This window comes from Zootoca vivipara, chromosome 2, assembly GCF_963506605.1.
Source record: "Zootoca vivipara chromosome 2, rZooViv1.1, whole genome shotgun sequence".
NCBI classification, from domain to species: domain Eukaryota; kingdom Metazoa; phylum Chordata; class Lepidosauria; order Squamata; family Lacertidae; genus Zootoca; species Zootoca vivipara.
Window position 1 is genome coordinate 3,624,841 of NC_083277.1, and position 55,460 is coordinate 3,680,300.

At 46.0% G+C, this 55,460-nt stretch overlaps 2 protein-coding genes across 3 annotated transcripts; both read right to left on the reverse strand.

Moving 5' to 3' along the window:
- Nucleotides 1-1,002: 1,002 nt before the first annotated feature.
- On the reverse strand, nt 1,003-20,064 carry LOC118077852 (zinc finger protein 850-like). Its single transcript, XM_060269011.1, has 6 exons — nt 19,918-20,064; nt 18,179-18,352; nt 16,047-16,220; nt 13,577-13,750; nt 11,558-13,126; nt 1,003-2,292 (listed from the first exon to the last, which is right to left on the reverse strand). The coding sequence occupies exons 2-6, from the start codon at nt 18,276-18,278 to the stop codon at nt 1,232-1,234; spliced, it is 3,078 nt and encodes a 1,025-aa protein (XP_060124994.1). The 5' UTR covers nt 18,279-18,352; nt 19,918-20,064; the 3' UTR covers nt 1,003-1,231.
- Nucleotides 20,065-21,841: 1,777 nt separating this feature from the next.
- LOC132591311 (gastrula zinc finger protein XlCGF7.1-like) lies at nt 21,842-41,173 on the reverse strand. Of its 2 annotated transcripts, none has more exons than XM_060269398.1 (3): nt 41,111-41,173; nt 23,434-23,607; nt 21,842-23,001 (listed from the first exon to the last, which is right to left on the reverse strand). In XM_060269398.1, exons 2-3 carry the CDS (start codon nt 23,531-23,533, stop codon nt 22,253-22,255), a joined length of 849 nt encoding a protein of 282 aa, XP_060125381.1. In that variant the 5' UTR covers nt 23,534-23,607; nt 41,111-41,173; the 3' UTR covers nt 21,842-22,252. The 2 variants fall into 2 exon arrangements, with proteins under 2 accessions (XP_060125381.1, XP_060125378.1); XM_060269395.1 differs by having other exon boundaries at nt 21,842-23,004.
- Nucleotides 41,174-55,460: the final 14,287 nt, after the last annotated feature.

Here is a 55,460-nt window from a genome sequence, read left to right on the forward strand (position 1 = left end):
AATGTTCCAGGAGACCACGCTAAGATTCATTGCTTTATTGTAAGAAAACCAGGCTTAAATCTTTAATTAAGTTATAACTTCAAATTTCTGAAAAAAAGAATTTGGGTAGATTGTATAGCTTTAGGTAAATTGGGTAAGGTAAGAAATAATGGGAAAGTTCGCTTCAGGTTAAGTATGCTTCAGGTTAAGTATGGACTTCTGGAACCAATTAAATACTTAACCTGAGCTACAACTGTACTGTAGATTAAAATTATAATTAATTTTTTTTCTTACCTGCACTGAGACATTGTTTGGATGGGTTTTTTTTTATACATTGCCACAGTCACACAATCAATCAAAAACCAAGAACAAGCCACAGTCACAAAAACGAAAAAGCCAAATAAAAACGCATATTTTTAAAGCAAAAACAAAAGCACCAAATATAAACTCCAAATATCACCTCAGAACACTGCAATCTGAAATGGAAGGCTTTGATTATAATGGGGGGAGGCAAAAATTCGCAGCGCAACAGTGAAAACGGAAGGAATAAGGCATTGATTACAATGGGGGGACAAAAATTAGCAGCACAACAATGAAAATGGGAGGAAAAAGGCATTGATTACAATGGGGGGACGAAAATTAGCAGCACAACAATGAAAACGGGAGGAAGAAGGCTTTGATTACAATGGGGGGAGAGAAATTAGTGTTGGGATATTTGTTCGCTGGCGAGCTAAGCATGCAGCGAGGCTGGTAGAACTTGTGCCTGTGTTTCCCATGAGAAAGGAATGTGTTATCTCTTTCTTGTACCATGTGATGTTTTCCACCTATTCCTCTTCCGGCTTCTTCAATGTTGGACACTTTCTTTACAGCTCTGAATGTCTGAGCTGGGCAAACAGAGAAACACTGTGCATTTTGCCACAATAAATAGTTAAGCCTTATTAATGGCTTGTGTGTGTTGTTCTTCAAGCTGAGAGCAATCACATATTTGCTTGCACCACTGGACTCAGCAGTAGCCAGGAATGTGTGCACCGGCTTTCTTAGCTCTGGGGGCAGTCTAAGAATTGGCCCCCGGGTGACAAATGCTAACAATTAGCTGCGCAACAGTGAAAACGGAAGGAAGAAGGAATTGATTACAATGCAGGGGGGCACAAATTAGCAGCGCAACAGTAAAAGCAAAAGCTCATGAGCACGTTCGGCTTCTGAAGCAGAGTTTGCAAACTGGAACACTGAAGCTCTTCCCCTGTTTCAAACACTAAGTAGTTTTCTCTCTTGTATGAATTCCTTGATGGTAAGCGAGAGAGGTGCTTTGCCTGAAGCTCTTCCCACATTCGAAGCACTGATATGGTTTCTCCCCTGTATGAATTCTTTTATGGGAAGTGAGAATCTGCCTGTGACTGAAGCTCTTCCCACATTCGAAGCACAGATATGGTTTATCCCCTGTATGAATTCTTTGATGCAAACTGAGACTGTCCTTTCGACTGAAGCTCTTTCCACATTCCAAGCACTGATAGGGTTTCTCTCCTGTATGAATTCTTTGATGGGAAGTGAGATACTGCCTCTGACGGAAGCTCTTACCACATTCAAAACACTGATATGGTTTCTCCCCTGTATGAACTTTTTGATGGGAAGTGAGATACTGCCTGTGACTGAAGCTCTTTCCACATTCCAAGCACTGATAGGGTTTCTCCCCTGTATGAATTCTTTGATGGGAAGTGAGATTTTCTCTGTGAAGGAAGCTTTTTCCACAATCCAAGCACTGATATGGTTTCTCCCCAGTATGAATTCTTTGATGCGAAGTGAGACTGTCCTTTCGACTGAAGCCCTTCCCACATTCCAAGCACTGAAAGGGTTTCTCCCCTGTATGGATTCTTTGATGGTAAGTAAGATTGGAGCTCTGACTGAAGCTCTTCCCACATTCAAAACACTGATATATTTTCTCCCCTCTATGAATTCTTCGATGCAAAATAAGACCATTCCTCTGACTGAAGCTCTTCCCACATTCCAAGCACTGATAGGGTTTCTCCCCTGTATGAATTCTTTTATGGGAAGTGAGACTGTCCTTTCTACTGAAGCCCTTCCCACATTCCAAGCACTGATAGGGTTTCTCCCCTGTATGAATTCTTCGATGAGAAGTGAGACGATGGCTCTGGCTGAAGCTCTTTCCACATTCCAAGCACTGATAGGGTTTCTCCCCTGTATGAATTCTTTGATGGGAAGTGAGATTTTCCTTCCGACTGAAGTTCTTTCCACATTCAAAGCACTGATAGGGTTTCTCCCCGGTATGAATTCTTTGATGGGAAGTGAGGCTATTCCCTCGAATTAAGCTCTTTGTTTGATGGGAGGTGGACTGGGAGCTCTGACGGATGTTCTCTCCACACTTTGAATATTTATCTGACTTCTCCGCTATGTGGATTCTGTTGTGGTCCCCCTTGTTCTTCCCTTCCAATTCATCACCATCTGCAATGAAGAGAGAAGCTAATTAGAGCCTCAGGAAGAAATGATGCGCCAGATTATTGAACAATGTTAATGAATGCTCGTGATAGAGGAAGAAGTGAAAAGAGTTACATGTGAGGCCTTACTATAGTTTTCACTATAGTTGCCTTTGTTCGCTGGAATTGCTTGGCTTTTATCCGGGGCATAGCTGCCAAGTTATTCCTTTTTTAAAGGGATTTTCCATCATGCTGTATAGGCTTCCTCGCGAGAAAAGGGAAAACTTGGCAGCTATGATCCGGGGTAGATTTGGTTTGACTCAATCATGGAATCCACTCCATCTCAAATGTCAGTCATCTCTTTGGTCAACAAAATGCAGACAGAAGCAAAAGAAAAACAACAAACCTGACAGAAGTTACTCCAACTTCCCTAAAAACTCTCAAGCTGACACTTAAGAAGGCCTGGGCAGTTCTGGCAAACCTGGTCATTGTTTAAAAAGGCATGCCTAGACAAAGAATATTCACAGAGAAAACAGTTGATATCCCTCCATTCAGGGCTCACAGTGGGGATGTAAGAATCCCATATGCTGTTGGTCTCCATCCACGTAGTGGAGGTTCATCAAATAGAGGTACGTATGGAATTTTACCGAGAGGGTCCATGATTCCACGATTCCCCTCCTTGACTTCTTTATGTACAGTTCTTTGGTCAGGATCCAGCAACGTCCACGCCTCATCTGTGAAAAAAACAGAAACGTCTTCATTTGCACACACCCCATCAGCATTTACCTCAATCTGGTTGGTCTCAATTTAAATTTATAAATCACTTTCTTCACTTTGAACCACCCTCCCATGCTCATAAGGAGACCAACTCTGTATTGTTTCATAGGTAACAGTAGAGGAAAAATGACTGTGACTCACACTTAATATAAGCACAACAGCCGCAAGAGCTCCTGACGGCATTCGGCTAGGAGATGTTGAATGTACCCTGGTCCCTCCTATCCCCACCCCCAATTTAAACCAATTCATGAACTCAGAACTCATACACTGACCACTAATGGTGAACCATATGTTATAGATATTACTGCAAATTTATTCTGCTATTTTTGAGAATCATATGAGACGACTGAGAAGATTCAATCTACATATTTGTATCATTTATTAGTCCTATATGATCCTTGTTTTTAAAAGAAAATAAGAAGTTATTCCAAAAAGAAAAGCAAAAGGCAAAACACAGTGGCCCCATCTGCATTCAATCTGCAAAGTAGGATCAGGTTACTTTCAAGTCTGACATTGGTAGAGCATTCAATCACCGTACTGTTTTAGACATTTTGAGCTGCCAATACATTGTGGTGGCTGGGGAGATGTAATGTATTCCTAGCTCAAATTGCCTGCAGATGACAAAGGCGAAGGTATGCGGGTGGAGGAGCCCAAAAAGGTGCTCACCTTTTTCATTGCCATCCGCCTGCCTTTCTTCCCCCACCCCCAAACTGAGCAAGCCCCGATATCTCTCCAGCTCCATCCATCCATGTCTCCCCAAAAAGGAAGGCAGTATCTTGATCCAACGAAGAACACAGTTGCAGACCTGCTGGACACTCAGCCCCTCCCTGGCTTGGCAGAGAGGAATTGGGGGCAGGACCCACTGCTCCCTCACTTGGGGGTCTTCCCCTCCCCATGCATGAGCTGAATGGGGGGGACTTGCCTCCTCCATTGCAGCCCTGGGACCCCTTTATTCCAGTTGCACCCTAAGGGCGAAGATAGAAGAGACTCACCAGATTCCACGAGGGGCACCGAGGAAGTTTTTTTGTAAAGCAGAGAGAAGAAAGCAGCCTCCTCTTTATTTGTAGGAAGGGGTTGGGCAGGGGAGGGCTTCTGCTCTGGAGGACCTTGCCCTCCCCCGTCCGCCACTTCCTGTCCTCTCTAGGAATCCAACCCTGCTCCTTTTAACCCTTGGCAAGCCGAGGGTACCGTTACTCTCCCTGCCTGCCGGTTTCCTGCTTCTGCGCCTGCGCTTTAGGGGCTGCCCTCCCTTCTCCATCTGTGCCAAGGACTCTGCATCAAGGGCCCCCCAATCTTATGCAGATTAACTACAAGGGAGATGGGTGTTCCCCGTTACTATTCTGCAGTGTACATCTGGATCCCTACTTTGAAATGACTAAATAATTGATTGTTAAAGCAGCCATCTCAAGTGCACACGGGGGGGGGGGTTAACACGGAGGGGCAGCTGTCCCCAATCAATAAAAATCTAGAAAAATACATAGGAATCTGAGGTTCTGCACCACCCACCCAAAAAAAATCCTGGCTACGCCAGAAGAGAATGCGCCAGGGATGAAAAGCAAAAGGTTTCCCACAGAGGCAATTCAGTTTGGAATCCTAGAATGGCGAGGGATGGAAGTGTTGCCGGAAAATTGGAGGGGGGTGGGGTGGGGTGAGAGACACACACCCCCAGCCTTGCTTCTCCACACTAGGAGGCAAAGAACAAAGGGCCTCCGCTGCACATTCCCAAATGTCGCAATTCACTGATAAATGTATCTTATGTACTGGCTCAATGGGAAAACTTTAGAAATCCATAAGAAATCACGTCGTTGTATCAATCTTCTCCTTTCCAATGGCATGTAGGACCCAGGGAGTGAGGTGTAATAGGAATTTATACTCCCAAAAGAGGGGTCTCCCCAGCCTCTTAAGGAGGCGTGCACCCCGTGCAAAGACCACACCAGGATTGGGAAAAGCAAAGGTCTCATCGTTTATTTAAAATAAATGACAGCGGACTGCTGCAGCAGGGTCCCCCTCGCGTTACAAAGGAACGGAGAGAGGCCACGAACAATAGAAATCCCTTCCTTTTATAAACTTCATTTCAATGGTACAGAAGAGGCGCGAAGGGAGGATTTACATAAGGAGATGGGTAGCACAGAGTTGATGTCTCTTTTGATGGAAGGTTGTAACAGAAGTATGCTTTGAAGTGACCTTGCGTCAAAGTTCCTGGCTTATCAGTATGCAGATGGTGTACAATTAAATTCCTTCAGTAGCACCTTAAAGACCAACTAAGTTTTAATTTTGGTATTAGCTTTCGTGTGCATGCACACTTCTTCAGGTATCTTTTTCAGTTGGTCTTTAAGGTGCTACTGAATGAATTTTTTTATTTTGTTTCAACTCAGACCAACACGGCTACCTACCTGTAATGTATAACCAGTTTGCTTGGGAAATTGGTTTGCTTTTCCTGGGTAGCCTGGCCATTCCTTTGAGATGGAAATCACCTTAATTCTACAATGGGAAAGTTCCTTCCCACACCACCTCCCTCCTTGCAGATAAACATTTGGTCAGTTTGGGAGAATCAAAATGGCCTCAGGACTGCCTTCCTGTACCATTTAAGACATGTGATTTATATATATACTTATGAATGTTTATATGTGTGGGATGAGGTGAGTGAGCCCACCATCTCATTCACCATGCCTACCCACCCCATAGTGGGACAAGACAAAGGGGTGTATTCGACTTGACTCAAGGACCAGGGAACTGTAAATACTTTCCTTTAAACCAGGGGTCAGCAAACTGTTTCAGCAGGGGGCTGGTCCACTGTCCCTTAGACCTTGTGGGGGGCCAGACTATATTTTGAAAGAAAGAAAAATGAACAAATTCCTATGCCCCACAAATAACCCAGAGATGCATTTTAAGTCATGTAAAAACATGTAAAAAGGGGTGCATTCTACTCATGTAAAAACATGCTGATTCCCAGACCATCCGCAGGCTGGATTTAGAAGGTGATTGGGCCGCATCCGGCCCCCAGGCCTTAGTTTGGGGTCCCTGCTTTAAACTGTGATGAAGTAAGCGTGAAAGACTATATTGGAGTGACAGGGGCAACCATTGGATCTCGGGTTCTACCTGAGACCACACATTTTCTGTGACATATCTATGATGTCTTGATGATGCTTCTGGAAATGTATTATGGGAAACTTTAAAATACTTACCATATCTACCAATTGTTTGGGGCTTCTGGCTGCTTCGTCTTTGTGGTACTGGGAAGTCTTGTTGCAACAATTAAGATCATGCCACCAGGCCGCTGCTTGGCTTCTATCTCCTGGCTGAAGTCTCTTGCTTGTGACCCCCCAACCAGAACCTATGGGAGCCAAGGTTAGGCAATTGTGGGATGCTCCAATGACTCCCTTTTTCTTTTTCCTCTTTCTCTTTTTGGCGACCCCTCGTAGCACAGTAAAACTGTCTTCCATGAACATGTTAGAATCATAGAATCATAGAGTTGGGAGAGACCACAAGGGCCATCCAGTCCAACCCCCTGCCAAGCAGGAAACACCATCAAAGCATTATTGACATATGCCTGTCAAGCCTCCGCTTAAAGACCTCCAAAGAAGGAGACTCCACCACACTCCTTGGTAGCAAATTCCACTGCCGAACAGCTCTTACTGTCAGGAAATTCTTCCTAATGTTTAGGTGGAATCTTATTTCTTGTAGTTTGAATCCATTGCTCCGTGTCCGCTTCTCTGGAGCAGCAGAAAACAACCTTTCACCCTCCTCCATATGACATCCTTTAATATATTTGAACATGGCTATCATATCACCCCTTAACCTTCTCTTCTCCAGGCTGAACATACCCAGCTCCCTAAGCCGTTCCTCATAAGGCATCGTTTCCAGGCCTTTGACCATTTTGGTTGCCCTCCTCTGGACATGGTTCAGCTTGTCAGTATACTTCTTGAACTGAGGTGCCCAGAACTGGACACAGTACTCCAGGTGAGGTCTGACCAGAGCGGAATACAGTGGTACTATTACTTCCCTTGATCTAGATTAGGGGTCTCCAAACTAAGGCCCGGGGGCCGGATGCGGCCCAATCGCCTTCTAAATCAGGCCCGCGGACGGTCCGGAAATCAGTGTGTTTTTACATGAGTAGAATGTATTATTTTATTTAAAATGCATCTCTGGGTTATTTTTGGGGCCTGCCTGGTGTTTTTTACATGAATAGAATGTGTCCTTTTATTTAAAATGCATCTCTGGGTTATTTGTGGGCCATAGGAATTCATTCATATTTTTTTTCAAAATATAGTCCGGCCCCCCACAAGGTCTGAGGGACAGTGGACCGGCCCCCTGCTGAAAAAGTTTGCTGACCCCTGATCTAGATGCTATACTCCTATTGATGCAGCCCAGAATTGCATTGGCTTTTTTAGCTGCTGCATCACACTGTTGACTCATGTCAAGTTTGTGGTCTACCAAGACTCCTAGATCCTTTTCACATGTACTGCTCTCAAGCCAGGTGTCTCCCATCCTGTATTTGTGCCTTTCATTTTTTTGATGCCCAAGTGTAGTACTTTACATTTCTCCTTGTTAAAATTCATCTCGTTTGCTTTGGCCCAGTTGTCTAAATAAATACGGAGAAAGCAAAATGTCAGAGAGATGGATTTGATTTCCCCCCTCAAAGCATAAATGTGTTTTATTCTGGATTGTTTTATTTGATGTTTTAATGTGTTGCAAACAGATTTGTGATGTTTTTCTTTAAAATTTAAAGTGGTATAGAAATGAAATTATTATTTTTCCTTTAAAAAATGCTTTATTGAACTTAAACAAAGAAAAAAACATACATACATGTCCATTGTTACAAAGAAAACAAAATTAACAGAAACCTATATTTTCTGACAAAGAAATTCTTCTTAATATACATCTGACTTCATTTAACCATTACTGACTTATTGCAAAAACATATCCGCTTGTTGTATAATAAAATATTATTTCTCCTGTGTCCTTTTTCTTACTTAAAACAGCTGCAGGTGTTATTCAAAGGCTGCAACAACTGTTCTGTTTTGAATTATCTTTTATTTTTTCGGTTAGTTTGGCTAGCTCTGCATATTAGACTAATTTTTGTAACCATTCTAACCTGGAAGGAACTTTATCACTCTTCTAATATTCTAGGGTTATCGGGGCCTGTGATAAAAAGGCTTCTGTTTTTTTGGTGAAAGAAACATTTAACATTTTTAAAAGTTCTATATAGATGTCATCCCAGAAAACCTTGATTTATTTATTTTTTTACATTGCCACCACATATGGAACATTGTGTCTGCTCCTTCTCCACATCTCCAACAATTACTAGAAAGGTTTTTACAGTATACATTTTTGAAAGTTTCCATGGGGTCAAATACCAACAGTATTGCATTTTTTGTATATTTTCCCTCAAGGTATAGCACACTGAATTTCAAATTTAAATTCCATAAATTTTCCCACTCTTTCATATTTGTGTTATACCCAAAATCATGGGCCCATTTAATCATGACAGCTTTAACCTCCTCCTCCTTTGACTTCTGTGACAAATTGACGCAGTTTTAAAATGTTTATTCCTACCCGGCTGGCAAAGAGTTAACCCACCTCCAGCCTGACTGACATAGAATTCTGATGGGGGCGGGACTGTGCCCGGTTCAAAAGGAGGGAGTGTAGGTTTGGTCAGTTAGGAGGGAAAGGGAGGAAGGTGTGGTGGCTTGTATGAAGAAAGTGAAGAGGCTAGGAAAACCTAAAGTTAAATGTTTGACTGAGTTTTTTTTTTGTATAACTGGAACAAGGCAAATAAATACATGACGCGTTAAAGAAACACTTATGCTTTTAACACAATAAAACTTCATCTCTGTTTTGCCAAAAAAAGGTCCGTCTTTATTTTTCCAGCGAGGTACCAGGACTCACAGCCGTGGTGGCTCAAGAGAGGGCAAAACTCACCTCAGGCAGGGAGGTGGCAGTTTGTGTCCTGGAGTTACACGGAGGAGGCTTAGAAGGGTAACCTGAGGTGCCAAGAAGTTGCCAGAGTGAGAAGGGCAAACTTTTACAGTGGGGAATCAAACTGAGGGAGACCCTTTACTGTAGGCAAGAGGTTATTCCATCGGACAGCCTAGAGATTCTTAAGGTACCAGGCCACGTAAGCTGGAAGGCTCTCCTTACTAAGAAACCCACTAGTAAAAGGGGTTTATTTTTGAGGGTGCAGGAGAAGAGGGTGGGTGTTTTCCCCTCTGGATTCCTGTGTCGCAGTGATAGTAGGAGAGAGTGGAACACTGGTCGTCACAACTTCCCAGTCAAGAAGAAGAGTTGGACTTGATATCCCGCCTTTCACTCCCCTTAAGGTGTCTCAAAGCGCCTAACAATCTCCTTTCCCTTCATCCGCAACAAAAAAACACTCTGTGAGGTGAGTGAGGCTGAGAGACTTCAGAGAAGTGTGACAAGCCCAAGGTCACCCAGCAGCTGCATGTGGAAGAGTGGGGAAGCCAACCTGGTTCACCAGATTAAAAGTCCACCGCTCTTAACTAAACCATGCTGGCTCAAGGAGGAGTCGATACATTTTAGATAGAGTTTCCATTTTTGAGTTGACCACTGCTGTTCAGCAGTGGAATTTGCTACCAAGGAGTGTGGTGGAGTCTCCTTCTTTGGAGGTATTTAAGCGGAGGCTTGACAGCCATCTGTCAGGAATGCTTTGGTGGTGTTTCCTGCTTGGCAGGGGGTTGGACTGGATGGCCCTTGTGGTCTCTTCCAACTCTATGATTCTAAATCTGCTTCCAATCTAGAAGTATTTAAATGTTTCAAATAATTGATAGTATTGGAACCAGTCTGCTATCCGTTCTATCATCTCTTCAAAGCTTTTTAGTTTTCATCGATTTTCGTCTTCCTTTAATAAAGTTTTCTATATTGGCCAATCTCCCTTCATATATATATGTGTATATATATATATATATATATAACCGCAAATGCTTCAATTGGTGAAATCCACCAAGGTATATTAGGCTCTAAAAGATCTTTATATTTCTCCCAGACCACATATAAAGATTTTCTAGTAATACGATTTTCTAGTAATATGATTCACGAAGTTTTTGTGAAATGAAATTAAGAAGAATGATTTCCCTAGCGGGTAGCTTTATTAGTTTGTCACAGCAAACACAAATCTTATGGCACCCGAAAGGCAAAAAAAATTACTATAAAAGCTAGTTTTCTACTTCATCAGATACATGATGTGTTATACTGAGTTACAGTTAAACATATACTAATGGTTGTGGCTGGAGTCAGAAAGAAATAGGATGCAGACAAGTATAGACGGGAATAATTATTTTATTAATAGCTGTTTCATACACAAAATCAGTGTGGTACCTTGGTTTACGAACTTAATCTGTTCAAGAAGTCCGTTCTTAAATCAAGGCGTGCTTTCCCATAGAAAGTAATGGAAAATGGATTGATCATTCCAGAAAATGAAAAACAACCACTAAAAGAGCAATTTAACATGAATTGTACTCTAACGAGACCATTGGTCCATAAAAGGAAGGCAATAATCAAAGTACTGTACAGTATAGTAGGTGATAAAATTATTATTTTCCATACGTGCAGTGATGATAATAATTCTTTGGATGAGGGGCTTTTATCCATTTCTGCAACCGCATAATCAACCAGTTGCTGAACTGGGTTCCACACAGTCACAAAAACAAGTCACAAAAATGAAGTCACAAGCCAGTACCATGAAACGAAGAATTAGTCACAGTTAAAAGAAAATATGAAAAAAACAAAAAAAAACTCCAAATATCACCTCTGTGTTGTGTGGGCGCTCTGGACTCAACAGCCGACAGACTCAACAGGAAGCCTCTGATTAGCAGCGGGGGACTCAATTTACAAACGGAACACACTCAACAGGAAGTTCACAATCCCAAACACCTACTTGCAGCATCCTTATTCCAAGTTGTTCATAAACTAAGCTGACCAAGGTACTAACCAAGGTACCACTGTAGTTTGCATAGGAATCTGATTAGCCCACATATTGTGAAAAATATCCATTGCCCTGATTCAGTCCACAAGTGACGGCACTGAATCTCTTGTTGCATTGTAAGCTAGTCTGCCTTTGAAGTTCATTTGTTTCAGAGAAATGAACAAAATACAGTGAATGGGTTTCCACAGTGCCCCATCCAAAAAACCCTCAAATTATGTCCAGGGTCAACTCTAGAATTTTATAATTCTACGTAAAAGACTGAACATCGAGTGAAACATTTACTATACACCACACATTAAAATGGTTTCTCCCCTGTGTGACTTCTCTGATGTTCACTAAGTTTATCACGTCGACTGAAGCTCTTTCCACACTCCATACATTTAAATGGATTCTCCTGTGTGAGTTCTCTGATGTTTACTAAGTTTATCACGTCGGCTGTAGCTCTTTCCACACTCCAAGCATTTAAAGTTTTTCACCCCAGTGTGAGTTTGCCGGTGTATTCTAAGGCCTGCACTATGAGTGAACCTCTTCCCACACTGCATGCATTTAAATGGTTTCTCCCCTGTGTGAATTCTCTGATGTTCACTAAGTCTATCACGTCGACTGAAGCTCTTTCCACACTCCAAGCATTTAAAGTGTTTCACCCCTGTGTGAGTATATTGATGTGTAGTAAGGTGTGCACTCTGACGGAAACTCTTTCCACACTCCATACATTTAAATGGTTTAGCCCCTGTGTGAGTTTGCAGGTGTGTTGTAAGGTTTGCACTCTGACGGAAACTCTTTCCACACTCCATACATTTAAATGGTTTAGCCCCTGTGTGAGTTTGCAGGTGTGTTGTAAGGTTTGCACTCTGACGGAAACACTTTCCACACTCCATACATTTAAATGGTTTCTCCCCTGTGTGAATTCGTTGATGTTCTGCATGCGTTCGACTATCACTGGAAGTCTTTCCACATTCCAAACATTTAAATGGTTTCTCCCCCGTGTGAGTTCGCTGATGTGAAGTGAGGTGTGTCTTTCGGCTGAACCACTTTCCACACTTTAGACATTCAAATGGTTTCTCCCCTGTGTGAGTCCGTTCATGTTTTCGAAGTGAATTGCTATGACGGAATCTCTTTCCACACTCCATACAAGTAAATGGCTTTTCCCCTGTGTGAATTAGTTGATGTTTTCTAAGTGTTCCCCCGTCACTGAAGCTCTTTTTACACTCTATACATTTAAAAGGTTTCTCCCCTGTGTGAGTTCGATGATGTAAATAAAGTTGTGCACTCTGATTGAAGCTCTTTCCACACTCCATACATTTAAATGGTTTCTCCCCTGTATGACTTCGCTGATGTAGTTTAAAAATGTCATTACGACTAAAACTCTTTCCACACTCCATACATGTAAATGGTTTCTCTCCTGTGTGAGTCCGTTGGTGTCTTGTAAGCTTTCCACTCTGCCTGAAGCACTTCCCACATTCCACACATTCATATTGTTTTTCCCCTGTATGAATTTGCTGATGTAGTTTAAGAACGTCACTACGACTAAAACTCTTTCCACATTCCATACATTTAAATGGTCTTTCCCCTGTGTGAGTTCGTTGATGATTTTCAAGCGTACCTTTCTCACCAAAGCTCTTTCCACACTCCTTACACTGAAATGGTTTTTCCCCTGTGTGCGTTCGTTGGTGCTTTTCAAGCGTATTTTTCCGACCAAAGCTCTTTCCACACTCCTTACACTGAAATGGTTTTTCCCCTGTGTGAGTTTGTTGGTGCTTTTCAAGCGTACCTTTCCCAACAAAGCTCTTTCCACACTCATTACACTGAAATGGTTTTTCCCCTGTGTGAGTTCGCTGGTGCTCTTCAAGCCTACTTTTCCGACTAAGGCTCTTTCCACACACAGTACAATGAAATTGTTTACTCCCTGCATGAGTCTGTTGATGGTTTGTAAGGTCTCCACCAGCAATGAAGCTCATTCCACATTCTGCAGAGTTCTGTTGATTGTCTGCGTCACCTGCTTTGGAGCAAAGGCGGGGGAAATGCTTTTAGGGTTCCAAGGAACATCTTTGTATGAAGGGCAATATATAAATTACATAAATAATTATAATTGTCTAGAAAAAATAAAAGTGGTAGGTAGAGGTGCTTCAAATAAATAAATAATCTATAATTACTGGAAGCATTTCCATAACACCCTTTACCCCTATTTCTGTATTTGTTTAGGTAATCATCATCATCATTTAATCATGTAGTGGGGGGAAAACATGTAAAATCAAAATCCTGTGAGATGAAAAAGGTTTCTGGCTACTCTATGAAAGCAGATTCCAGAAACAAAGAGGAGCATGGGAGAAGGCCTCCCTGCTTCCTTCTTCCTGCCTTTTCTCTCCTCTCCATCTTCTCCCCTTGCCAATGTGTCCCCCGCCGGTCTCTATCCACCCCCTGCCCCCATCTCTTATCCCCTGAAACTCACCAGATCTCTCTGAGGGTCCTGGGAGGGAATCCTCAACTGTTTTGGGGAGGGATGCAGGAGGCAGCCTGACCAAGTCAACTGTCCATCTTCCACCTTCCAGCCTCACTAGGTTTGCAGGATCAGCCTCTTTCATCCTTCGTGAGGCACTCAGAAACCAAAGCAAGCTGCAGGGTCCTGGGAGGGAGGAAGAAGCAAAGGGAGCCTCAGAGACCCTGCAAGCCTCAGAGACCCTGCCCCAGAGGTTTAGCTGTTGAAAGCTAAGTCTCCCTGTGTGTGGAGTTACTACACAGTTTCCATGGTGAAAGAGGGGTGCCTTCCTATTGAAACACACTTTGCAAGAAAACCCTGCCACCTAGAGTGACTGACCACCGACTTAAGGGGACACCTACACCAGGGGTCAGCAAACTTTTTCAGCAGGGGGCCAGTCCACTGTCTCTTAGACCTTGCGGGGGGGGGAGGAGACTATATTTTGAAAAAAGAAAAAATGAACGGATTCCTACGTCCCACAAATAAACCCAGAGATGCATTTTAAATAAAAGCACACATTCTGCTCATGTAAAAACGCACTGATTTCCAGACCATCCACGGGCCGGATTTAGAAGGCGAATGGGCCGGATGTGGCCCCCGGGCCTTAGTTTGCCTACCCATGCTCTACACCGATCAGTTCTGGACTAGGGACTCTGGACGCAGAGGAACTGGCTGTAAGTACACTCTGGACGCGGAACATTGAATATTTACCTGTGTGGGAGAGTACAGGTTAAAACTGCAATAAGGAGACCTAAAAGGCACCTGTTTCTCCAAGTCTCCAAGTAGGGTTTAAGAGCCACTGTCCACAGGGGATAGAAAGGCGCGGGTAACAGAAACAACGAATTAAAAAGGTCCCAGAGCAAGGGGGGATAGTTCAAGATACTTGACCATTGCTGGGGGGGGGGGGAATTGACCGAGAAGGGTAGAAGAGTTTAGATTTGATATCCCGCATTATCACTACCCGAATGAAGTCTCAAAGCGGCGAACAATCTCCTTTCCCTTCCTCCCCCACAACAGACACCCTGTGAGGTGAGTGGGGCTGAGAGACTTCAAAGAAGTGTGACTAGCCCAAGGTCACCCAGCAGCTGCATGTGGAGGAGTGGAGACGCGAACCCGGTTCCCCAGATTACGAGTCTACCGCTCTTAACCACTGCACCACACTGGTGAGGTTCAATCCAAGAACCCCAAAGGTTCATCCCACTGAAGGCAGTAACTGAGTGAGAACTGTCCTTAGCCCCCTGTCCTGAACACCATCTGGGGATCCGGATCAAAGGACAGAAATTATGGTATTAAAATGACCTCGAATTGTTTTGACTTTGCATTGTGAAGGAGAATGGATTCAGGGTTCTAACTTATGAGACTGGCCATCTCTGGAGTCTGTGATCCAATTTTACTTCACAAGGGAAATAAAAAGGAGACCTTGAAAGGGGATCAATTCCCATGAAGAGATTGTGGCATAATGTGATGTGGAAAGTGGTGAGAATAGTCAAGGGAATGTTAGAGGTCAGAACTGGTGTATTGTAACAAAATGGTTGTACGATTGTAAGAAGGAAGACTAGAATAGAAAGCCTGCAGGAAGTCAGTTTGTCTTTCGTTGTGAGTTTAAGGACGGATGTGAGAAGCAGCTGTTTTGAAAAGAGGAAAGTAACAAGGCAGAGAAGCGCCAAGACAAGATGATGGCAGCTGTAGTAAAAGAGGCTCAAAGAAGTGAGATGGACAGGACTGGGGGAAAGGAATGTTTGTGCCTATTGCAAGCAGACAGGACATTGGAAAAGGGAATGTTGTAAAAGGTTAGAGGATGTGGCAGAGTGGGGAGGAACAGGAACAGGAGAGGAGAGGATAAGGAGCTATGAGGGCTGATGCCCTCCAGGATTAGGGGAATCAGGGGTCTAGCACCTCCTGGAAAAATACGAAGGGGACCCCATGGTAAAACTCCAAATCAGGGGTGCCACTATAGAAGCATTGATATTGATATGTATGTTTGATTAACACCCCCTGCATTGTAAAGGGGGTTGGACTGGATGACCTTTATGGTTTTATGGCATCCTGAAATCACCTGGTGCAATATGTGGATGACATGCCAAAGAATATGAACAATGTTTAGATTGTTAAATCATTAAGGGGAAGTTGGATATAAAGTGTCTAAGGAAAAAACCCAGACAGGATTCTAACAGGATTCTGTCGAAACTGGATACCACTATATGAGGGCTGGCACAGTCCTTGTATAATTCTCCTATAAAAGAGAACATAAAGAACTGGGAATAGACTAAAGAAATGAAAAATGACTTAATTTTATTATATAACACTTATAAGAATTAGTGCCTTAGAATCTTGCCACCTTGTAAAGATCCCGGGGACAGGTTTGTCCAACACCTTGCCAATGTGTCCCCCCCCTCCTGTCTCCATCCTTCCCTGCCCCCGTCTCTTTCCCCCTGAAACTCACCAGATCTCTCTGAGGGCCCTGGGAGGGAATGCTCAACTGTTTTGGGGAGGGATGCAGGAGGCAGCCTGACCAAGTCAACCGTCCATCTTCCCCCTTCCATCCTCGCTAGGTTTGCAGGATCAGACTCTTTCAAACTTCCTAGGGAGCTCAGAAGTGAAAACAAGCTGCCAGTTCCTGAGAGGGAAGAAGAAACAAAAGGAGCTTCAGAGACCCTGCAAGCATTTTCCTGCGCCAAACATTTAGCTGTTAAAGCATAAGTCTTTCACTGTTTCCATGGTGAAAGAGGGGTGCCTTCCTCCTGAAACCCACCGTGCAAGAAAACCTAGCTGCCTAGATGTAGATGGCTGGGATATCAATAATAACATTATTGGTTTTTTTTATAGTTGCGATGATGGTGACCTGAAAGAGGATCTTCTTGAGAAAACTAAGAGGCAAAACAATTAAAAATGAATGGGGGGATATAATAAATTATCTGGGAGACCATTGTAAACAGATGAAAATATTAAAAGGTAAAGGGTCCCCTGACCATTAGGTCCAGTCGTGACCGACTCTGGGGTTGCGCGCTCATCTCGCATTATTGGCCGAGGGAGCCAGCATACAGCTTCCAGGTCATGTGGCCAGCATGACAAAGCTGCTTCTGGCAAACCAGAGCAGCACATGGAAACGCCGTTTACCTTCCCGCTGTAGCGGTTCCTATTTATCTACTTGCATTTTGACGGGCTTTTGAACTGCTAGGTTGGCAGGAGCTGGGACCAAGCAACGGGAGCTCACCCCATCACAGGGATTCGAACCGCCGACCTTCTGATCAGCAAGCCCTAGGCTCAGTGGTTTAACCCACAGCGCCACCTGGGTCCACGTTAGCATGATTTTAACCACACTTGTAAGATATTAAAGATCATGGCGAGAAAAACCTGGATTTGTGGTCAAAAAATTGCGCCCTGCAGGGGACAGTCAACGAACAACGGACAAACATACTCCCACAATCCCTCACGCCCCGGAGACCACGCCTCCAAAAGAGAGCAAACCGCCCCGAAACCAAGCCGCTCCCCAGGGACCCGTGCCCGCCCAGGAGATCACGTACCAGTGACCCCCTCCCCCTGACCAAGCCCACTCCACACACACACACAGACACCCCACGGATCGCGCCCCCCCAATTCCGTCGCCTCCCACTACCTCCTCCAACCCCGAACAAGCCCACTCCACACACACCCCACCCCACGGATTCCGCCCCTGCCAATCCCAACGTCCCCCGGGGACCAGGCCACCTCCCCGACCAGCCTCAGGGCTACTGTGCCCCGCTGTCGCAGGCCTAACCCATTATACAGCCTCCACCCACCCCACGGATCCCCCCAACCAATCCCGCCGGACCCCCCCCCGAGAAAACACCAATCCACACTCCCCACCCCATGGATCTCCCCCCCCACTGATCCCACACCCACCGATCCCACCACCCGGATTCCGCCACCAGCATACACCAGTACAACTCCATAACAGGCCCACCATTCTACCTTCCCCAATCCACCTCAACACACACAGAAATCCCACCTCGACACCCCTAACCACCTCCATATTACCCTGACTCTACAACACCGCTGGCCCAGGACCCACAAACCACCTACATAGTACTCTCACTCTACAACACCACCCACCAAACCCCCTCCTTATTACCCTCAATCGGTTGGGGGGCGAAATAGGGGTCTGGGATAGGTAAACCCTTCCCTGGTTGGGGTGGGTTGCGGGGGTCAAAATGGAGAACACGGATAGGTAAGTCCTTCCCTGATTGGGATGGGGAGCGGGGTCTGTCAATAGGTGAAAGGGATAACTAAGACCTTTCCTGGGATGGGTCGCTACAGACTGTGGGAAGACACAGGTATCCCCCTATCTAAACATAACACAGGGGGGACTCTGACGGTCCGGGGAATCTGAAGGGGGACTCTGACCTGCCATTTAACAAACAATGCCACAGCAACACGTGGCAGGGTCAGCTAGTTTTATTATATAACACTTATAAGAATTAGAATTTTGCCACCTTGTAAAGATCCCTGGGACAGGTTTGTCCAACACCTTGCCAATGTGTCCCCCCCCCCGTCTCTATCCATGCCCGCCCCCATCTCTTTTCCCCTGAAACTCACCAGATCTCTCTGAGGGCCCTGGGAGGGAATGCTCAACTGTTTTGGGGAGGGATGCAGGAGGCAGCCTGACCAAGTCAACCGTCCATCTTCCCCCTTCCATCCTCGCTAGGTTTGCAGGATCAGACTCTTTCAAACTTCCTAGGGAGCTCAGAAGTGAAAAGAAGCTGCTGGTTCCTGAGACGGAAGAAGAAGAAAAAGGAGCTTCAGAGACGCTGCAAGCATTTTCCTGCCCCAGAGGTTTAGCTGTTGAAGAGCAAGTCTCCCTGTGTGTAGAGTTACCACACACAGTTTCCATGGTGAAAGAGGGGGGCCTTCCTCTTGAAACACACTTTGGAAGAAAACCCTGCCACCTTCAGTGACTGGGGAAACCCAGCCAGATGGATGGGATATAAATAACGTCATCATCATCATTATGATTGGAGTCATGCCTTTTGTGTCTACTTTTATAACTGTTAGATGGGAGCTTTGGTATTGCAGCCTCCCTGGCCACAAGCTCCCAGTGACTTCAATTAAAAAACACCACAATAACAACAATTATTATTATTATTATTACCCCAGACATCTGGCAGGGTTTCCCCAGCCACAAACTCTCTTCCTCCAGCCTGCCTTCCTTTCCACTGTAGCCCCTCCCCCCAGGTCATGTGCCCTAGAAGAGAATATGCCCACGCACACAAAGATACTGTAGAAAAAAAATTATGCAGGAAGAAATATCTGGTTATAAAAAGGAGAAAAAGGGAAGGGGGTAATTATAATATGTAATAGAAAAGAAATTAGCATTATGAACGCCCTTCCATCGGAGGTCAGGGAGAAGAAGAACTACCTGACATTTAGAAAACACCTAAAGGCAGCCCTGTTTAGGGAAGTTTTTAATCTGTGATATTTTAATGTATATTTATATTTGTTGGAAGCCGCCCAGAGTGGCTGGGGAAACCCAGCCAGATGGGCGGGTTATAAATAATAAATAAGTAAATAATAATAATAATAACAATAACCGTGGAAGGGGGGGGAGAGGAAAGTCGACATTAAATGTGTATATTACATTTGGGTGAATGTTAGTGTGTTATTTCTTTAAAAAAATGAAATATGGATTTTATTATAAAACTCCCGAGAGGGGCATCCGGTTAGGCTGCTATAGATTCTAATGGATTGCTTTGAAGTTAATTCAGCGCCAATAACAACAATAATAAAAAAATTCCTTCAGTAGCACATTAAAGACCAACTAAGTTTTTATTTTGGTATGAGCTTTCGTGTGCATGCACACTTCATCAGATACCTGATACCAGATATCAGGTGCTACTGAAGGAATTTTTTAATTTTGTTTCGACTCAGACGAACACGGCTACCTACCTGTAATAATAATAATAAAGAATCGCGTCCCCCCTCATCGCCCTGCGCGTATTTTGCCAGAACAAAGGCAGCAACCCTAAGCAATTCCGACCCACGTCGACCGAAGGGCTGCCTCGGTGTAAGGCCGCGTTCCACGTTTCGATCCCCCAGAAGATGCTGCTACTCCAATAGGAGGAGGCGGGCAGGAATCCAGCTTCCAGGGAAGAAAGGCTTTTGGGGGGGCGGGATAGGAGGCCCCTCGCCTCGTGAAGGGATGTGACTTAAAGGAGATGTGGGCTTCCCTCCCAGAGATCCTTCCACTCCTCCTCCCTCAGCCCCCCAACATCCTCTTTTCGGCTCCCCCACCCACGAAATCTCCCCTGTGCCCAAAGGCCCCCCTTGGCACGACTCACCCCTCGCCCTGCGCGTCGCATCTCTGCCGTGCGCACCTTTCTCTGCGAGCGGGGAGGTGGGGGGGGGGTCCCTTTCCAGGCCTCTCTAGGCAGGCGGACTCTCTCTATTCCCTTAACCCTTCCATGGGCTCCCTGTCGCTCTCAAAAATAGCACTACGGTACCTGCGCGCCTCGCGGGGGATGCAAGCCCTTTGCAAAGGCGTCTCCGGAAGAACAAGGCAAGATCTGCAACACAAGAGCGCCCCCCCTCCCCTCCCCTCCCGCCATAGCACCTTTCCTTTCCCCCTCCTTTCAGCTCCTTCCTTGGAAAGCCTTAGGTTCATTCTTCCTCTCCCTGACGGGTGTAAATGACTACCGCCTTCTCTCTGCTTTAGTGGCTTTAATACAGGGGACCCAAACTAAGGCCCGGGGGCCAGATGCGGCCCAATCGCTTTCTCAATCCGGCCCGCGGACAATCCGTGAATCAGCATGTTTTTACATGAGCAGAATGTGTGCTTTTATTTAAAATGCATCTCTGGGTTATTTGTGGGGCATAGGGAGTTGCTCATATTTCCCCCCCAAAATATAGTCCAGCCCCCCACAAGGTCTGAGGGACAGGGGACCCGCCCCCTGCTAAAAAGGTTTGCTGACCCCTGGTTTAAAATGTTGCACAGGAGTCACCTCCTAGGAGCCGTGGGGGCTTCACTTCACCCCCCCCAATAAAATATTTGAGAGGGCCGGATCCTTCCCCTCAATTTGTTGGACATTGCCATTCAAATGGGGTGTGTGCACTGCGTCATGTGATCAATTATGCAGGACGGAGATTACCTGGACCCCCCCCACAATATTTTCTTCATTGCCACCCCCAATATGTTGCATTGTTTTTACATTGGCAACTTGCCTTTCCTACAACAAGCTCGGGGCAATGTACACACTTCTCCCCCCTCTCCATCTTATTCCCCCAACCAACCTGTGACAGGGGCGTAGCAGGTGGGTGATGCCAGCAGGGCAGTGGCCCCAGGGAAGATTTTTGATTCGACAAAGCAGGCACTGTCTGCAGGCGCCCCCAGCGCAGCCCAACACTCCTCTCCCATGGTTGGAGGAAGTTGGGTTTTTTTTAAAAAAAAATTATTTATGCTTTTCAGATTTATACATTTCATCAAATTTACTATCATCTTAACATTTCAAAACTTTACTTTCTTCCCTCTCTTTCCGCAGTTCCTTAAATTTCTTTTTCATACCTTCTGCATATCCAAACTGTCTTATATTGCTCATTTATTCATCCACCTTACAAATATACTTATAATACTGCAGGTTATTACAATAATGCTATGAATGTTCTTACTGTATTTGTTTACAGTTTATCTGTAAATATTCAAAAACCATTTCCATTCTTTTTTTAAAAAGTTTGTTATCTTGATTTCTTATTCTTCTGGTAAGTTTCACCATTTCTGCATAGTCCATAAGTTTTGTATCCATTCTTCCTTGGCTGGGACTCCTTTCCATTTTGGGGGAAGTAAAATTCTATGCAGTTTCTATACACAGTGGGGACATTGAAAGCCCATGACACCTTTGGTAAAGGCTGTTCTCCAACTGGAGCGCTCACAGGCCAGTGTTTCCCAGTTGTCGGTGTTTATACTACATTTTAAAAGATTTGCCTTGAGAGTCTTTAAACCTCTTTTGTTGACCAACAGCATTACACTTTCCATTTTCAAGTTTGGAATAGAGTAGTTGCTTTGGAAGACGATCATCAGGCATCTGCACAACATGATCAGTCCAATGAAGTTGATGATGAAGAATAATTGTTTCAACACTAGTTTAGTTTAGGTACAGTAGGTAGTTCTGTCCCTATAAATCCCCCCCAATATTTTTTTAAACATCCTTTTCAATTAATTATGTAATAATAATAATAATAATAATAATAATAATAATAATAATAATTTATTTATACCCCACCCAGTGTATCATTTCCCAGTTAGCTTTAACCTTACTAAAAGTGGTTTTCCGCTGTGTGAATTCGCTCATGTTTCCGAAGTGCTCTACTAGCAATGAAGCACTTTCCACATTTCATACATTTAAAAGGTTTCTCCCCTGTGTGAGTTCGTTGATGTATCTTAAGATTTGCATTTTCATTGAAGCACTTTCCACACTCCATGCATTTAAATGGTCTCTCCCCTGTGTGAGTTCGCTGGTGTGTGGTAAGTTGTGGTTTTTGGCTGAACGACTTTCCACACTCCATACATTGTCATGCCTTCTCCCCTGTGTGAGTTACTTGATGTCTTGCAAGGTTTCCTTCGTCACTGAAACATTTCCCACACAACATACATTTAAAGGGTTTCTCCCCTGTGTGAGTTCGCTAGTGTTTGGTAAGGTGTGATTTGTAGCCAAAAGACTTTCCACACTCATTGCATTGAAATAGTTTTTCCCCTATGTGAGTTTGTTGATGCTGTCTAAGATATTCTTTCCAACCAAAGCTCTTTCCACACTCATTACACTGAAATGATTTTCCCCCTGTGTGAGTTTGTTGGTGCTGTTCAAGCCTATATTTCCGACCAAAGCTCTTTTCGCATTCCATGCATTTAAAAGGCTTCTCCCCTGTGTGAGTTTGCTGGTGTTCAGTAAGGTTTGATTTGCTGCAGAAAGACTTTCCACACTCATTGCATAGAAATAGTTCTCCCCCTGTGTGATTTTGTTGGTGCTGTCTAAGATATTCTTTCCGACTGAAGCTCTTTCTACACTCATTACACTGAAATGGTTTTTCCCCTGTGTGATTTTGTTGGTGCTGTCTAAGATATTCTTTCCGACTGAAGCTCTTTCTACACTCATTACACTGAAATGGTTTTTCCCCTGTGTGATTTTGTTGGTGCTGTCTAAGATATTCTTTCCGACTGAAGCTCTTTCTACACTCATTACACTGAAATGGTTTTTCCCCTGTGTGAGTTTGTTGGTGCTGTTCAAGCGTATATTTCCGACCAAAGCTCCTTCCACAAACAGTACAGTGAAATGGTTTACTCCCTGCGTGAGTTTGTTGATGGTTTGTAAGGTCTCCACCAGCAATGGAGCTCATTCCACATTCTGCAGAGTTCTGTCGATTGTCTGCGTCACCTGCTTTGGAGCAAAGGGGAAAATGCTTTTTAGGGTTTCAAGGAACATCTTTGTATGAAGGGCAATATATAAATTACATAAATAATTATAATTGTGGTAGAGGTGCTTCGAATAAATAAATAATCTATAATTACTGGAAGCATTTCCATAACACCCTTTACCAATATTTCTGTATTTGTTTAGGTAATCATCATCATCATTTAATCATGTAAGGGGGGGGGGAACATGTAAAATCGAAATCCTGGGAGATGAAAAAGGTTTCTGACTACACTATGAAAGCAGATTCCAGAAACAAAGAGGAGCATGGGAGAAGGCCTCCCTGCTTCCTTCTTCCTGCCTTTTCTCTCTTCTCCATCTTCTCCCCTTGCCAATGTGTCCCCCCCCCCGGTCTCTATCCATCCCTGCCCCCATCTCTTTCCCGCTTCAACTCACCAGATCTCTCTGAGGGTCCTGGGAAAGAACGGTCAGAGGTTGTGGGGAGGGATGCAGGAGGCAGCCTGACCAAGTCAACTGTCCATCTTCCCCCTTCCATCCTCGCTAGGTTTGCAGGATCAGCCTCTTCCAACCTTCGTGAGGCGCTCAGAAGCCAAAGCAAGCTGCAGGGTCCTGGGAGGGAGGAAGAAGCAAAGGGAGCCTAAGAGACCCTGCAAGCGTTTTCCTGCCCCAGAGGTTTAGCTGTTGAAGGCTAAGTCTCCCTGTGTGTGGAGTTACCACACGCAGTTTCCATGGTGAAAGAGGGGGGCCTTCCTCTTGAAACACACTTTGCAAGAAAACCTTGCCACATAGAGTGACTGGGGATACCCAGCCAGATGGGTGGGATATAAATAACATCATCATCATGACTAGAGTCATGCCTTTTGCATCTACTTTTACCTCTGTTAGATGGGAGGTTTGGCACTGCGGTCCCCCTGGCCACAAGCTCCCAGTGACTTCAATACAAAAACCCCACAATAATAACACATATTATTATCCCCCCGCCCATCTGGCAGGGTTTCCCCAGCCACTCTGCTGGCTGCTAGGTCCTCCCCCAATGTGGAATAAATGAATAAAGATGAATTTTATTCTGAAGGAAGGAATAGTAAAAATGACCATGCCCGCCTTAAGGTTCTGTGAGCAAAGAATATCACAAACAGCCCTTCGCAGAACTATTAATCTATGCACAAGAATGTTTTACAACCTGAGTTTAATTGCTGGAGACCCTTAAAATGAGTCAATTGACGCCCTCTGGGTAAAGATTCCTTGGGACAAAATTTGTCAAACAATTTTGGCAGAGCATGCAGGCAGGCAAACCCAGATTGCCAACCTCACCTGGCGAAGCCTGGACAACACCTTTAGCGCATGACTGGTCTGACAGAGTTCCGTCGCTGCTGGGACCTCAGAAAGGCCACCGACTTAAGGGGACACCTACACCAGGGGTCAGCAAACTTTTTCAGCAGGGGGCCAGTCCACTGTCCCTTAGACCTTGCGGGAGGTGGGGGGAGCAGACTATACTTTGAAAAAAGAAAAAATGAACAAATAAACCCAGAGATGCATTTTAAATAAAAGCACACATTCTGCTCATGTAAAAACACACTGATTTCCGGACCATCCACGGGCCGGATTTAGAAGGCGAATGGGCCGGATGTGGCCTCCGGGCCTTAGTTTGCCTACCCATGCTCTGCACCGATCAGTTCTGGACTAGGGACTCTGGACGCAGAGGAACTAGCTGTAAGTACACTCTGGACGCGGAACATACCTGTGTGGGAGAGTACAGGTTAAAACTGCAATAAGGAGACCTAAAAGGCACCTGTCTCTCCAAGTAGGGTTTGAGAGCCACTGTCCACAGGGGATACAAAGGCACGGGCAACAGAAACAACGAATTAAAAAGGTCTCAGAGCAGGGGAGGATAGTTCAAGATACTTGACCATTGCTGGTGGTGTGGGTGGAAATTGACCGAGAAGGGTAGAAGAGTTTGGATTTGATATCCCGCATTATCACTACCTGAAGGAGTTCCAAAGCGGCTAACATTCTCCTTTCCCTTCCTCCCCCACGACAAACACTCTGCGAGGTGAGTGGGGCTGAGAGACTTCAGAGAAGTGTGGCTAGCCCAAGGTCACCCAGCAGCTGCATGTGGAGGAGTGGAGACGCGAACCCGGTTCCCCAGATTACGATTACCACTCTTAACCACTACACCACACTGGTGAGGTTCAATCCAAAAACCCCAAAGGTTCATCCCACTGAAGGCAGTAACTGAGTGAGAACTGTCCTTAGCCACCTGTCCTGAACACAATCTGGGGATCCGGATCAAAGGATGGAAATTATGGTATTGAAATGACCTTGAATTGTTTGGACTTTGCATTGTGAAGGAGAATGGATTCACAGTTCTAACTTATGAGACTGGCCATCTCTGGAGTCTGTGATCCAATTTTACTTTACAAGGGAAATTTATTTGTTTGTTTTATATGTGTGTCTTGAAGGAGCAGCTGGGGGAAATCCAAACCTTACTACTCCTCCGCCCCTGACCTCCTGGTGGCAGGGGGGGCAGGGGGGAGGGGGGAAGGACCAACTCAGCCCTAAAATGGACCACCTTTGACTCCCAACGCCTACGGGTCCTACTGGTGGCAGAAGTGGACTGGTGGGGGGAGGGAGGATGGAGGGATGGAATGTATATATTATGTAGTGTTTTGTCTTTGTTTATACTAAAATCAATAAAAAATTATTTTTTTAAAAAGGAGACCTTGAAAGGGGATCGATTCCCATGAAGAGATTGTGGCATAATGTGATGTGGAAAGTGGTGAGAATAGTCAAGGGAAAGTTAGAGGTCAGAACTGGTGTATTGTAGCAAAGTGGTTGTACGATTGTAAGAAGGAAGACTAGAATAGAAAGCCTGCAGGAAATCAGTTTGTCTTTCGTTGTGATTTTAAGGACGGATGTGAGAAGCAGCTCTTTTGAAATGAGGAAAGTAAAAAGGCAGAGAAATGCCAAGACAAGATGATGGCAGCTGTAGTAAAAGAGGCTCAAGGAAGTGAGATGGACAAGACTGGGGGAAAGGAATGTTTGCACCTTTTGCAAGCAGACAGGACATTGGAAAAGGGAATGTTGTGGATGTGGCAGATTGGAGAGGAACAGGAGAAGATAAGGAGCTATGAGGGCTGATGCCCTCCAGGATTAGGGGAATCAGGGGTCCAGCACCGCCTGGAAAAATACGAAGGGGACCCCTTGGTAAAACTCCAAATCAGGGGTGCCACTATAGAAGCATTGATATTGATATGTATGTTTGATTAACATCCCCTGCATTGTAAAGGGGGTTGGACTGGATGACCTTTATGGTTTTATGGCATCACCTACACTTTTTGGAGGACAGTTGCAAAGGAACAAGAGGGATGGAAAGCCCAGCACCCTGAAATCACCTGGTGCAATATGCGGATGACATGCCAAAGAATATGAACCATGCGTAGATTGTTAAATCATTAAGGAGAAGATGGATATAAAGTGTCTAAGGAAAAAACCCAGATTGGAAAAGAACAGGATTCTAACAGGATTCTGTCGAAACTGGATTCCACTATATGAGGGCTGGCGCAGTCCTTGTATATTCTCCTATAAAAGAGAACATAAAGAACTGGAAATGGACTAAAGAAATGAAAAATGCCTTTATTTTATTATATAGCACTTATAAGAATTAGTGCCTTAGAATTTTGCCACCTTGTAAAGATCCCTGGGACAGGTTTGTCCAACACCTTGCCAATGTGTCCCCCCCCTGTCTCTATCCACCCCCTACCCCCATCTCTTATCCCCTGGAATTCACTAGATCTCTCTGAGGGCCCTGGGAGGGAATTCTCAACTGTTTGGGGGAGGGATGCAGGAGGCAGCCTGACCAAGTCAACCGTCCATCTTCCCCCTTCCATCCTCACTAGGTTTGCAGGATCAGACTCTTTAAAACTTCCTAGGGAGCTCAGAAGCGAAAACAAGCTGCCGGTTCCTGAGAGGAAAGAAGAAACAAAAGGAGCTTCAGAGACCCTGCAAGCATTTTCCTGCCCCAGAGGTTTAGCTGTTGACGGGTAAGTAAGTCTTTCACTGTTTCCATGGTGAAAGAGGGATGCCTTCCTCCTGAAACCCACCATGCAAGAAAACCCAGCTGCCTAGATGGCTGGGATATAAATAATAACGTTATTGTTGCTGTTGTTGTTGTGGTGATGATGATAACGACTAGAGTTGTGCTCGAAAAAGGATCTTCTTGAGAAAACTAAGAGGATGAGAACTTTAGAAAAGAATGGGGGAAATTATAATTTATCTAGGAGACCCACGGAGGGGATGGGGGGAAGTCCCAAGATTCACAGTAATCTCTATGGATTTTTCATATATTTTGTTATAAATGTATTTGTTACCTTACTTTTTTATATAAAAAAACAATATTTTTTAAAAGAACCTTTCCCAAGAAGGGGAGATTAGCAACAAGCCAGGAGTCCTGCAGTGGAAATAGAACCTTAAATTCAAAAGTCTGGGAGAAGGTTTTCCTCTTCACCATCCTTCTATTGAGCCATCTGTGTCCCTATCTCAACTCCTCTGGAAATCACCGGATGTCCCTGAGGGCCCTGGGAGAAAATGCCCAGAGGTTATGGGGGGGGGGTGCAGGAGACAGTCTGATAAGGCCAGCTGTCCATCTTCACAGTCTGATAAGGTCAACTGTCCATCTTCCCCCCTGCTAAAATACTCGCCCAGTACACTCCGTCACAAATGTCAAGCCTCTGTTTCAAAAACCCAGAAACTTTTCCTCCCAAGTTCAGATCACATTCCGTAGCAGCGAAAGCTTTATTCGACTTTCTGTGCCTGTGAAATAACTCACGTCCACTCCCTTGTTCGTTAACACAAAGAAGATTTATTGCTTAGGGCAGCTCAGCCTAGTGAGTTCATCTCCATCTCGGCTGGAAGCTGCGACACGACAGAACCAATAAACACATACAGCGTTCTCATGTAACAGAAAAATACAACAGTACACACAGGTACTTCCTGTTTACATGGGCACGTCACAGGGCCCCACGGCAGGATAATTGCTGAGCTCTCAGTTCACACCCCCTCTCGTCCTGCATCGCAGGGGTAGCGTAAGAACTTCCTTACGCAAGACACAAATCATTGCAGAATCCCTCATGTCTCCGGAAACTCAAAGGTTTGGTGAACCCAGCTGCCAGGCTCTCCTGGCTCAGGCTATCCCTCAGTTTTACCAATCCTGTGTGGATGCTTTGGCAAACGGTCCGAAAACGAATGCCAGCGTGTTTGGCACTGGCTATAACGCAACCAGTCTCAGTCAGCGTCAAACAGAGCCGGTTGTCCTCCCAAACCGTGATGGGTTGGCAACACTCCCCGTTGACCTTCTGGACCAAACATTGGCAAACCTGAATCTCTTCACAGACTCCTGAAAGAGCGCCATACTCAGTCTCCACAGAGAAAAGAGTAATAAAGCTCTGGCGCTTGGAACACCATTCCATCAGAGCTTCACCATATATCATACCTACTCCAGTTGGTGACTTCCTGTCGTGCAAGTTGACCCTGTTGCTGCCAGACCAGCACGTGATCTGTGCTGTACCCACAACTGGCAGCCTAAAGCACAACTCCTTAGTATCTCCCAGATACCTAAGCACTCTTCTGCTACCATTCCGGGCATGCACACTGGGCTGTGCATCCTCCTGGCTAAGCATCTTCACAGCAAAAACAACTGGTCTACTCTACTGAGAAAAACACAACAAACTCTTTAGAGCTGATTGAAACACCTTGGGGCTCTGGAACTCAGAGTGTTCCCCGGACTGACTATCCTCAACAAAACAAGTCTCCATCAGCCTTCTTGAACTTTGCAAGCAACTGGTTTGCAAGCAACTGTTCAACCTTACCTTCCTGCCTCAGCAAGACACTGCCATCTGCAGATCTGTCAATCCTGACACCTAGGTAAATCCTTACTAGACCTAGTTCCTTGAGCTTAAAACACCTGCCAAGCTCTTGTGCAAACCATTGCACCTGTGCCTCTGTGTTTGCAATGCATATGATGCCATCTTCAAAACAGAACACAAGAATCTGCTCCTGGCTAGACCCGGCCAGGTAAAGACAACTATCAGCAAGATTCTCTTGAAAACTCATGCTTTCCAAAGCTTCATCCAAACTTATGGCTGACTGCTTCAAACCATAAATGGACGTATGTAACTTCCAGGCAACATCAGGCTTACTGACCTCAAACCCTTGTGGAGATAGCATGTACAGCATTTCCTCCAACAGTGAATTCAGATAAGTGACACTGACAGGGGCATAGCCAGGATCAAAACTAGGGGGGGGGAGCCATGGTTGTTCAGGGGCGGGGCCAAGGCACGGGAGGGGAGGGGCCACAAAGTGGGAACGTGGGCAGGGCTAGCGGGCCTGATGACATTGTGGCGGCAGCGGCCACCTTGTGCTTCTGGAGCTGGCAGCGTCGGTGGCTACCCTGCTTGGCTGGAGAGGACGGGAGGATCGGGCAGGCGAGAGGGGGTGGCAGGGCGGGCGAGGGCAAGGCAAGGCACGGCCGCAGTCACGACAGCTCCGAGGCGCTGCTGCATATCAGCATAATATTTCAACCATGTCGTGGGTTCAAGCCCCACCTTAGGAAAAAATTCCTGCATTGCAGGGGGTTGGACTAGATGACCCTTGTGGTCGCTTCCGACTACAATTCCATGATTCTATTGATATATTACCATAGCATATGCATCATTCTGCTTTCTTGAATTGTCCTACTCCTAGGCATAGCAGCCAACTCCTAGAGGCCTAGGTGCCTCCCCCCCCCAAATTACTGGTAAATACCGTATTTGAAAGAGTCATCCCCCCATGTTGATGGGCTTTCTATGTGGGGCTTATCTGCCCCCCCCCAGTATTTTATTAAGGATGGAAGAGGGAGGGAAGGAAGGAAGAAATAGAGATAACTCATCTTTGTGGGTGCCTCTGGGTGACGCTGTGATGCTGGAACTCTGCAGCAAGAGGAAGATACCGGTACGCCTGTACAGGAGCCTCGTAAGCAGCTTTCTCTCTGCTTGATTCACAGCAGGCACGTCCAACAGGTAGACTGTGATCTACCAGTAAATCACTGGATGTCTGTGGTAGATCACTGGCAACCCTACAAAAAGCTATGACCTGAAGCCCTAAACAAAAATGAGCCTCCCTCCCTCCTAAAAGAAGCTCAACTAGTTTGACCTAAACCCCCCAAAACAGGGCTTCCCTTCTTTAAAAAAACTCAACAGCTTTGACCTGAACCCCCCAAAAGCGGATAGATCACTCCCAGTTTTTAATTCTGTGAGTAGATCAGAGTCTCTTGGGAGGTGGCCACCCCTTATTTACAGTATACAGATGCAGGAGGAGGGGCAGACTGGAACACCACTGCTTTTTATAAACATCACTGTGTCTATCAAAGCTACAGCCCCCCTTTTTCTTATTCACTTCCTTTTAGCCTTGCAGAGCCACCTTAGTCAAATTGAATCCTCTGTACCCTCATTAAATCACCAATAGAACTCTTAATGCGATCCCTGAATGCTCATTAACAACTCCCACTGAAGAACAATAGAGTGAAGTGGTGAGCTATCAAATCTTGCCTGGGGACATCTGCTCCATTGTCTTAACTGCTTAACTACCGGTAGCCACTTTATTTATTTGATGTGTTTTTGTTACAGCTGTGCCCCCCCCCAGCAAGCGGAGACTGAGCTGCTCTCGCTAAAGCAAAGCCCTTTCCACTTCAGTTTTTGGAGGGGGAAAGTGCTGGTTATGGTCTGTAAAATACATTAATTTTTTGCTTCTAGGGGGGGCAGCTGCCCCCTCCTGCCCCCCGCCTATGCCCATGGACACTGATGTCAAAAACAAAACCTTCAAAACTTTCCTGAGCAGCTGTAGATAACAAAGATCCTAGCGCTTCAGTTGCTGCGGGTGCAAAACTCTCAGAATGCAACTCCTCCAGCTGTGAGACACCTCTGGCTAACCAACCTAGCCCTGTACTGAGTATCTCCAGTTGCTGTGGGTTTAAACCTAAACACCACCCAGCTACTGTGTACAGCACACTCGCCCTCAGGCTGCGCCACTGTGAAAAACAACTTCCATGCTTCCATGGAGTCTAACCCCATCTGCATTGCCTTGTGCCACTTCCTGGTCACTTCCTCAGGCAATTGATGAACTTCCTTGAAGCTCTCTGGCTCACACTGAGCCATACAAGCCCACACACTAGTGCAGGCATCCCCAAACTTCGGCCCTCCAGATGTTTTGGACTACAATTCCCATCTTACCTGACCACTGGTCCTGTTAGCTAGGGATCATGGGAGTTGTAGGCCAAAACATCTGGCGGGCTGCAGTTTGGGGATGCCTGCACTAGTGGCTGTATATCTGTCAGTAGGTATCCCTTCCGTGGCCCTCTCTGACGAAGCGGCAGCCATAGAAAACCTCATCGCCTTGAGAATCAACCTCCGATCACAAAACGCATTCGCCTAGCGAAAAATTCATCTTGCAGGGCATTCGTCTAGCAAGGTACCACTGTACAGTGAAAGCATTACATGGGGAGAAAGGGAAATAAGATACATTCCTTTCTCCTGGGAACACAGACAAACATCACACCAGCCTCGCTGCTTGAGTAGCTCGGTGTGGACAAAAATCCCAGCACCCGCTTCCCAGCAGGAGCCCAATTTTCAAAGGGTTTTTTGGTGATACCAATTCAATTTGTCCTCTTGCCACTGGGGATTACTTATGAGTAAATCTGCACAGGCCTGCTCTGCATATTCCTCCTCTTCTGACACCCAGAAACATGCGCCAGGCAAGATACTTGGGAGAAGACTGCTCCCCTCCCTCCAGCCCAGGCTTTCTTGACTTTTTTTTGCTTAGGGGGTGTTCCCCTAGTGATGACAATATCTAGGATTGCTGATCAAGCCTCTTTCAAACTATTTTGCAGAGCTCAAAGTTTAAATAAGTTGTGGTGTCCTGGGAGGGAGGGAGAAGCAAAGGGAACCCAAGACCTTTGCAGAGATTCCCCTCCCTAAGTGGCAGCAACTCCTCCTACAGGAAAAGAAGGGTGACTTCCTCCTGAACCTCAGCAGAGACATGCCTGGAAAAGGGACTTCTTCACTCCTTTCCTTTCTGTAGAGGGGTACCTCGGTTTACAACCACATTTGGTTCCGGAAGTCTGTTCATAAACTGAAGCGTTCATAAACTGAAGCGAACTTTCCCATTGAAAGTAATGGAAAGTGGATTAATTTGTTCCAGATGATGAAAAACAGCAATTCAACACGAATTTTACTGTCTACCAAGACCATTGATACATAAAATGAAGGCAATAATCAATGTACTGTACGATAAAATGATTAAGACAGTATAGTAGATGAAAAAAAATTAAAATTATTATTTTTTTCTTACCTGGACTGATGATAGTCATTGTTTGGATGGGGGGCTTTTATCCATTTCCGCAGTCACACAGCCGCAGTCACACAGCCGTAGCCACGGAAGTGCTCCCATGGCTCTGCGAAGGCCCGGAGCGAGGGCCCAGCCTCCACGAAGGCACCGGAGCCAGGCCTTCACTCCAATGCCTTCTCGGAGGCCTCCGTACGCCTCGGACACCTCGGTTTACTTACTTCCGGGTTACAATAGTTCGTAAACTGAAAATTCATAAACCGAGCTGTTCGTAAACCGAGGTTCCACTGTACTGCCTTTTCTCTCTGCCATCTTGGAACTCTGGCACTGCAGTCTCCCTCCTTCTCCCCCCACCCATTTAGAGGAAGGGGATGCAAGTCTTAATAACATCACCAGAGTCCTGCTGGATCAGGCCAAATGGCCCACCTAGTCAGCCTCCTGACCTCAAGGTGGCCAACCAAATTTAGGTGGGAAGCTTCTTTGCATGCATAAAATTCCCAGGATCAATCCCCAGGCAGGTAGGGCTGAGAAGAACTCCCTGCCTGCGAAACCCCAAAGAAACATTGCTGCCAGTCTGTGTCAGCAATGCTGACCCAGGTGGACCAATGGTCTAATTTGGTGTCATGCAGCATCTTACATTCCAAGTTCGGAAGGGGAAAAAGGAATTGGGACCCCCCATTTCCCGTATTTGGATGTGACTTTAAGGCAACTCCTGGGCAGGAGGGAGAGGCCAAGGCAGCCCCGCTGGAGATTTCTCCGACATTGCCCAAAATGGAGCCTTTCTCCCAACGGCCACGCAATGCAGGGGTCGCAAGGAAAGCATCTGCCAAATATAGGTGTCCACCCTCTTTCCCCACTTGGATTTCCCCCGCTTCTCATTTCTGAGCCCCTCCCCCAAGAGCCCTCTCCCTCCCCGGGGGTCTTAGGTGGGTGGGTGAGTGTTGGGATCTCAGAGGCCTTGAGTCCCATGGCTTCCCTCCCCCCCTGCCCCCATGAGATACTCCCATTCATCTCTCAGCCCCCTCACAGCCCCCTCTGCCCCCCTCCCCCTCACCCAAAGGACTCACTGCCCCAGAGGCTTCCCAAGACAAGCGGAAAGAGGAGAGGAGACGATACAAGGAGACGGGGAGAAGGGCCTTTTCCGGGCTGCTCTAGGGAGCCTAGTTCTCTGGCTCCCGTTAACCCTTACATAGCCTTGCTGCTTGGGGATTCCTGCCCACGGAGAAAGTGGGCAAGGCACTGGGAGCAATCCGATCTGGATCCCGCCATGAGATCCTGCCAGATTCAGGACATGACAACGCTTGGCTAGTCTCCTACACCGGAAAAGGGGCATCCATAGGGGCCAACTCCTGGTTTTGCCACCTCTGCCCTTAGGATCATAGAATCATAGAATAATAGAGTTGGAAGAGACCACAAGGGCCATCCAGTCCAACCCCCTGCCAAGCAGGAAACACCATCAAAGCATTCTTGGCATATGCCTGTCAAGCCTCTGCTTACAAGAGCTCCAAAGAAGGTAGCTCCACCACACTCCTTGGTAGCAAATTCCACTGTCAAACAGCTCTTACTGACAGGAAGTTCTTCCTAATGTTTAGGTGGAATCTTCTTTCTTGTAGTTTCAATCCATTGCTCCGTGTCCGCTTCTCTGGGGCAGCAGAAAGCAACCATTCTCCCTCCTCTATATCACATCCTTTTATATATTTGAACATGGCTATCATATCACCCCTTAACCTTCTCTTCTCCAGGCTAAACATACCCAGCTCCCTAAGCTGTTCCTCATAAGGCATTGTTTCCAGGCCTTTGACCATTTTGGTTGCCCTCTTCTGGTTTTGCCCAAGTGTAGTATTTTACATTTCTCCCTGTTAAAATTCATCTTGTTTGCTTTGGCCCAGTTGTCTAATCTGTTAAGGTCATTTTGAAGTGTGATCCTGTCCTCTGGGGTAGTAGCTACCCCTCCCAATTTGGTGTCATCTGCAAACTTGCTCAGGATGCCCTCAAGCCCATCATCCAAGTCATTGGTAAAGATGCTGAATAAGACTGGGCCCAACATCTGCTATATTGTGAACTGCTATATTGTGAAACCCAAGGGGATGTAGATACAGTATGTGGGGATTCCCGAATCCGGAGGTTTTCCTGTGAAAGTATTGACCTTTAGTAGGTCTTGTGGTCGTGGTCAGGGACAGAAATTTCCTACAGCTGACCTGTACTGGTTTGTTGTCTGGCCGAAGTGTGATGGACAGCAGAGCTGGCCCAGAGTCTGGCAATTCAGTCCCCCAGAACTTCCACCAGAGGGAAAGAGCAGTTAGGGAGGAGGATAGGATTTGTCTGAAGGAGAACTGGTTCTGATTTGAGTTGAACACCCACCCTGAGGGGACTGTCCATGGTGAGAGGAAAGACCCTCCCAGCTTGGAGAGGGAGACCCCGTTGGGGGTCTGGGGAAGGTCTACTGACAGGGGTGTCCTGGGAGGCCTGACTCTGAGGCAGGAGAAGCAGATCCTGGGGGAATTCAGCCCCCCCTGGGTTTCCTTCCAGTCTGGAGGGGGCAGTTCTTCTAGGGAGAGAAGACCCTCAAGCCAGTCACAAGGGGGGAGGGGATCCCCTGGGTCTGTCACACCATTTTTTAATCAACTGTTTTTCTTTCTTTTACGTTTTATTGTAACTTCATTGATGTCAGCTGCCCTGAGCCCTGCTCTCACCGGGAAGGGCGGGGTATAAATAATAATAATAATAATAATAATAATAATAATAATAATAGGAATTACCTCAGGAGTGGGGTTGCTTAGAGAGTGGGGGACTGAGGAAAAGTGCCCCTTGCTCATGAACCAGGGCATCAATTGAGGAAGGAAGCTGTGTTGTCTTATTTAACTGGGCCACGCACCAGTCAAAAAGGGTTCTTGGTAATCCCTGGTGTGGTTGGGATATTTAAAGGCATATTTAATGTGCCCATTTTCTGGATTCAGCCTCTGCAACGGAGGCAGTTCAGAGCACTGCTGATCTGACTTTCCCCCCTGTTCTTGCTACGGCAGGATGCCTGCGGGGGGGGGGAGGGTATTTAGATTATTCTCATGCTGTCAAACGTAGTCTGTGGTAACTTCCTATGCCACCTGCAGCAAACATTTGCTGCCTTGAGGGAGAGCTTAACTCTATCCTCCCTGATTTCTCCATTACCTGCATTCACTTTTCCCACCGCAAAGGGAAAACCGCAGTTAATAGTGCCCCTCTTTAGTCTTGTTTTTGCTAGCGCATATCATTCTAATATGCCAACTGGTACAGCCCTTCACTAGCCAACAATCGTTTCTGAAGAGCTTTGGAGCAAAGAAGGATTTAGACCTGGTCACCAAAGCTTGCATTGGCTCATAGTGCTCTCTGTGCATTAGAATGTATGGGGTAGAGATTTATTGCCACCCTTGAAATCCATCTCTGCTTCTCCTCTCACAGTGTGGCCTTAAAGTGGCTGATGCTTGAGGCGGCACAGCACCATTACAGGCCCGGGTTTTAGGCCCCTCTGATTTCAGTTCCATAACTGACAAACATCACAGGTATTTTGCTAGCCTATATATCTCATTAGCCCAGCAAGTTCTGAGTTGCCCTGGATTGGGTAGTCCTTTGTGTTTCGTTTCAAAACGAGAGAGAGAGAGAGCTGTGTGTGGAAGCCATAGCAGACCTCAGTAGAGAAGGACGGTCATGGCCACTGTAGCACAAGTCCTCTTAGTCCTTACTGCCTTACCCTTAACAAAACAGGAGGAAGCTGCTACAGTACCAGGACACCAGTGACTTTTACCTGTTTGCACAGAGGTTGCAGGGGAGACTTCAGCTGAACACACTGCATGGGGAAGAGCGGCGATAATGAGTGACCTCTTGAGAGCAGGGATCTAAAGAGGACTACTAAGAACACCACCACCACCCCACTCTCCATGGACTTGAGTGGCCCCTGCAGGAAGAAATGAGATCGCCATCTCTTTGGAAACCAATCTCCAATGAAGCTATAAGCAATATCAACCTAAAAAAAACAAAAAAAAAAAAACAAAAAACAAAGGAGGTCTCCTGACCTCACTGCTGATTTCCCTCATTTAGCAGATTGCATTTTTTGAAATTAGGTTATCACTTACCCAAAGACCCCTGATTGTGTTGCAGATCTTGCCTTGTTCTTCCGGAGACGCCTTTGCAAAGGGCTTGCATCCCCCGCGAGGCGTGCAGGTACCGTAGTGCTATTTGTGAGAGCGACAGGGACCCATAGAAGGGTTAAAGGAATAGAGAGAGTCCGCCTGCCTAGAGAGGCCTGGAAAGGGACCCTCCCCCCTCTCCCCCCCACCTCTCCGCTCGCAGAGCAAGGTGCGCACGGCAGAGATGCGACGCACAGGGCGAGGGGTGAGTCGTGCCAAGGGGGGGCCTTTGGGCACAGGGGAGATTTGGTGGGTGGGGGAGCCGAAAAGAGGATGTTGGGGGGCTGAGGGAGGAGGAGTGGAAAGATCTCTGGGAGGGAAGCCCACATCTCCTTTAAGTCACATCCCTACACGAGGCGAGGGGCCTCCTATCCCGCCCCCGCAAAAGCCTTTCTTCCCTGGAAGCTGGATTCCTGCCCGCCTCCTCCTATTGGAGTAGCAGGATCTTCTGGGGCAGGGGTTCCCAACAAAATTTTCTCGAGGACCCCTCATCGAGCCGCTATTGTGACAAGGACCCCCATTAATTCCTAATCCTAAAATTAAAAAGACAGGGTACCTGCGCAGTTCGAAAGCACGTCAAAATGCAAGTAGATAAATAGGAACCGCTACAGCGGGAAGGTAAACGGCGTTTCCATGTGCTGCTCTGGTTCGCCAGAAGTGGCTTTGTCATGCTAGCCACATGACCTGGAAGCTATACGCCGGCTCCCTCGGCCAATAATGCGAGATGAGTGCGCAACCCCAGAGTCGGTCACGACTGGACCTAATGGTCAGGGGTCCCTTTTACCTCATGTGCACCTTTCCCCCCTTTTGCCTCTTGGTATCCTCTCCTCCTCCTACATGGTATCATGTGCACCTTTCCCCCCTTTTGCCTCTTGGTATCCTCTCCTCCCCCCTTCATGGATCAATGCCTTGTCGTGGCGAAGGGGCGAAGGGGGCGAAGGGGCTTGAATAACTCAGAGAAGCTATGAGCTATGCCATGCAGGGCCACCCAAGATGGACAGGTCATAGTGGAGAGTTTTGACTAAACGTGATCCACCTGGAGAAGGAACTGGCAAGCCACTCCAGTATCCCTGCCAAGAAAACTCCATGGACAAAGACAACAGGCATATAAAAGTTATGACGCTGGAAGATGAGCCCCTCAGGTCGGAAGGCGTCCAACATGCTACTGAGGAAGAGCGGAGGACAAGTACAAGTAGATTCAGAGCTGATGAAGCGGCTGGGCCAAAGCCGAAAGGACGCTCAGTTGCGGATATGCCTGGAAGCGAAAGGAAAGTCCGATGCTGTAAAGAAAAATATTGCATAGGAACCTGGAATGTAAGAACCATGAGTGGAGGTAAGCTGGATGTGGTCAAAAATGAGATGACAAGAATAAATATCGACATCCTGGGCATCAGTGAACTAAAATGGAAGGGAATGGGCGAATTCAGTTCGGGTGACTATCATATCTACTACTGTGGGCAAGAATCCTGTAGCAGAAATGGAGTGGCCCTCATAGTCAACAAAAGAGTGGCAAAAGCTGTAATGGGATGCAATCTCAAAAATGACAGAATGATCTCGATACGAATCCAAGGCAGACCTTTTAACATCACAGTAATCCAAGTTTATGCACCAACTACTGGTGCTGAAGAAAGTGAAATTGACCAATTCTATGAAGACCTACAACAACTTCTAGAAATGACACCAAAGAAGGATGTTCTTCTCATTACAGGGGATTGGAATGCTAAAGTAGGGAATCAAGAGATAAAAGGAACAACTGGCAAGTTTGGCCTTGGAGTTCAAAATGAAGCAGGGCAAAGGCTAATAGAGTTCTGTCAAGAGAACAAGCTGGTCATCACAAACACTCTCTTCCAACAACACAAGAGACGACTCTACACATGGATATCACCAAATGGGCAGCATCGAAATCAGATTGATTATATTCTCTGCAGCCAAAGATGGAGAAGCTCTATACAGTCAGCAAAAACAAGACCTGGAGCTGACTGTAACTCAGATCATCAGCTTCTTATAGCAAAATTCCAGCTTAAACTGAAGAAAGTAGGAAAAACCACTGGGCCAGTAAGATACAATCTGAATCAAATCCCTTATGAATACACAGTGGAAGTGAGGAACAGGTTTAAGGATTTAGATTTGGTGGACAGAGTGCCTGAAGAACTATGGATGGAGGCTCGTAACATCATACAGGAGGCAGCAACGAAAACCATCCCAAGGAAAAGGAAATGCAAGAAAGCAAAATGGCTGTCCAACGAGGCCTTACAAATAGCGGAGGAGAGGAGGCAAGCAAAATGCAAGGGAGATAGGGAAAGATACAGGAAACTGAATGCAGATTTCCAAAAAACAGCAAGGAGAGACAAGAGGGTCTTCTTAAATGAGCAATGCAAAGAAATAGAGGAAAACAATAGAATGGGGAAAACCAGAGATCTGTTCAAGAAAATTGGAGATATGAAAGGAACATTTCGTACAAAGATTACCATAATCAAGGACAAAAGTGGTAAGGACCTAACAGAAGCAGAAGACATCAAGAAGAGGTGGCAAGAATACACAGAGGAATTATACCAGAAAGATATGGAGGTCTCATACACCCCAGGTAGTGTGGTTGCTGACCTTGAGCCAGACATCTTGGAGAGTGAAGTCAAATGGGCCTTAGAAAGCATTGCTAATAACAAGGCCAGTGGAAGTGATGATATTCCAGCTGAACTATTTAAAATTTTAAAAGATGATGCTGTTAAGGTGCTACACCCAATATGCCAGCAAGTTTGGAAAACTCAGCAATGGCCAGAGGATTGGAAAAGATCAGTCTACATCCCGATTCCAAAGAAGGGCAGTGCCAAAGAATGCTCCAACTACCGCACAATTGCACTCATTTCACACGCTAGCAAGGTTATGCTTAAAATTCTACAAGGCAGGCTTAGGCAGTATGTGGACCGAGAACTCCCAGAAGTGCAAGCTGGATTTCGAAAGGGCAGAGGAACCAGAGACCAAATAGCAAACATGCGCTGGATTATGGAGAAAGCTAGAGAGTTCCAGAAAAACGTCTACTTCTGCTTCATTGACTATGCAAAAGCCTTTGACTGTGTCGACCACAGCAAACTATGGCAAGTTCTTAAAGAAATGGGAGTGCCTGATCACCTCATCTGTCTCCTGAGAAATCTCTATGTGGGACAAGAAGCTACAGTTAGAACTGGATATGGAACAACTGATTGGTTCAAAATTGGGAAAGGAGTACGACAAGGTTGTATATTGTCTCCCTGCTTATTTAACTTATATGCAGAATTCATCATGCGAAAGGCTGGACTAGATGAATCCCAAGCCGGAATTAAGATTGCCGGAAGAAATATCAACAACCTCAGATATGCAGATGACACAACCTTGATGGCAGAAAGCGAGGAGGAATTAAAGAACCTTTTAATGAGGGTGAAAGAGGAGAGCGCAAAATATGGTCTGAAGCTCAACATCAAAAAAACCAAGATCATGGCCACTGGTCCCATCACCTCCTGGCAAATAGAAGGGGAAGAAATGGAGGCAGTGAGAGATTTTACTTTCTTGGGCTCCTTGATCACTGCAGATGGTGACAGCAGTCACGAAATTAAAAGACGCCTGCTTCTTGGGAGAAAAGCAATGACAAACCTAGACAGCATCTTAAAAAGCAGAGACATCACTTTGCCGACAAAGGTCCGTATAGTTAAAGCTATGGTTTTCCCAGTAGCGATGTATGGAAGTGAGAGCTGGACCATAAAGAAGGCTGATCGTCGAAGAATTGACGCTTTTGAATTATGGTGCTGGAGGAGACTCTTGAGAGTCCCATGGACTGCTAGAAGATCAAACCTATCCATTCTTAAGGGAATCAGCCCTGAGTGCTCCCTGGAAGGACAGATCGTGAAGCTGAGGCTCCAATACTTTGGCCACCTCATGAGAAGAGAAGAATCCTTGGAAAAGACCCTGATGTTGGGAAAGATTGAGGGCACTAGGAGAAGGGGACGACAGAGGACAAGATGGTTGGACAGTGTTCTCGAAACTACGAACATGAGTTTGACCAAACTGCGGGAGGCAGTGCAAGACAGGAGTGCCTGGCGTGCTATGGTCCATGGGGTCACGAAGAGTCGGACACGACTAAACGACTAAACAACAACAACATCCTCTCCTCCTCGAAGGCTGACATGGTCCATGCAGGGTGGATGACAGAGAGGGCTCTCCTGGTGACGGCATCTCAGTGCCAGCAACCCACAGCGGTAAGTCTGGGGAAACCCCTTGTATTTCAGCAGTGAAGCTCAAGGGCAGGTAGGTGCAGCTGGAAACTAGTTTCCTTTTTCCAAAGAATATAAAAAGTGATCTTCTGAATGGGATTCCCAGGTTCTTTCATCCTGGGATTGTTGAAAAGGGTTGTGGGCATGGTCAGCTGTGGGGGTGTGGTCAGTCGCTACATTTTCAAAGCACCCCCACTTTGTGGTGCATGCTCTGTATTTTCTGTTTTTTCTCACACACAGCTCCTTCCCCATACAAAAATTGCTCCATTGACTTGCATGGGAGGAAAAAGCACACACACACACACACACACACACGGCTAAATGAGCCTTTGATCTTACCTTGGGGAAGGGTGATAATCAGCTCAGTCACTCAGGGTTTGCTGTTTTGCCCAGGCGCGGTGCCGGCCACGGAGCTCTGCAGGGACGCGGGTGGGAGACGGGGCTCCCTGAGGGGTTTGCGGTCAGTCAGTGCGGAGGCCGCGGCTCCCAGCGCCGCCCCGCACACGAAGCCGCCGAAGAAGCGGCTCCGGGCGAGGCGGGCGCCCAGCGACCGGGCCATGACAGCAGATTTTTGCCCTGCTTCAGGGCGGCAGCGCCCGTTGGCGAGCTTGGCTTTCGCGCGCTTTTTCCTCCCCTCACGAGGCGGAGCAAAGAGAAGCTGAATAAGGCGGAGGCGGAAAGGAGGGAAGAGCCTTTCCGCCTCCGCCTTATTCAGCTTCTCTTTGCTCCGCCTCGTGAGGGAAGGAAAAAGCGCGTGAAAGCCAAGCTCGCCAACGGGCGCTGCCGCCCTGAAGCAGGGCAAAAACCTGCTATCCTCACTTCTACAAAGCCGTGGGGAGCACTGGGCGGTGGGTGGCGGGCAGGCTGGCCAGCGCCCCTCCATTCTGGCTCCGCCAAGTTGCGGACCCCTCTGGCATAGCTCGCGGACTCCTGGGGGTCCGCGGACCACCTGTTGGGAAACACTGTTCTGGGGGATCCAAACGTGGGACGCGGCCTTACACCGAGGCAGCCCTTCGGTCGACGTGGGTCGGAATTGCTTAGGGTTGCTGCCTTTGTTCCGGCAAAATACGCGCAGGGCGGTGAGGGGGGAGCGATTCTTTATTATTATTATTACAGGTAGGTAGCCGTGTTGGTCTGAGTCGAAACAAAATTAAAAAATTCCTTCAGTAGCACCTGATATCTGGTATCGGGTATCTGATGAACTGTGCATGCACACGAAAGCTCATACCAAAATAAAAACTTAGTTGGTCTTTAAGGTGCTACTGAAGGACATTTATTATTATTATTGTTATTGTTATTGTTATTTGGCGCTGAATTGACTTCAAAGCAATCCATTAGAATCTATTGCACCCTAACCGGATGCCCCTCTCTGGAATTTTATAATAAATTCCATTTTTCGTTTTCTTTTTACAAATAACACACTAACATTCACCCAAATATAATATACACATTTAATGTTGACTTTCCTCTCTCCCCCCCCTTCCACGGTTATTATTTATTATTTATTATTTATAACCCGCCCATCTGGCTGGGTTTCCCTGGCCATTCTGGGCGGCTTCCAACAAATATAAAAATACATTAAAATATCACAGATTAAAAACTTCCCTAAACAGGGCTGCCTTTAGGTGTTTTCTAAATGTCAGGTAGTTCTTCTCCCTGATCTCTGATGGGAGGGCGTTCATAATGCTAATTTCTTTTCTATTACATATTATAATTACTCCCTTCCCTTTTTCTCCTTTTTATATCCAGATACTTCTTCCTGTAGATTTTTTTGTCTTTCTTTGTGTGCGTGGGCATATTCTCTTCTAGGGCACATGACCTGGGGGGAGGGGCTACAGTGGAAAGGAAGGCAGGCTGGAGGAAGGGAGTTTGTGGCTGGGGAAACCCTGCCAGATGTCTGGGGTAATAATAATAATTGTTGTTGTTATTGTGGTGTTTTTTAATTGAAGTCACTGGGAGCTTGTGGCCAGGGAGGCTGCAATACCAAAGCTCCCATCTAACAGTTATAAAAGTAGACACAGAAGGCATGACTCCAATCATAATCATAATGATGATGATGATGACGACGACGACATTATTTATATCCCACCCATCTGGCTGGGTTTCCCCAGTCACTGAAGGTGACAGGGTTTTATTGCAAAGTGTGTTTCAAGAGGAAGGCCCCCCTCTTTCACCATGGAAACTGTGTGTGGTAACTCCACACACAGGGAGACTTGCTCTTCAACAGCTAAACCTCTGGGGCAGGAAAATGCTTGCAGGGTCTCTGAAGCTTGTTTTCGCTTCTGAGCTCCCTAGGAAGTTTGAAAGAGTCTAATCCTGCAAATCCCTTCATGGATCAATGCCTTGTCGTGGCGAAGGGGCTTGAATAACTCAGAGAAGCTATGAGCTATGCCATGCAGGGCCACCCAAGATGGACAGGTCATAGTGGAGAGTTTTGACTAAACGTGATCCACCTGGAGAAGGAACTGGCAAGCCACTCCAGTATCCCTGCCAAGAAAACTCCATGGACAAAGACAACAGGCATATAAAAGTTATGACGCTGGAAGATGAGCCCCTCAGGTCGGAAGGCGTCCAACATGCTACTGAGGAAGAGCGGAGGACAAGTACAAGTAGATTCAGAGCTGATGAAGCGGCTGGGCCAAAGCCGAAAGGACGCTCAGTTGCGGATATGCCTGGAAGCGAAAGGAAAGTCCGATGCTGTAAAGAAAAATATTGCATAGGAACCTGGAATGTAAGAACCATGAGTGGAGGTAAGCTGGATGTGGTCAAAAATGAGATGACAAGAATAAATATAGACATCCTGGGCATCAGTGAACTAAAATGGAAGGGAATGGGCGAATTCAGTTCGGGTGACTATCGTATCTACTACTGTGGGCAAGAATCCTGTAGTAGAAATGGAGTGGCCCTCATAGTCAACAAAAGAGTGGCAAAAGCTGTAATGGGATGCAATCTCAAAAATGACAGAATGATCTCGATACGAATCCAAAATTTTAAAAGATACGAATTAAAATTTTAAAAGATGATGCTGTTAAGGTGCTACACCCAATATGCCAGCAAGTTTGGAAAACTCAGCAATGGCCAGAGGATTGGAGAAGATCAGTCTACATCCCAATTCCAAAGAAGGGCAGTGCCAAAGAATGCTCCAACTACCGCACAATTGCGCTCATTTCACACGCTAGTAAGGTTATGCTTAAAATTCTACAAGGCAGGCTTAGGCAGTATGTGGACCGAGAACTCCCAGAAGTGCAAGCTGGATTTCAAAAGGGCAGAGGAACCAGAGACCAAATAGCAAACATGCGCTGGATTATGGAGAAAGCTAGAGAGTTCCAGAAAAACGTCTACTTCTGCTTCATTGACTATGCAAAAGCCTTTGACTGTGTCGACCACAGCAAACTATGGCAAGTTCTTAAAGAAATGGGAGTGCCTGATCACCTCATCTGTCTCCTGAGAAATCTCTACGTGGGACAAGAAGCTACAGTTAGAACTGGATATGGAACAACTGAGTGGTTCAAAATTGGGAAAGGAGTACGACAAGGTTGTATATTGTCTCCCTGCTTATTTAACTTATATGCAGAATTCATCATGCGAAAGGCTGGACTAGATGAATCCCAAGCCGGAATTAAGATTGCCGGAAGAAATATCAACAACCTCAGATATGCAGATGACACAACCTTGATGGCAGAAAGCGAGGAGGAATTAAAGAACCTTTTAATGAGGGTGAAAGAGGAGAGCGCAAATTATGGTCTGAAGCTCAACATCAAAAAAACCAAGATCATGGCCACTGGTCCCATCACCTCCTGGCAAATAGAAGGGGAAGAAATGGAGGCAGTGAGAGATTTTACCTTCTTGGGCTCCTTGATCACTGCAGATGGTGACAGCAGTCACGAAATTAAAAGACGCCTGCTTCTTGGGAGAAAAGCAATGACAAACCTAGACAGCATCATAAAAAGCAGAGACATCACCTTGCCGACAAAGGTCCGTATAGTTAAAGCTATGGTTTTCCCAGTAGTGATGTATGGAAGTGAGAGCTGGACCATAAAGAAGGCTGATCGCCGAAGAATTGATGCTTTTGAATTATGGTGCTGGAGGAGACTCTTGAGAGTCCCATGGACTGCTAGAAGATCAAACCTATCCATTCTTAAAGAAATCAGCCCTGAGTGCTCCCTGGAAGGACAGATCGTGAAGCTGAGGCTCCAATACTTTGGCCACCTCATGAGAAGAGAAGAATCCTTGGAAAAGACCCTGATGTTGGGAAAGATTGAGGGCACTAGGAGAAGGGGACGTCAGAGGACAAGATGGTTGGACAGTGTTCTCGAAGCTACCAACATGAGTTTGACCAAACTGCGGGAGGCAGTGGAAGACAGGAGTGCCTGGCGTGCTATGGTCCATGGGGTCACGAAGAGTCGGACACGACTAAACGACTAAACAACAACAACAACAATCCTGCAAACCTAGCGAGGATGGAAGGGGGAAGATGGACGGTTGACTTGGTCAGGCTGCCTCCTGTATCCCTCCCCAAAACAGTTGAGGATTCCCTCCCAGGACCCTCAGAGAGATCTGGTGAGTTTCAGGGGGAAAGAGATGGGGGTAGGGGGTGGATAGAGAATCTGGTGAGTTTCAGGGGGAAAGAGATGGGGGCAGGGATGGATGGGGCTGGGGGGGGACACATTGGCAAGGTGTTGGACAAACTTGTCCCAGGGATCTTTACAAGGTGGCAAAATTCTAAGGCACTAATTCTTATAAGTGTTATATAATAAAATAAAGGCATTTTTCATTTATTTAGTCCATTTCCAGTTCTTTATGTTCTCTTTTATAGGAGAATATACAAGGACTGCGCCAGCCCTCATATAGTGGAATCCAGTTTCGACAGAATCCTGTTAGAATCCTGTTCTTTTCCAATCTGGGTTTTTTCCTTAGACACTTTATATCCAGCTTCTCCTTAATTATTTAACAATATACGCATTGATCATATTCTTTGGCATGTCATCCGCATATTGCACCAGGTGATTTCAGGGTGCTGGGCTTTCCATCCCTCTAAGTTCCTTTGCAGCTGTCCTCCATAAAGTGTAGGTGATGCCATAAAACCATAAAGGTCATCCAGTCCAACCCCCTTTACAATGCAGGGGGTGTTAATCAAACATACATATCAATATCAATGCTTCTATAGTGGCACCCCTGATTTGGAGTTTTACCTTGGGGTCCCCTTCGTATTTTTCCAGGAGGTGCTGGACCCCTGATTACCCTAATCCTGGAGGGCATCAGCCCTCATAGCTCCTTATCCTCTCCTCTCCTGCTCCTGTTCCTCTCCAATCTGCCACATCCTCTAACCTTTTACTCTTAGGGTTTTGAAGTGTCAGGCATAGCTGTAGTGGCTTTAGCCCAAACGTAGCAGAGTTTTCCTGCACAGCGCAGAAGCTAGTTGAGATGGAGATGACTAGTCGGCTAGACGCAGAATAACTATTTACAGGATGTATTAAAAGAAAATGAAACTAGCAGAGTTTCTGCATACAACGCAAAGCAAAATAAATCCTTACTCTCTCTCTCCAACCATACGCAGCACTCCTACTCCTAACACCCACAAGAAACAACTGTGCTAGCATTCCTAGATAACAGAGTTCAGTGCTGGTCATCAACCAATCAGAGAGTTGTAGCCAGGCCAGGCAGACCATGGCTTTCTGCCAAGAGTAAATTGACACTGCCTTGAGTTAATTGTGTGAAGTAAGAACCTGTAAGTTTCCCATGAGAACCAAATATCAGAAACCGAACATTTACAACATTCGCTTTTCCAATCTCCTGTCTGCTTGCAATAGGCGCAAACATTCCTTTCCCCCAGTCTTGTCCATCTCACTGCCTTGAGCCTCTTGCTGCCATCATCTTGTCTTGGCGCTTCTCTGCCTTTTTACTTTCCTCTTTTCAAAACAGCTCCTTCTCACATCCGTCCTTAAACTCACAATGAAAGACAAACTGACTTCCTGCAGGCTTTCTATTCTAGTCTTCCTTCTTACAATCGTACAACCATTTTGTTACAATACACCAGTTCTGACCTCTAACATTCCCTTGACTATTCTCACCACTTTCCACATCACATCCTGCCACAATCTCTTCATGGGAATCGATCCCCTTTCAAGGTCTCCTTTTTATTTCCCTTGTGAATTAAAATTGGATCACAGACTCCAGAGATGGCCAGTCTCATAAGTTAGAACTGTGAATCCATTCTCCTTTACAATGCAAAGTCAAAACAATTCGAGGTCATTTTAATACCATAATTTCCGTCCTTTGATCCGGATCCGCAGATTGTGTTCAGGACAGGTGGCTAAGGACAGTTCTCACTCAGTTACTGCCTTCAGTGGGATGAACCTTCGGGGTTCTTGGATTGAACCTCACCAGTGTGGTGCAGTGGTTAAGAGCGGTAGACTCGTAATCTGGGGAACCGGGTTCGCGTCTCCACTCCTCCACATGCAGCTGCTGGGTGACCTTGGGCTAGTCACACTTCTTTGAAGTCTCTCAGCCCCACTCACCTCACAGAGTGTTTGTTGTGGGGGAGGAAGGGAAAGGAGATTGTTCGCCGCTTTGAGACTTCATTCGGGTAGTGATAATGCGGGATATCAAATCTAAACTCTTCTACCCTTCTCGGTCAATCCCTGCTCCCCAGCAGTGGTCAAGTATCTTGAACTGTCCTCCCCTGCTCTGAGACCTTTTTAATTTGTTGTTTCTGTTCCGCGTGTCCAGAGTGTACTTACAGCCAACACCTCCACATCCAGAGTCCCTAGTCCAGAACTGATCAGTGTAGAGCATGGGTAGGCAAACTAAGGCCCAGGGGCCACATCCGGCCCATTCGCCTTCTAAATCGGCCCATGGATGGTCTGGGAATCAGCGTGTTTTTACATGAGTAGAATGTGTGCTTTTATTTAAAATGCATCTCTGGGTTATTTGTTGGGCGTAGGAATCCGTTCATTTTTTCTTTTTTCAAAATATAGTCCGCTCCCCTCCCCCCAGACAGTGGACTGGCCCCTTGCTGAAAAAGTTTGCTGACCCCTGGTGTAGAGTCTCACAGGTGTCCCCTTTTGAGGTCCCAGCAGCGACGGAACTCCGTCGGACCGGTCATGCGCTAAAGGTGTCATCCGGGCTTCGCCAGGTGAGGTTGGCGATCTGGGTTTACCTGCCTGCATGCTCTGCCAAAATTGTTGGACAAATTTTGTCCCAAGGAATCTTTACCCAGAGGGCGTCAATTGACTCATTTTAAGGGTCTCCAGCAATTAAACTCAGGTTGTAAATCATTCTTGTGCGTTGATAAACAGTTCTGCAAAGGGGCCCCGCCATTGGGCTGTTTGTGATATTCTTTGCTCACAGAACCTTAAGGCAGGCATGGTCATTTTTACTATTCCTTCCTTAAGAATAAAATTCATCTTTATTCATTTCTTCCACATTGGGGGAGGACCTAGCAGCCAGCAGAGTGGCTGGGGAAACCCTGCCAGATGGGCGGGGGATAATAATAATTATTGTTATTGCTGTGTTGTTGTTGTTGTTGTTGTTGTTGTTTTGAAGTCACTGGGAGCTTGTGGCCAGGGTGGCTGCAGTGCCAAAACTCCCATCTAACAGAGATATAAGTAGATGCAAAATGCATGACTCTAGTCATGGTGATGATGTTATTTATATCCCACCCATCTGGCTGGGTTTCCCCAGTCACACTAGGTGGCAGGGTTTTATTGCAAAGTGTGTTTCAAGAGGAAGGTCCCCCTCTTTCACCATGGAAACTGTGTGTGGTAACTCCACACACAGGGAGACTTGCTCTTCAACAGCTAAACCTCTGGGGCAGGAAAACACTTGCAGGGTCTCTGAAGCTCCTTTTGTTTATTCCTCCCTCCCAGGACCCTGCAGCTTGCTTTGGCATGTGAGCGCCTCACGAAGGGTGGAAGAGGTTGATTCTGCAAACCTGGCGAGGATGGAAGGGGGAAGATGGACAGTTGACTTGGTCAGGCTGCCTCCTGCATCCCTCCCCAAAACAGTTGAGGATTCCCTCCCAGGACCCTCAGAGAGATCTGGTGAGTTTCAGGGGGAAAGAGATGGGGGTAGGGGGTGGATAGAGACAGGAGGGGGAAAACACATTGGCAAGGGGTGAAGATGGAGAGGAGAGAAAATGCAGGAAGAAGGAAGCAGGGAGGCCTTCTCCCATGCTCCTCTTTGTTTCTGGAATCTGCTTTCATAGTGTAGCCAGAAACCTTTTTCATCTCACAGGATTTCAATTTTACATGTTTCCACCCCCCCCCCCAACTACATGATTTGATGATGATGATGATGATGACCTAAACTAATACAGAAATAGGGGTAAAGGGTGTTATGAAAATGCTTCCAGTAATTATAGATTATTTATTTATTTGAAGCACCTCTACCGCTTTTATTTTTTCTAGACAATTATAATTATGTAATGTATATATCGCCCCTCATACAAAGTTGTTCCTTGAAACCCTAAAAGCATTTCCCCCCTTTGCTCCAAAGCAGATAATCAACAGAATCAACAGATAATCAACAGAACTCTGCAGAATGTGGAATGAGCTTCATTGCTGGTGGAGACCTTTGTTGTTGTTTAGTCGTTTAGTCGTGTCCGACTCTTCGTGACCCCATGGACCAGAGCACGCCAGGCACTCCTGTCTTGCACTGCCTTCCGCAGTTTGGTCAAACTCATGTTCGTAGCTTCGAGAACACTGTCCAACCATCTTGTCCTCTGTCGTCCCCTTCTCCTAGTGCCCTCAATCTTTCCCAACATCAGGGTCTTTTCCAAGGATTCTTCTCTTCTCATGAGGTGGCCAAAGTATTGGAGCCTCAGCTTCACGATCTGTCCTTCCAGGGAGCACTCAGGGCTGATTTCCTTAAGAATGGATAGGTTTGATCTTCTAGCAGTCCATGGGACTCTCAAGAGTCTCCTCCAGCACCATAATTCAAAAGCATCAATTCTTCGGCGATCAGCCTTCTTTATGGTCCAGCTCTCACTTCCAAGGATTGTGTCATCTGCATATCTGAGGTGGTTGATATTTCTTCCAGCAATCTTAATTCCGGCTTGGGATTCATCTAGTCCAGCCTTTCGCATGATGAATTCTGCATATAAGTTAAATAAGCAGGGAGACAATATACAACCTTGTCGTACTCCTTTCCCAATTTTGAACCAATCAGTTGTTCCATATCCAGTTCTAACTGTAGCTTCTTGTCCCACGTAGAGATTTCTCAGGAGACAGATGAGGTGATCAGGCACTCCCATTTCTTTAAGAACTTGCCATAGTTTGCTGTGGTCGACACAGTCAAAGGCTTTTGCATAGTCAATGAAGCAGAAGTAGACGTTTTTCTGGAACTCTCTAGCTTTCTCCATAATCCAGCGCATGTTTGCTATTTGGTCTCTGGTTCCTCTGCCCTTTCGAAATCCAGCTTGCACTTCTGGGAGTTCTCGGTCCGCATACTGCCTAAGCCTGCCTTGTAGAATTTTGAGCATAACCTTGCTAGCGTGTGAAATGAGCGCAATTGTGCGGTAGTTGGAGCATTCTTTGGCACTGCCCTTCTTTGGAATTGGGATGTAGACTGATCTTCTCCAATCCTCTGGCCATTGCTGAGTTTTCCAAACTTGCTGGCATATTGGGTGTAGCACCTTAACAGCATCATCTTTTAAAATTTTAAATAGTTCAGCTGGAATATCATCACTTCCACTGGCCTTGTTATTAGCAGTGCTTTCTAAGGCCCATTTGACTTCACTCTCCAAGATGTCTGGCTCAAGGTCAGCAACCACACTACCTGGGGTGTACGAGACCTCCATATCTTTCTGGTATAATTCCTCTGTGTATTCTTGCCACCTCTTCTTGATGTCTTCTGCTTCTGTTAGGTCCTTACCACTTTTGTCCTTGATTATGGTAATCTTTGTACGAAATGTTCCTTTCATATCTCCAATTTTCTTGAACAGATCTCTGGTTTTCCCCATTCTATTGTTTTCCTCTATTTCTTTGCATTGCTCATTTAAGAAGACCCTCTTGTCTCTCCTTGCTGCTTTTTGGAAATCTGCATTCAGTTTCCTGTATCTTTCCCTATCTCCCTTGCATTTTGCTTGCCTCCTCTCCTCCGCTATTTGTAAGGCCTCGTTGGACAGCCATTTTGCTTTCTTGCATTTCCTTTTCCTTGGGATGGTTTTCGTTGCTGCCTCCTGTATAATGTTACGAGCCTCCATCCATAGTTCTTCAGGCACTCTGTCCACCAAATCTAAATCCTTAAACCTGTTCCTCACTTCCACTGTGTATTCATAAGGGATTTGATTCAGATTGTATCTTACTGGCCCAGTGGTTTTTCCTAATTTCTTCAGTTTAAGCTGGAATTTTGCTATAAGAAGCTGATGATCTGAGTTACAGTCAGCTCCAGGTCTTGTTTTTGCTGACTGTATAGAGCTTCTCCATCTTTGGCTGCAGAGAATATAATCAATCTGATTTCGATGCTGCCCATTTGGTGATATCCATGTGTAGAGTCGTCTCTTGTGTTGTTGGAAGAGAGTGTTTGTGATGACCAGCTTGTTCTCTTGACAGAACTCTATTAGCCTTTGCCCTGCTTCATTTTGAACTCCAAGGCCAAACTTGCCAGTTATTCCTTTTATCTCTTGATTCCCTACTTTAGCATTCCAATCCCCTGTAATGAGAAGAACATCCTTCTTTGGTGTCATTTCTAGAAGGTGTTGTAGGTCTTCATAGAATTGGTCAATTTCACTTTCTTCAGCACCGGTAGTTGGTGCATAAACTTGGATTACTGTGATGTTAAAAGGTCTGCCTTGGATTCGTATCGAGATCATTCTGTCATTTTTGAGATTGCATCCCATTACAGCTTTTGCCACTCTTTTGTTGACTACGAGGGCCACTCCATTTCTTCTATGGGATTCTTGCCCACAGTAGTAGATATGATAGTCATCCGAACTGAATTCGCCCATTCCCTTCCATTTTAGTTCACTGATGCCCAGGATGTCGATATTTATTCTTGTCATCTCATTTTTGACCACATCCAGCTTACCTCCATCCATGGTTCTTACATTCCAGGTTCCTATGCAATATTTTTCTTTACAGCATCGGACTTTCCTTTCGCTTCCAGGCATATCCGCAACTGAGCGTCCTTTCGGCTTTGGCCCAGCCGCTTCATCAGCTCTGAATCTACTTGTACTTGTCCTCCGCTCTTCCTCAGTAGCATGTTGGACGCCTTCCGAACTGAGGGGCTCATCTTCCAGCGTCATAACTTTTATATGCCTGTTGTCTTTGTCCATGGAATTTTCTTGGCAGGGATACTGGAGTGGCTTGCCAGTTCCTTCTCCAGGTGGATCACGTTTAGTCAAAACTCTCCACTATGACCTGTCCATCTTGGGTGGCCCTGCATGGCATAGCTCATAGCTTCTCCGAGTTATTCAAGCCCCTTCGCCACGACAAGGCATTGATCCATGAAGGGGAGCTCCTTCCTTAGAAAGGCTTAGGTTCATTCTTCCTATCCCTGGCGGGTGTAAATGACTGCCGCCTTCTCTCTGCTTTGGTGGCTTTAATACAGGGGACCCAAACTAAGGCCCGGGGGCCGGATGCGGCCCAATCGCCTTCTCAATCCACCCCGCGGACAATCCGGGAATCAGCATATTTTTACATGAGCAGAATGTGTGCTTTTATTTAAAATGCATCTCTGGGTTATTTGTGGGGCATAGGGATTATTTGTTCATATTTTCCCCCCAAAATATAGTCCGGCCCGCCCACAAGGTTTGAGGGACAGTGGACCGGCCCCCTGCTAAAAAAGTTTGCTGACCCCTGGTTTAATATGTTGCACAGCAGGAGCCACCTCCTAGGAGCCGTGGGGGCTTCATTCCCACCCCCAATAAAATATTTGAGAGGGCCGGGTCCTTCCCCTCAATTTGATGGGCATTGCCATTCAAATGGGGTGTGTGCACTGCGTCATGTGATCAATTATGCAGGACGGAGATTACCTGGACCCCCACAATATTTTCTTCATTAGTTGCATTGTTTTTACATTGGCAACCTGCCTTTCCTACAAGCAGCTCGGGGCAATGTACACACTTCTTCTCCCCCCTCTCCATCTTATTCCCACAACCAACCTGTGACAGGGGTGTAGCAGGGGGGTGATGCCAGCAGGGCAGTGGCCCCGGGGAAGATTTTTGAGGGGGCACAAAGCAGGCACTGTCTGCAGGCGCCCCCAGCGCAGCCCAACACTCCTCTGCCATAGTTGGAGGAACCAACCAACCATGGAGGTTTTGTTTTTAAATTATTTATGCTTTTCAGATTTATACATTTCATCAAATTTACAATCATCTTAAGATTTCAAAACTTGACTTTCCTCCCTCTCTTTCCGCTGTTCCTTAAATTTATTTTTCATATCTTCTGCATATCCAAACTGTCTTAAATTGCTCATTTATTCATCCACCTTACAAATATACACTTATAATACTGCAGGTTATTACAATAATCCTATGAATGTTCTTACTGTATCTGTTTACAGTTTATCTGTAAATAGTCAATAAACCATTTCCATTCTTTTTTAAAAAGTTGTTTTCTTGATTTCTTATTCTGTTAAGTTTCACCATTTCTGCATCTATATAAATAAAAATGTAAGTGTCCGTCGGTGCCCGTCCCGAAATCTCCTAAACCACTTGACCGATTGACGTGAAATCTTGACACAATGTTCCGGTCCAATATGCGTGTGTTTGCATACACTTAGATTATATAGCTGTTACTCCTGTCACAGGTAAAAACATGATTTTACTCCCTATGTTGGACGTAAAGAAAATAGCTCCCTCTGGTGGACGTCAAAGGAACAGACACTATAGTAAAACAAAGGAGAGATGAGTCAAGATAATGACTGTCCACGTGCTCCATTATCCAATGAAAGTAAACACGCAGCTGGCCAAAACTCTGTGCTAACACTGAGGAGCAAAAAAAAAAAAAAACCCAGCAGACAAAAATACCTCCAGCGGAAACTAAACATCTGCCCTTAAGGAAGAGAGCCAACTGAATAAAGCGGTGAGAGGGATTTGCCAGAACACGCGTGGGTGGGGGAGTCTTTTTTGCGAGGGGGAGAGAAAGTGCGCTTGGGGTGGTGGGTGTCATCACGCGGGGGGAGAGGACATCACATGGCGGGAGAACAGACACAGGGGTGTCGCAACATCATGCAGCTGGGGTGGGGAACAGGGACGCTGAGCGGAGGAGGCCCATGACTGAGCCACAGCAGCGCGTGGTCGGGTACAGCTAGTATTCCATAAGTTTTTGTATCCATTCTTCCTTTGCTGGGACTTCTTTCCATTTTGGGGCAAGTAAAATTCTATATAGTTTCTATAGTTTCTTCTTCTTCTTTGGCAATCACTCGTAGCCAAGTAAGATTGTCTTCCAAAAATATGGTTTTAACAATGAGGCCGTAGGTGACTGTGGAGGCCAATTCTGGATCCACACATCCTTCCACAGTGAGGACATTGGTTTCCGAGCAGGAGTTGATCATGGTGTGGATTTGCCAAGCATTCTTTCCTCTTAGCACGTTTCTCCCATGCGTTCTGAGATCGAGTGTCTTCAAAGTCCACAACACCTCTGGTAAAGGCTGTTCTCCAACTGGAGCGCTCGCAGGCCAGTGTTTCCCAGTTGTCAGTATTTAGTAAAAAAATTCTTTAATGTCTTCATCAGCATCCAGTGTTGGTGCATAAGCGCTTATAATAGTACCTGTTGGTTTTTGGAGAGCTTTATTCAAAGGGCTGAGAGTTGCTCATTAATGCCAGTAGGGACTTCTGTCGGTTCCTGACAGTAAGAGCTGTTTGACAGTGGAATTTGCTGCCAAGGAGTGTGGTGAAGTCTCCTTCTTTGGAGGTCTTTAAGCAGACGCTTGACAGGCATATGTCAGGAATGCTTTGGTGGTGTTTCCTGCTTGGCAGGGGGTTGGACTGGATGGCCCTTCTGGTCTCTTGAACTGAGGTGCCCAGAACTGGACACAGTACTCCAGGTGAGGTCTGACCAGAGCAGAATACAGTGGTACTATTACTTCCCTTGATCTAGGTGCTATACTCCTATTGATGCAGCCCAGAATTGCATTGGCTTTTTTAGCTGCTGCATCACACTGTTGACTGTCTAATCGGTTAAGGTCATTTTGAAGTGCAATCCTGTCCTCTGGGGTATTAGCCACCCCTCCCAATTTGGTGTCATCTGCAAACTTGCTCAGGATGCCCTCAAGCCCATCATCCAAGTCATTGATAAAGATGTTGAATAAGACTGGGCCCAAGACAGAACCCTGTGGCACACCACTAGTCACTTCTCTCCAGGATGAAGAGGAGCCATTGATGAGCACCCTTTGGGTTCGATAAGTCAGCCAGTTACAAATCCACTGAATAACTCCACTGAATGGTAGCATTGTCTAGCCCGCATTTTACCAGCTTCTTTACAAGAATATCATGGGGCACCTTGTCAAAGGCCTTGCTGAAATCAAGATAGGCTATATCCACAGCATTCCCTTCATCTACCAGGCTTGTAATGCTGTCAAAAAATGAGATCAGATTAGAAACATAGAATCATAGAGTTGGAAGAGACCACAAGGGCCATCTAGTCTATCATGACCCAGAGCCTAGTTCTTTCGCCATAAGAACATTCCTTTTCTTATCAAAATCCAGGCGTTCTGCCAAATGTAGGAACAAAACATGCTGGACAGA

Excerpts from the sequence above, each read along its gene's own strand:
- LOC118077852 (XM_060269011.1), bottom strand. The coding sequence starts at position 18,278 with ATGGAAGGGGGAAGATGGACGGTTGACTTGGTCAGGCTGCCTCCTGCA. Across the intron at positions 13,751-16,046 it reads AGGGCCCTCAGAGAGATCTG|GACCCTGCAGCTTGCTTTGG; the intron begins GTGAGTTTCAGG and ends CCTCCCTCCCAG. Across the intron at positions 13,127-13,576 it reads AGGACCCTCAGAGAGATCTG|CAGGTGACGCAGACAATCAA; the intron begins GTGAGTTTCAGG and ends TTTGCTCCAAAG.
- LOC132591311 (XM_060269395.1), bottom strand. The coding sequence starts at position 23,533 with ATGGAAGGGGGAAGATGGACAGTTGACTTGGTCAGGCTGCCTCCTGCA. Across the intron at positions 23,005-23,433 it reads AGGACCCTCAGAGAGATCTG|CAGGTGACGCAGACAATCGA; the intron begins GTGAGTTGAAGC and ends TTTGCTCCAAAG.